The sequence below is a fragment of the Gopherus evgoodei genome, chromosome 8 (genome assembly GCF_007399415.2).
Source record: "Gopherus evgoodei ecotype Sinaloan lineage chromosome 8, rGopEvg1_v1.p, whole genome shotgun sequence".
NCBI classification, from domain to species: domain Eukaryota; kingdom Metazoa; phylum Chordata; order Testudines; family Testudinidae; genus Gopherus; species Gopherus evgoodei.
In genome coordinates, this window is record NC_044329.1 from 107102685 (window position 1) to 107163632 (window position 60948).

Here is a 60948-nt window from a genome sequence, read left to right on the forward strand (position 1 = left end):
ACTTTGCCATTACTGTATGTAATTGATTCCATTTAACCAATTCTAGCTCTCATCTCTATCTTTTTCTTTTTATGAATAAACCTTTAGATTTAGATTCTAAAGGATTGGCAACAGCGTGATTTGTGGGTAAGATCTGATGTGTATATTGACCTGGGTCTGGGGCTTGGTCCTTTGGGATCGAGAGAACCTTTTTCTTTTACTGGGGTGTTGGTTTTCATAACCATTCATCTCAGGATGGGTTGCACTGGTGGTGATACTGGGAGACTGGGGTGTCTAAGGAAATTGCTTGTGTGACTTGTGGTTAGCCAGTGGGGTAAAACCGAAGTCCTTTTTGTCTGGCTGGTTTGGTTTGCCTTAGAGGTGGAAAAACCCCAGCCTTGGGCTGTGACTGCCCTGTTTGAGCAATTTGTTCTGAATTGGCACTCTCAGTTGGGTCCTGCCAGAACCGCAACGTCACAACCATCAGTCAAGTTTTTTGTAGACATCACAGCAAAGGAGAGTTTGGAGCAGGATAATGGGTTGGTGTTAATGGGGAACTTCTCCCAAGCATGAGGGCCAGCATGGGAGACAAGCATGAAAGTGCTTTTTCAGAAGTGCAACAAGTAGGAAATGGAGGTCAGCGTAACAGGCATAAACTCACTTTTAGACATTCATATTCAGCTTCTTCATACTCAAGCAGCAGCTCGTGCAGTGTTGAAAAGGATCCAAAATTGTCATATGCGGTCCATGGGACAAAAGACAAGAAAACAATTTACCAGGGGCATTAGTGAGAAGACAGAACCTGAGGGCTGGTAGATATCAAATAACGGGCTGTCTCTTTTGCTACATTTTTCAAAAATTAATTTAAGATCCTGAAGTGGTGGCTGCCTTTAGAAAAGTCTCAGCTATCCTAGCTAAGAGGTACTAATTTCAGCCTAACATTCCTGAGGCAACTATATGGAGAAACCCAGACTTACAAATTGAGGGGAAGGGGAGTCTATAATTTGGAATAATTGACTGAGTGGGGCCATCATACGGATTTCCTAATAAGTGAATGATAAGGGATTTGCTGAAGCAACTCTATGACCTGCTACCCTCAGCAGAGTAGCAGTACTTACAGCTAAAAAAAAAGCTGAGAGATCAATTTGATCCAGACACTGCCCAAGGCCCCAGAACTACCAAGAACCTTAGAAATGCTTCATAATCTCCCGAGGCTCATGCTCACTCTATGCTTTAGTAATTAAGAGGAACTCCATTCATCTTCAGTTGTATATGAAAGAATCCCAATGGCAGAATCATAGACGGGACCAGAAGGGTCATCTAGTCTAACCCCCTGCACAGGTGCATGTCACATAATGTTAAAAATGCCTCTGTGGATCTCAGGCTATACTTGATACTACAACTGGATGCCATTGAGGTCACACAACGTAAAGCCCATATCTTCTGATGTCTGTTGGTGCTTAATAAGGAAAACGGGACCCTGGTGCATATGCTATGGGACTGTCCAACTGCCAGGGACCTACAGAAGGTGGTGCATATGGGAGTTCAAATGGTACTTAACTTCAGCAGCCAAACCTCGGCTGGAAATTATATCCTCTGACATGTACTGGCTCACCTGGGTTTCACTCTACCTCAAAGACTTGTTTCTTGAGGGCTGCAATGATCTCCAAGCCCATGAGGTTGGAAACACGGAAGAGTATACTTATGCCCGGAATCATAGGCAGCTGGTGACCCTGTCATTGGGGGAGGCTAGGCCCCACGCTTCCCCCTTCATCTCCCCACCCCCTGCAGGAGCCCAGAGCATGTCCACCGCAGCCCCCAGCACCAGGCAGTCCACCCCAAGCCCCAACCAGCCAGGGCCAGGGCAGAATGCCGGGAACTGTAGGAAGTGGCTTGAGGGCGGGGTGGGGCGGAGCCATGTCAGGCTGTTTGTGGAGGCACAGCCTCCCCCAGCTTATGATACCCTCCACCCATGTCCAGAATACAGCTGTGGTATTCAGACATGTTCTAGTTAGCAGCCAATGAAAAAATCGCTTATCACCACAGAGTTCAGTGATATGAATTTAAAGACATTCACAACTTGTTTCTAGATATATTTGAATAAAGACCATTAAGATAGCTCAAAAAGTCCCAGACTTCCATTCCACCTACACCTCGCACCCACAATCTTGCATGCTTTTCCCGCCTCCCAGTCCCCTCCTTTCCCTTTCATGTACATCTTCTCTTTTCTTTTTTTTTTCAGGAATCTCCACCCAAATGCTTTGTGTCTATGGAGCATTCTTTGATTGTGTCATTTTGATGAGCTGTAGAATTGCATAATAGTCCCATTCCATTGGTGATCCTGTGAAGTGCTATGTTTGTGATCATATACGAGCTGTAAAACCTTTACCTTTTTGTACTTTTAATTGTTTGTCTATAAACATTAATAGCAATGAATCACAAAAATTGCTAGAAGAAAACATGAGAAAGAGGTGATACAGACACTGCTGCATGTAGCTTTTATTAGCCATGTAAGATACACACCCTTTACATGCTCTGGGCATATTTTCATAATTATAAACATCTTGAAACATAATTAAAAACAGCCTATTGGATAAGAATCAGCTTAGTTAGGGATCAAAGCCCCAGCCTTCTTAGTCAATTTGCTGTACTCAGGGAAAGTCTGGGTAAGTAGTAAGTGTCCCATGGAAGGAGACCAAAGCCCTGAGGTAAGTGGAGAAATGGGGTACTGGGAGGAAGCAGGAGCAGGAGAGTGCAAGAGGGGAGGACTCCTGTCTCAGACTGAGAAAGCGGGACAATCAGCTAGTTATCCTAAGTGCCTATACACAAATGCAAGAAGCCTGGGAAACAAGCAGGAAGAATTGGAAGTCCTGGCACGATCAAGGAATTATGATGTGATTGGAACAACAGAGACTTGGTGGGATAACTCACATGACTGGAGTACTGTCATGGATGGATATAAACTGTTCAGGAAGGACAGGCAGGGCAGAAAAGGTGGGAGAGTTGCACTGTATGTAAGGGTACGTCTACACTACAGGATCAATTCGAATTAGCTTAAACCGATTTTATAAAACAGATATTATAAAGTCGATTGTGCGCGTCCACACTAGGCACATTAATTCGGTGGTGTGCGTCTGTGGTCCGAGGCTAGCGTCGATTTCTGGAGCGGTGCACTGTGGGTAGCTACTGTAAAATAATGAGGCCAATAATGTCGATTTGCGTCCACACTAACCCTAAATCGATATAGTAATATCGATTTTAGCATTACTCCTCTCATTTTGTAGGAGTACAGAAATCGATTTAAAGAGCTCTTTAAATCGATATAAAGAGCAGTGTAGTGTGGACGGGTGCAGCGTTAAATCGATTTAACACTGTTAAAATCAGTTTAACAGCGTAGTGTGGACCAGGCCTAAGAGAGTCATTGGCAGCACTTCGGTGGCGGGTCCTTCAGTGCTGCTGAAGAGTGAAGGCCCTGCGCCGCTGCAGACTCGGCGCGAGTGAACGACCAGCTGCCACCGGAGACTCGGCGCACCGCCTGGTGAGTACACGCGCCGCAGCGGGTCGCAGCTTTTTTATGTCCGCTCCCCCGCTTTGCCCCACGCTCCCGGAATCCTCTGGGAGGCCCTGCTTCACAAACATTAACATTTGAATTCATTAACTAGTTTATACAGGGGTGAGCTGGAGCCGGTTCGCACTAACCAGTTGTTAAAATTAGAAGCAGTTTCAGAACCGCTTGTTAACTGGCTTCCCTGCCAGGGAAGCTTTGACGGGCTCCGGCTGGGAGGCCTGTAATTCCTGCTCCCGGCCGCCGGGGGGCGCTGCGCTGCGCTGCGGGAGCCATGTGGGCTGCTTCCTGGCCCTGCAGCTGCTGCTGCTGCTGCACCTCGGACCTCTGGCGCTCGGGCTCCTGCTGCTGCCTGGGGGGTTCCCGGCTGCGTCCTGCTGCTCGCGCTGCTCCCAGCCACTCTCCCCGTGTGACTGCCAGCCCCCCCCGCCCACAGACCCTGCACCCCCGCCCACAGACCCCTTTGCCCCCTGCCCACAGCCGCCTCCGTCTGCACCCCCCGCCCACAGCTCCCCTGCCCCCAGACTCTGCCTCCCCGCCCACAGCCCCTGCCCCCCCCGCCCGCAGCCCCCCCCGTCTGCACCCCCCGCCCGCAGCCCCCCTGCCCACAGACCCTGCCCCCCCGCCCACAGCCACCTCCGTCTGCACCCCCCGCCCATAGCCCCCCCTGCCTAAAGACCCTGCCCCCCCGCCTACAGCCACCTCCATCTGCACCCCCTGCTCACAGGCCCCCCTGCCCCAGCCAGCCCCCGTCTGCACCCCCCGCCCACAGCCAGCCCCCGTCTGCACCCCCTTGCCAGCCCCTGCCCCCTGCCACAGCTCCCCCCGTCTGCTCCCACAGTCCCCCCATCCACAGCCAGCCTCTGCCTTCACCCCTGGCCCACAGCCCCCCCTGCCCACAGCCAGCCCCCATCTGCACCCCCCACCCACAGCCCCCCTGCGCACAGCACGTGCCCCTCCTGCCCACCGCCACCTCCGTCTGCACCCTCTGCCCACAGACCCCCCCCGCCCACAGCCCCCCTGCCCACAGTCACCTCCGTCTGCACCCCCCGCCCACAGCCGCCCTGCCAAAAGACCTTGCCCCCCCGCTCACAGCCAGCCCCCGTCTGCACCCCCCGCCCACAGCCCCCCCTGCCATTGCCACCTCCGTCTGCACCCCCCACCCACAGACCCTGCCCCCCTGCCCACAGCCAACCCCTGTCTGCACCCCCTGCCCACAGCCCCAGCCCTCCCTGCCCACCGCCACCTCCGTCTGCACCCCTGCCCCCAGCCCCTGCCCCCCCTGCCCACAGCCAGCCCCCGTCTGCACCCCCCGCCCACAGACCCTATCCCCCCACCCGCAGCCACCCCCCATCTGCACCCCCCACCCATAGCCAGTCCCCATCTGCACCCCCCGCCCACAGCCCCTGCCCCCCCGCCCACAGCCAGCCCCCATCTACACCCCCCGCCCACAGCCCGTGCCACAGCCATCCCCCATCTGCACCCACCGCTGACAGCCAGCCCCCGTCTGCTCCCCCTGCGCGCAGCCAGCCCCTGCCTCCTGCCCACAGCCAGCCCCCGTCTGCACCCCCTGCCCACAGCCCCCCCACCCACAGCCAGCCCCCGTCTGCACCCCCGCCCACAGTCCCTGCCCCAGCTACCCACAGCCAGCCCCTGTCTGCACCCCCCGCCCACAGCCCCTGCACCCGCCGCCCACAGCCAGCCCCCGTGTGCACCCGCTGCCCACAGCCCCTGACACAGCCACCCCCCATCTGCACCCCCTGCCCACAGCCAGCCCCCGTCTGCTCCCCCTGCCCACAGCCACCCCCTGCCCGCAGCCAGCCCCCGTCTGCACCCCCCGCCCACAGCCAGCCCCCATCTGCACCCCTGCCCACAGCCACCTCCTTCTGCACGCCCCCCCCACAGCCCCCTCTGCCCACAGCCAGCCCCCGTCTGCACCCCCTGCCAGCCCCTGCTCCCTGCCACAGCCCCCCCGTCTGCTCGCACAGCGCCCCCATCCACAGCCAGCCTCTGCCTTCACCCCTGCCCGCAGACCCCCCCGTCTGCACCCCCTGCCCACAGCCCCTCCTGCCCACAGCCAGCCCCCGTCTGCACCCCCTGCCCACAGCCAGCCCCCATCTGCTCCCCCCGCCCGCAGACAGCCCCTGCCCCCTTCCACAGCCAACCCTATCTGCACCCCCTGCCCACAGCCCCCCTGCCCACACCCCTTCCCCACAGCCTCCCCCTTCCCCGCAGCCTCCCCCTGTCCACAACCACCCCCTGCCTGTAGCCAACCTCTGCCACACCCCCTACCCGCAGCCACCGCATGCCCACACCCAGCCCCTGCCCGCAGCCAGCCACTGTCTGCACCACCTGCCCGCAGCCAGCCCCTGTTGCAGCCAGCCCATGTCACACTCCCTGCCTCCAGCTAGCCCTGCCCCATGCCCCTATCTGCAGCCAGCCCCATGTCCATTGGTGCCCTGCAGTACTCTGCTGACAAATTATAAGAACTTTTCCTGGGTTGAAAGAGTAGGAAAAGCCCTTCCTGGAAGGAACATCAATAAGGAGGGAAGGAGTCTGATGCTCCAAAACAATACACCACACATCAGTGAAAGTCTGCTATACTGTTCTTGAATTCTGGGAAACACATTTCTACCCACAAAAGCCCATGGCAACTACATAACTAGAAATGTATTCCCACCGCACAAGTTATTAGCAACTAGAGCTAGTCAACAATTTTTCCAGTGGAATAATTTTCCATCAAAATGCTGGTACAATTAAATGGAAGTGGTTCAGAGGAACATATCAATTCTGTCGGTGTGTATTGAAATGTTTTGTTGTGACTTTTGTTATATTATTATTTATAATACAAAAGTCTAAATGTTTTGACTTCTGTAATATATATGTCAAAAATTATAAGGTTAAAACAAAATGTTGCAGAATATTTCATTTTATGAAAAATTCTGAGATTTTTGACTTTTTGCCCAGGTTTGAGACATGTGACATTTCAAAATCTCAAATTCTGGTTTTGGTCAGCTATATAGTTGTGATATTGCTCCTGCAACCTGCAAAACAATCTATAGGTGCTGTTATATAAGTCCCTAGAGCTTTTAACTTCTCATCGAACTTAAGGACATGGGCCCTGATTCAGGGTCCATTGAATTTAATGAAATTATTTCAGTGGATTAAGTCCATTTTGAACAACAGTCTCCCATCTGGGGACCTGTTCTTCTCACATGCCCTTTAGCAAATCAAAAATACCCAGAGGTTGACTGCCATAAAGTAACTTCAGTTGGATAATCCTGTTGAGATATCCCACGTGCAGCAAAGAATAGGAACCAGGAATAGTTGATCCCAGTGGTGGGGCTCATGGGATAAACACTTCTTGGGCCTATTTTTAAGGATATGGTTAAATCTTTCTAAAATCCTAAACCATCAGTTTGGGGATGGTAGTTTTAGTTTTCAAGGAAGTGCACACTTCTTTTATGAGCCTAGATAAGAAATTGGTCTCCTGATCGGCCAGAAAGAATAGTTTCAGGGAACGTCTGCCTGGCTACTACATCTCCCTCACACCACCCCGACACATACTTGACTTCAGTGGGGTGGCAGTAGGTTTAAATAAAGTGGTGTATCTTCACCAGAGAAAAGTAGCTCCCACCTTGTTTATGTTAATTAGTTCTAATGCTGTGTTCCTTATTAGCAGATTAAACAGCTGTAGAGGGACTGTGATATGCAAACCAAGGACCCAGTCTGGAGAGCTAGTGTGAAGTCACTGGAGATGGCTTGCTTTCTTAGGGGATAATCACAGGATGTTGTACTACTGAGATTGGGGTCTTTGCGCCCAACTCCCATTGAAACGCAGTGACATTTGGGTGCCTAACTCACTTGGGTTCCTTTGAAAACTCCAGCCCAAGCCTCTATTTAGCAAATATGCTTCATTAACACAATGAAAGAGAAGAGTAATACTTTAATGAGTAGTCAGAAACAATGTCTTAACAAGCAGAGTTCTGTGGCACCTTATAGACTAACAGACGTATTGGAGCATGAGCATGCATGTACATGCATCCGACGAAGTGGCTATTCACCCACGAAAGCTCATGCTCCAATACGTCTGTTAGTTTATAAGGTACCACAGAACTCTTTGCTGCTTTTACAGATCCAGACTAACACGGCTACCCCTCTGATACTTGACAATGTCTTAACAAATACACAATGGACTGAATTCTTCAATATATAATATTTAGCTGCTATATCACACTTCTTATTCTTAAAACACTTCTGTACACAGCACCATTCAAGTGATACAGATGTCCCATTTGCTGACATCTTGCACTTTAAATTATATTTTGTGATAGGTACTGTTTAGCCTTTCTTTAAAATTGTTTTAAGGACATCTCTCCTTGCAAAATAAGCTTCCAAGTAGTTCTCTTGCAGGTACAGATGGGGAGAGGGTTTAATCTCACATTGCAATGGGAAACCTGGATGCTTTTACTAGGAGTGTGCCTGACCTGAGTAAAATATATTTGATGAGGGAGTTCCTTACTGGGTCTCTTAAAGAAAGTGGGAGGAGTAACAGAATTAAAGAGATGCAAAGTGCTGTGGGTCCATAGTCTTGAAGCTGGTCATCTTTTAAAAGAGTAAGTCTGTGCCACTTTAATTCACTTGTGTAATTTACAAGGTTGTGTAATTTACAAGGGAGGAATGCTCCACCATTGTTGTTGCTCTTGTTATTTATTTCCCATGCCAGGCCATGGCGCCATTGTGCAAGGCACTGCACAAACACATTGTTAGAGATAGTCCTTCCTCTGAAGAGCGAAAAAGATCATCCGTACTTGTCATTCAGATCAGACAGGCACTTGGCATAATCTTCATTTTCCTTCTGTCCTGACTAAAGGCATGACCTTCACCTGAAGGAAGATTACTTCCCAGGAAATTAACATTCAAATAGTCCATAGGGAAGACAACAGACATTTATTTGGTACTTGATTTCCTCACAAGGGCTAAAGGATTTGGTACATTCAAAATACAATAGTGAGAAGAGCCTGTGACTGGTTGTTTAGTCCACGGAGGTCTATGTAGATAGGAACTGATCCAAAGGCCATTAAAGTCATTAGCAGAACTTCCCATTGATGTCAATACGCTGTGGATCAGACCCATCTTTGACATATCTTCATTATGTTATGGGCTTGCTAGATTGTAACCTTGTTATTGAGGTTGTAGCTAGGCTTCTTTACCTAGGTTAAAATTGTGATCTATCACTTTAAGTTCTGTGGGATCTTCCTGGTCTTATTTGCAGGCTAGGGGCTCTATGGGAAGCATATGATGTGGGTCTTTTAGTAAGCAACTTGCAGAGAGCCATCTAGAGTGAGGTGAGTTGCGTTGTGCCTGCTTTGTCTCTCTCTCTTTTGGGGTATCATTCTGAATCCTAAGAAACAAAGTGTTACATTGCAACCTTCCAGCAAGAGTATTTTATGTCATCTGACTCCAGCTGGAATAATTGCAAAAGCAGGAAATAATTTCACCTGTGGAGTTCAGCAAATAGGATGCACCACTTTGCATGTAGCCCAAAGGGTAATGGCAGCATAAGAGTTTGTGGGAACTATAAATGCGCCATATCCCCCTGGCTGGAATTGGACCAATATCCAGTTCCTAAACCACAAGATTTATTTGCAGAGCTGACAGGGGCAGTGACGTTTACCAAACTAGACTTGTCTCAAGCTGACCTGCAGATGGCATTGGAGCTAGATTAAAAAAAATGTGGGCAATGAACACACATAAGGTGCTATTTAGATATGAAATATTATCCTAGGGGATAGCTGGTACCCGTGTTATGTTTCAAAGAATAATGGATTAGTTAGTGCCGGTGGTAAATGGTGTTGCCTGTTATTTGGATGACGCATCATTCATAGATTCCAAGCCAGAAGGGACCATTCCGATCATCTAGTCTGACCTTTTGGATAACACAGGTTGGAGAATTTCACATAAATGATTCCTACAGCAGATCTTGTTTTAAAAAAATCCAATCTTGATTTGAAAATTGGCTGCTGGAGAACACACCACAAGTCTGGGTAAATTGTTCTGATGATTAATTACCCTCACTGTTAAAAAGATACACCTGATTTCCAGTCTAGCTTCCACTGCCAACTTTTGGATTGTGTTATCTTTGTCTGCTATGTCAGAGGAACATTTAAAAATCCTAGAGGGGGTTCTAAAAAGCTTGTAAAATCATGGCTTTAAAGAGAAGTGTGCTTTTTTTCAAAAAAGCCGGGTTACTTCATCCAGCCATTTTCTAGATGCAGGAGTACACCTATTAAAAGAGATGACAAAAGCCATTCAGAATGCCCCTGAGCTTTGTAATGTCTCAGAGCTTAGATTGTTTCAGGCTATGTTAAAACTATTATGGAAGATTAATTCCAAACTTATCAACAGTAACCAGTCTGATGTCTGCCCGGTTATGGAGAAATATGAAGTGGGTTTGGACAGAAAAAAGAAAATAAGGCTTTGGAGAAAGCAAAAAAGAAACTAAGTCGTGCCAGCCTATTGGTACATTTTAATCTGGAGCTTCTCACAATGCTAGCCTGTGATGTGTCTCCTGTAGGAATTGAGGTTTTCGTTTCACATCTTTGTAAAGATGGGAGTGAAAAACCCATAACATCTGCTCCCAGGACATTGTCAAAGGTCAAGAAAAAATACTCACAGATAGAAAAAGAGACTTGGGTTATTAATTTCCATGAGTACCTCTTTGGAAAAAAATTTACCCTCGTTACAAACTGGTAAAAATAATGGGCCCAGATGTAGGCATTCCACCACTAACAGCAACTAGACTTCAAAGAGGGGGCTTTGATCTTTGCTGCCTACTAAGATGGGATATATTATAGACCATCCGAAAAACATGCTAATGCAGATGCATTGTCCTGTTTGTCCTTGCACACAGGGAAACATATAGAGGAAAATTCCGTGGACAGAATCTCTTTCCTAGATGACCTCCCTATTACAGCTAAGGAAGTTGCTCTGTAAACAAGACAAAAAGATGATTTTGGTTAAGATGATGCACCACACTTGAGACTGGCCAAATCACATAACCAAAGAGCAACGTAGCCATTACTATTTCAGCAAACTGTTAGCCACGCAGAAGGGTTGTTTGCTATGGGGAATACAAGTGATACTGCCAATATGTGTGCAGAAAGGGATGCTGGTGGAATTACATGAGCGGCACCAAGGGTTAATAGATATGGAAGGGATGGCCAGAAATTGTTTCTGGTGGCTGGCTTTAGATTAAGATTTAGAAATGGAAAGTAGCCAGTGCGACTCCCATTATAGCCATAGGAACATGCCAGAAGAGACACTGTCATCCTGGCAGCAACTGGGCATCGGCTTTGCAGAAAAAGATAAGCAAATACATGTAATAGTGGTTAATGATTATTCTTGGTGGCCAGAGGCGAGGCACATGATTTAAAACCTCTTCTGTAATAAACAACTGATGTGCTTTGCAATATTTGCCATTTGTGGGTTACCTGATGAACTCTCTTCACATAACAGTCCACAGTTTATATCTGGGATCTTCAGACATTCCCACAGCAAAATTCAGTCAAACGTCTTGGGTCAGCTACCCACCACCCAGCATCACATGGATTGGCACAGAGTGTTGTGCAGACATTAAAACAAGCACTAGACAAAACTGAATGGAGTCCCCTGATGCGTTGCATTGCAAATTCCCTACTCTCATATAGGTCTACCCCACAGCCTGCCACTCAGAAGACTCCAGCTGCTTTGTTTTTAAAATGCTAGTTATGTACTAAATTTGATTTACCTAGACCCGACCTATGGAGAGCACTCAACAAAAGATGGCAAAGAGTGAAAAAACCTACCCCATAAACCTGCCAGGTTTTTCTGCTGAAGGCAGACAGTGTTGGTGCAAAATCACATGGGAGGGATGAAGTAGGGGGAAAGCTGTAAAGCAGATATGGGACTAGAGACATCTGTGGTAGAGGTAAAATGGGAGATAATGAAGAGGCCCAGTGATCACTGTTACCAGAAAGAACCTCAGTATTGTTACAGGATGCAGCCTATGACATTAGTAAGGATGGGTGTAGCTTTTGTTGGCCAGAGGAGGAAGAGAAGGCATGGGAGACGGTGGCCAAGAGAGAGAGAGGGATAGTGCTTCTTTTGGGGTTGACACAAATAGGACAAAGTTCAGTTGTTACTTTCTCTCCCTGGCAGGCACCACTGGCCTCAGCAAAATCACCAACTTCCTCTAAAGTTAAATTTGTGATTTTTTAAAATTGTGTTTGAGGAATTTACAGGGGAGGAGTGTGGTGGATTGAAAAGTGTGTTAAAATTGGGATCTATCACTTTAAATTCTCAAAGGGGGTCCCTGGTTCTTCTTGCAGGCTATGGGGCCTGGTGGGAAGTGTGCAGTCTGTGCCTGAAGCAGTCTGCCTGCAGACAGAGCTAGAGTAGGGTGGAGTGAGTTGCATTTCTCTGTTTTAGGGAGCAGCCTGCTTTGTCTCTCTGTTTATTGGTTGTTTTGCATTATGGTTCTGAATTCTACGAAAATAAAGTTATATTGCAACCTTCCAACATGAGTATTTAAGTTCTCATCTAACTTCTCTGTGTGCATGCTGTGAACACAACTAGAGAAAACTCCGGGAGTCATTCCACACAAGAGCAGGAGCACAAGCCTGCAGAGCCCAAGAAGGGCGAAGAGTCTGTGGAGGAGTGAGTCTGGTTAGGAGCAAAGAGTTATGTTTCTCTAAGTTCATTTTATTGGACTCTTTGTTTACCCCCGAATGAGTGAGACTGAACTGGAGAAGGAGTGCCTGCAACACTACCTCCAGCCATGAGGGGGTATGCCAGCAGTGAGTCCACTCTTCTACCCTATTAAAGAGTAATCATTTGCCAAGAGTTGCCACGTAGAGGAGTCTGAGATACCAGAGGTTCCCTCTGTACCTAGCAAAGGAAATAAAAGCTTTAAGGTCACAATGAAGTTCCTTTTTGTAGAAGTTGGCTTTAAATGGTGACCACTGGATCAAATTTTCAAATCTCATCTGATAACATAGGCCTAAATCTCCCGCTGGTATCAATGAACTAAACTCCGATGAAATCAGTGGAACAAGGTTGATTTACACGGCCTGAAGATCTGATTCATATTTTTCTCCCTTGCTGATCAAGCTAATTTTTCTGTCCCTCTGTCACTAAAGTAACCAGAAAATGTTTGGGAATACAGTTTTAATGGAGGACATCATATGGCTCAGAATAAATATATATATATGTCTTTGACTGGACCAACAAGCAACCTTTCAGGCTCAAAGGGACGGGGGATCTTTTTTTCCCCAAAGTTGGGATTTTTAATGCATTTGATAATCAAATAACTTACAAATCTCTTATGTATTTTGCCCATATTTCGCAATGTTAATGCCAGTGGATTTTCTTCAAGTGCACATGTATCCCATTCTTGGACTGTAAGACCATCTGGGGTATTTTCCTGGGAATCTTCGCTGGATTGAGTGAAAACTCAAAGCGTAGCAGGGACAAAGCAATGGCCACTTTCATCTCGATCATGGCAAACTGCTGCCCAATACAGTTCCTGAGAAGAGAGAGATGGAACCAGTGAGAATATTGAACCTGAGTGTCCTGATGCTTGCTCCAAAGTCACTTGAAGTCAATGGGAAACTTTCCATTGACTTCAAATGCTCTTGAATCAGGCGTATTAAGATTCTTTCATATCCCATTAATCCAACAAAAAGAAAGTGCTTTAAAAGATTTAGTTTATTTTTCACTCTTTGCCAATACGTTGATAGGCTAATTGCTGCTCAACAATTCCTTATCCTCCATGTGTTTCATGCCGAAAGGAAACAAACTGGTTTAAACTATCCAACTCATTAATTGATATTTTAGGATCAGTCCAAAACTTCCATAGACTCCAGCATGGTTGTTCATTGAATATATAGAATTCTAAAGCTACAAGGAAGAAACAGCATAGAACTGTTAGCATGAACAGAAGATTAGATCAGGTTTTACTACCTCCTTTGTGGAGCCCTAAGACCAGAAGATGGTACTGCCATTTATATGTAGGTGATGTCAATATATATGGCTTGACTATAAAGTAACCTAGAGAATTGTTACCATCGCATATTAGTTGAGCAATATATTGTCAATGCTGGTGTAAATTGACATCACTCTATTGACTAAAAAGGAGAAATGCTGACTTACACCAATGGAGGATGTAGCTTCTGGAGTGCATTGTTTGGCCACTAATGCAGCCCTTCAAGCACTGTAATTCTGAAAAGAGGGACTGAAGAACAGGAAAATGCCCTTCGTCACTCAAGAAATGCACCAATATCTAGGCACTGCTGGCATGGCTGATTGGTAATGTAACGGGGATGGGCAAACTCAGGTGCAGCACCTTGTTGGTTAGGGTGGTCATTTTGCAAAACCAAGGATGGTTCAGCTACAGCACCCTGCAGAGCAGGACCATTGTTTTTCATAAGAACATAAGAACGAACATACTAGGTCAGACCAGTGGTCCATCTAGCCCAATATCCTGTCTTCTAGCAATGGCCAATGCCAGGTGCTTCAGAGGGAATGAACAGAACAGATAATGATCAAGTGATCCATCCCCTGTTGCCCATTCCTAGCTTCTGGCAAACAGAAATTAAGGACATGATCCCTGCCCATCCTGTCTAGTAGCCATTGATGGACCTATCCTTCATGAACTTATCTAGTTCTTTTTTTAACCTTTTTGTAGTCTTGGCCTTCAAAACATCCTCTGGCAAAGAGTTCCACAGGTTGACTGCATTGTGTGAAGAAATACTTCTTTTTTGTTTGTTTTAAATCTGCTGCCTATTAATTTCATGTGGTGACCCCTAGTTCTTGTGTCGTGAGAAGGAGTAAATACCATTTTCTTATTTACTTTCTCCACACCAGTCATGATTTTATAGACTTCTATCATATCCCCCTTTAGTCATCTCTTTTCAAAGCTGAAAAGTCCCAGTCTTATTAATCTCTCCTCACATGGAAGATGTTCCATACCCCTAATCATTTTTGTTGCCCTTTTCTGTACCTTTTCCAATTCCAATATATCTTTTTTTTTGCAATGGGGCAACCAGATCTGCATGCAGTATTAAAGATGTGGACGTATCATGGATTTATAGAGACGCAATGTGATATTTTCTATCTTATCATCTATCCCTTTCCTAATGATTCACAATATTCTGTTCGGTTTTTTGACTGCCGCTGCACATTGAGCAGATGTTTTCAGAGAACTATCCATAGTGACTCCAAGATCTCTTTCTTGAGTAGTAACAGCTGATTTAGATCCAATCATTTTACATGTATATGAAGAAGCTGAGGGCATTAAGATAAATGTTTCTGACCTTTCTCCAATTTTATTATTCTATGACTCTTTGATATTTGCATATATTCACTTTTTAAATTTTGTAAAAAAACAAGCTGTGTTCAATTATTATTACAGTGATACAAAAAATAAAAATGGACAACTACCCAAGATTCTAGGCATCTCTGCTATAGGACCAATGAGATTGCCCCCAGAACATTTGACTTCCCTCTCCCCCACATAAGTGATTTCTCTCAAAGAGAAAGATATACATACACACCTCACAGGAGCCCACATAAATACATATGTCTTGCGGTATGCTCTGAAGATTAGTAGACTTGAGCTTTCTTGGACCAGGGTTTCAAGTCTGTCCCAGAGCTCAGGAATCCTCATAAAGAAGGGGTTCCCACCAGCCCACCCTCGTTTAAATCGAGGGGAGCCCATTTGAGCACCTCTGCCAATCTCAACTGAGGCTGTATGGCATGGGGAGAGATCACAGGGATCTTGAGCAAAAACTCTTCCACCGTGGAATGCAGTGCATTGAGAAAAACACAAGAAAATACAGAGAAAGAAATAGAAAACTCCTCCCTTCCTTAATAAATGGGTCCAATACTGAGCTCTTTGCCTTTCTTATTTACCACTCCCATTGATTTCTATCACAGTTTATCTGTGCAAGAACTGAATAAAGGACTCAGAATGGATCAGCAAGGAGAGCTGCCTCATGGAGCTCAGAAAGAGAAGGATAAGGTGAGACCTGTCAAAAGCCAAGCTGAGCTCGACCTCGCAAAGGAAATGAAAACCAATGGTAAAAGGTACTTTAGCCAGGTAAATAGAAAAGAAAACAAGGAAAGATGAACTGGGGACCACTACGCACTGAGGATGGGGTGGAGATTAAAGAGATAATCTAAGTATGGTCAAACACAGAAATGAACATATACTCTCAGTTTTTAGTCAGGGTAATGAGGCACTTGGGTCCAGTGGCGGGGTGGCTAATGGGAACAAGGATATGAAGTAGAAATTACCACATTCAATATGGAAGCCAAACTCAAACAGTTTAATGGGATCAAACGGGGGGCCTGGATAATCTCCACCCAAGAATATTAAAAAAAAATTGCACACACAATTGCAAGCCCAATAGCAAGGATTTTTAGTGAATCCATAAATTGGGGAGTGATACCCCGTGACTGGAGAATTGCATATATAGTATCTATACTCAAGAGGGGCTAGTGGGGGAGTGATTCAGGAAACTACAGGCCCATTAGTTTGACCTCAATTGTATGCAAGATCTTAGAACAAATTCTGAAAAGAAAGTAATTAAAGACATCAAGATAAATGGTAATTGGGATAAAATACAACATGGTTTTAAAAAAGATAGATTGTGTCAGACTAACCTGATCTCTTTCTTTGGGAAGATAACTGATTTTGTAGACAAAGGAAATGCAGTAGATCTAATCTGCTTGCCTTATAGTAAAGCATATGATACAGTTCCACATGGGAAATTATTAGTAAAATTGGAGAAGATGGGGATTAATACGAGAACTGAAAGGTGGATAGGGACTGATTAAGGAAGAGACTGAAATGGATCATACTGAAAGGTGAACTGTGAGACTGGAGCGAGGTTATTAGTGGAGTTCCTCAAGGATAAATCTTGGGACCAATCTTCATTAACATTTTCATTAATGACCTTTGCACAAAAAGTGAGAGTGTGCTAATAAAATTTGCCAATGACACAAAGGTGGGAGGTATTGCCAATATGGAGGAAGACCAAAATATCATACAAGAAGATTTGGATGACCTTGAATATTGAATTAATAGAAATGGGATGAAATAAAATAGGGCAAAGTGCATGGTCAAGCATTTAGGGACTACCAACAAGATTTTTTGCTATAAGCTGCACATTTACCAGTTGAAAGCAGCAGAGGAAAAAAAGATCTGAGCATATTGGTTGATCATGGGATGATTATAAGCCACCAATATGATGTGGCTGTGAAAAAAGCTAATGCAATCCTAGGGTGCGTTTAGCAAGATATTTTCAGTAGAGATAGGGAAGTGTTAATACCATTATCCAAGGCATTGGTGAGACCTCATCTGGAATACTGTGTGCAATTCTTATCTCCCGTGTTTAAGAAAGATTAAGTCAAACTGGAACAGATACAGAGCGGAGCTACTAAATTGATGAGAGGAATGGAGAACTTATAAGAGGAGACTTAAGGAGCTTGGCTTATTTAGCCTAACGAAAGGAGGGCTGAGGGGAGATATTGCTCTGTATAAATACATCAGAGGGACAAACATCATTGAGGGAGGGGAGTTAAGGTAAGGGCCAATACTTGCACAACAATGGATATAAACTGGCCATTATATATATATATATATATATATATATATATATATATATATATATATATATATATATATATATATATATATATATATATATATATATATATATATATATATATATATATATATATTATTAACAAGTTTAGGCTTGAAATTAGATGGAAGGTGTCTAACCATCAGAGAAATGAAGTTCTGGAACAGCCTTCCATGGGAAGTTGTGGGGGCAAGAAACCTAATTTGTTTAAAGACTGAGCTTGATAAGTTTGTGGAGGGAATGATATGATGAGATTGCTTACAATGCATATGGCCCAACCACAACTGCTATTAGCAAATATCTCCAATGGCTGGAGATGGGACACAAAATGAGGAGGGCTCTGAGTTACTGCAGATAATTCTTTCCCAGGTGTCTGGCTGGTTGCTCTCACCCACGTGCCCAGGGTCTAACTGATCTCCATATCTGGGGTCGGGGAAGGTATTTTCTCCCAGGTCAGATCGATGAAGACCCTCAGAGGGTTTCACATTCCCCTGCATCATGGGGAATGGGCCACTTGCTGGCTTGAACTAGAGTAAAGGGTGGAGTCTCTGTAATTTAAGACTTTAAATCAAGATTTAAGGACTTCAGTAACTCAGCTAGAGGTTTGGGGTTTACTGCAGGAGTGAGTGGGTGAGGTTCTGTGCCTGCAATGTGCAGGAGGCCAGACTAGATGATCATGAAGGTCTCTTCTGGCCTTGAAGTCTATGAGTCGATGAGGACTGGGTACAATTAATGCACTTCTAAATGATTATTTTAACGTTTCTTGCATGCTGCCGGAAGGAACAGCTGGCCTCATGTTTGGCATTTTCTATACTCTTGTTTTCCCCCTCTCTCTCTACCCCATATCCCGGTTATTTGCTTTAAAACATAAACATGTACTTAACAGCTCTCAATTCACCTTCTCACTTGAAGGAAAACTCTGATGTAATCTTGCTGCCTTTCAAATACTGCTAAGCGCCATAGACTGGAGAAGAAAAGGTGGCATGTCTCTTTAAATTGAAACCAATGGAGAAATTATAGTGGTCAACCCCACCCATGTCCCATCCCACCCACCCACCGCCTTTCTCCCTCTCACAGCCAGCAAATCTCTACAGGCAGCTGGGCTGATTTGAAAAGAAGCTGCCCCACTGGACAGCACTGCTCATCCCCTTCTCTTTATTACCCCACCCTCTGTATGTCACAGGTATGTGGGCTTTCCTTTCTGTGTGGGTGATGAGCTCACAGCCAGACATCCTTGGGAGTTGGTGATTATGACCGTGTGCACACGGCTGAATCTGATCCTTGGCAAATAAGGGGTTAACCTCAGCTCAGCAGCCCCCTGTCTCTCCACAGGTGCTTAGGGACAGGGTTATAAATTGTTGCCTGGGAGACAGAGAGGAGAGCGAATGTTTTTGGCAGGAACAGGTTCCATACGCAGGGTCACAGGACTGGATTGATTCCCGAGCTGGGGAGCTCGCTATTTCCTTTTTTCACTTAAATTACCTTAATTTGCCTTTTTGCTATAAATATTATGCCTTGAGGAAGACCTTGCCGACTGCAACTGTATCTCCCCCGCTCCCCCCAGCCATTCTTCCGGCTTATCTTAACCTCATGATAAAGGCCGATATGACCAATCAGAATGTGATCTTGAATAATTAGAGCCTGATTCACTGCTCCATGACTCCTACTTAGTGCTGGTGAAATGCCCTTGATTTCAACAGACTGATGTTGGAATAAAACAGCAGTAGCACAGTGGCAAATGATGCCTCTGGTATCCTAAATCAGATTGTAATGAATAGGTAAGATCATGTTCCATGTCTGGCTGTATAATCCCTGATATTCTCAGCAGAGCCAGGAAGGGCAGCATAACCGTGTAATAATGTGTACATGATATGGAAAAGCACAGTAGGTTTTCCCTAGTTGGATTTCTCCTTATTGTGTTGGGAAGGTGGAGTCACTTATCACCTGCTGGAGGCGTCTTTCAGAAGCTGAATTAGGAAAGAATCAAATAGCTTTACTCAGGGTATGTCTACATCTACAATTTTGCAGCGCTGGTTGTTACAGCTGTATTAGTAGAGCTGTATAGGGCCAGCGCTGCAGAGTGGCCACACTTACAGCAACTAGCGCTGCAAGTGGTGTTAGATGTGGACACACTGCAGCGCTGTTGGGCGGCTTCAAGGGGGGTTCGGGGAACGCGAGAGCAATCCGCGGAGAAGCAGGTCTCCTTCCCCGGGTTGCTCCAGTGTTCCCCGAACCCCCGTGCAAGCAGGTCTCCTTCCCCGCAGTTTGCTCTCGCATTCCCCGAACCCCCCTGCAAACCGTGGGGAAGGAGACCTGCTTGCACGGGGGTTCGGGGAACGCGAGAGCAAACCGCGGGGAAGGAGACCTGCTTGCAGGGGGGTTCGGGAAACGCGAGAGCAAACCGCAGGGAAGGAGACCTGCTTGCACGGGGGTTCGGGGAACGCGAGAGCACACCGCAGGGAAGGAGACCTGCTTGCACGGGGGTTCGGGGAACGCGAGAGCAAACCGCGGGGAAGGAGACCTGCTTGCAGGGGGGTTCGGGGAACGCGAGAGCAAACCGCAGGGAAGGAGATCTGCTTGCACGGGGGTTCGGGGAACGCGAGAGCAAACCACGGGGAAGGAGACCTGCTTCCCCGCGGTTTGATCTCGCGTTCCCCGAACCCCCCTGCAAACCGTGGGGAAGGAGACCCGCTTGGGGGGGGATTCGGAGAACACCGGAGCAAACCGCGGGGAAGGAGACCTGCTTGATTACCAGGGAGGTATCCTCAGGTATGCTGGTATACCTGCTTATTCCACGGAGGTCAAGAAAAGTGCTGGTAAGTGTCTACACTTGATTACCAGCACTGGATCACCAGCGCTGGATCCTCTACACCCAAGACAAAACGGGAGTACGGCCAGCGCTGCAAACAGGGAGTTGCAGAGCTGGTGATGCCCTGCAGATGTGTACACCTCCTAAGTTGCAGTGCTGTAACCCCCTCACCAGCGCTGCAACTTTGTGATGTAGACAAGCCCTTAGAGTTTGTTTACTGAGCTTCAAATGACAAAACCCCTTTGCCTCCAGCTATGTCTGTAATTTTAAAGTGTACGGTTTAATATTATGTCAAGTGTGAGAAGAAAACACTCTAACTTGTGTTAGTCAGTGTCTGGGTGAGGCAGATTTTGTGCCTTTTTTGTAACTAAGATTATTTACAGAATGATTAAGTCAAGGGAACTCAATGGCTCTCACTGATTGATTTACGCCAGCTCGGGGATCTAGCCCATGAACTTCTAGGGAGCCCACCATGGGAGAAATTTCTGTGCAGCCATAAAACTGTCCTAGTGTCCCCTATGCCATGCTGCCAGCAATCCCCAGGTGTAGCAGGTGGCTCTTCAGAAAGGAGGTATGATATTTGGGTCTGTGGATATACCCTAATTGTAAGCCCAGCTGTGACAAGTGAGTGAAAGTCCATAAAGTGTCATAATAATCTATAACAACCAGTGTCGATGGGGAAAGGTGCAAAGGGGAAACAAACTAAATTAGTCCAAACAAAAGACCTCCTGATCTAATTCAGGGAATGTGTTTAGACCATGTCTGGAAAACAAGAGAAGTGCGGGACTGGAAATCAAAGGACCAAAACTGTTGTTTTGGAAATTAGGCCTAACTGGTGAATGCAGGAATGAGGACAAAATATTCTGCTCAAAACTCCCTTTTCTTTTAAAGAAAAAAAATCTGTCTGAGAGCCGCTGCTTGGGGACAGGTAAACCAAAAGGGGCGAGCTTTGCCATCAGGGCAGCCACCACCACCACCTCCTGGGACCCTGGGAACTACTTGTTGGCCTTTGTCATCCTCATCCTGAGCAGACTGAGACTCAGATGACATCGCCAGCTCCATTGGCTCAGGCTAGATCCCAACCACCACCAGGGATGTGAGATTTTGTCCTTCCCTGCCTTGTTTCTTCTCTTTCCTATTCCTTTCCTTTTTCCTCCTGTCTAATAAGAGTGGCTTAGCTGGCCGAGACTGTCTATTTTGCTGTGCTGCTGTAAGCCTGTGATCACAGAGACAGTTGAAAAGCAAAGCTCTAAACAGTCCACAGCTGGTACGGGTTTGCCCGTTGACTCCGCTTCTGCCTCTCGCAGTGGTGGAGTTCCGGAGTCGACAGGCAGTGCGTTCGGGGATCAATTTATCGCCTCTAGATGAGACATGATAAATCGATCCCCGATGGATCGACCACTACCTGCCGATCCGATGGGTAGTGTAGACGTACCCTCTTTTGTCTCCCATTCTTGGATTCACTTTACATTGTTCTCTGTACATGGAACAATCTCCTATTTCCTGTCTACCTAGTGCACTCTCCCCTTTCAAATGCCTCCTTAAAACTCACTTCCCCAGGAATCCACTCTGCCTTGTCTTCCTGGCCGATGATCTCTCTATGCCATGTTCCCTTCTGTTGCCTTTAAGTATCTTCTCTCCCTTTTCCCTGTCTGCCGTAGGGCCTCATCCTGCTCCTGTTGGAGTCGGTGGCAAAACTCCCATCTGGATCCAGGCCTGAGCTCTTGGCAGCACTGACTCCAGGTTTATAAAGCGCTGCGTAGGTTTCTGGCACTAACTAGACACAAATACTAATACTATGCCCCACCTTGCTCCAGCTGAAAAAGGCATGAAAGCATGGGAGTGTCTCTTGGAGGAGTTCTCCGGCGAAAACCTCATAGGATCAAATACCTGTAATGAAAGTGTTTGATAACTCAGAAGAGATAACATCACTGTAGCACTCCTGTTTAGATGAGTGGCTGATTTCTCATATTCCTGGTGCTTGCTGAATGTTAGCCTCACTGTGTTGCATCAGTGAGATTATAGAATTGTAAATTAGATGTGTCTCCAACCAGAGGGCCACAACAGAGCCAAGTGTGGCAGGGAGCTATATTACATCCTTTGAATAGGTGGTACCATGATACATTGGATAAGGATGTGGCCCTGGCAGTCAGGCGACCTGGATTCAATGTCCTGAAATGCTGTGTGACTGTTGGCTAGTCATTTCCCCTTTCTTTTTTGCCCCCTTTCATCTTTTCTCTGTCTTAGCTATTTAGGCTGTAATCTCTATGGGGCAAGGGCCAAGATCTTGCTCTGTGTTTATACATCACGTAACACAATGGGGACCTGATCCAGGACTGGGGTCCCCCGGTCATTACCCCAAGACAGTAGCTGCAGGAAACAGGTTATTATTATAAAGACAGAAAAGTACCATACCTCAGGATCTTTCCATAAGCTGGGGTCCCTGTGTATAAGATAGATGTTTATTCCAACCAAAGTGCCTGCAAAGCAACAGAAGAGATAAAAAGCTCAAGAAAAAGACAGGTCATTGACATAGCTTCTCTGCTTAAGCTATGTTCTGTGAGAGGCTAAGCATTCTTACAACCACAGTAGCTAGCATTTTTATCACCCCCATTTTCAGGCCACCTATCCCAGTGCAGTTGCTCAGTGGGAAAGTATTACAGCTCTCCCCCTGAACTTTGGTGAGAAGAGCAATAATAATATCTGATTCTTCCCTAGTTGGGTTCTGTGACATGAAACCAGCTGGACCTCCACAGCTCAGCCTCACTCTATGGCTGTGGATCTCAACTGGAATCACGTGGGCAACGTATCACCCATGCTCCATCCAGTGTCCAGACTGCAGAGTCTACACATCCCTTGGGACTCCTGGGGACAACACCAGGGAGGCCCTGCACCCCTGTTACGTCTCCCCATCTCCACAGAAGGGGAAGTGAGAAGGTGGGTGGGACTCCATAGCTGAGAATCAACTGCAGAAGCTTCATTTTGCATCAGTCATTGGGGGTGGACAGATCTGCTGGCACAGAGATTTCCCCCTGGGGCAGTTGGGAACTAGGAAGACTGTACTACACCATCACCATGATCATCTCCAACCCTGCTTAGCACCAGAGGAACATTTTTGTCCCCCTCATTCCCTGTACAGCTCTAGAAGGACGATTTCAGCCCCACCACTGCAGTACTCTATGCCTGGAGGAAAGAAAGGGGAAGAATCTGTGGAAGTCGGCAGCATGAGAAGTTCATGGACATATTCTCTTTTCACCTTCCCAACAGGTCCCAACCACAGTGTTACAGGGAAGGAGAGGAGAGGGGAAGCCTAGAAAGTCTTGCAATGAACGTGGTGAGATCACCATGACTGGAGAAGGCATTCAAGGCTAAGGCTAGTCCTTAGATTCATCTACTAGGGATAATAGGCTCAGATGCAGCAATAATGAAGGCAGATGGGCTATGTGACCCAACAGAGGCCACTTTGAGACCAAATAACTTCAGGATTCTACATGGCCCATTTAGTAAGCCCGGACTTGGTGAGGCTTAATGGAGGGCTGTGGAAGCAATTTCTAGCTCCCAACAACCAGCAAGACAGGGTGCAACTCCAGAAAGGGGAAAGGGAGTATACCGACCTTCTGGTAAATAACGCCCATCATGGAACGTGATGGGTTTGCTAAGCTGGCGGCCCACAAAGGGCACTGGAGGGAAAATGCGCATACTCTCCTTGATGCACATTGTGGTGTTAGGCATCTTACCCAGGTCATCCCTGCAAGCAAGAGAAATTGAGTGACACCCTCCTTCTCGATGCAATAATACAGGCAGGCAATATCCATGCTGAGAATCCATGCTGCAGGTTGCATAAAAAACCTGCGCCTAGTGTCCAGGGTGAACTGCTGACCGTATTGTTCTGCCTAAAACGATCATTTTCATTAGACCCGCTTAGCTGGCTTTTACACTGACAACTTCTCTCCTTTTATTCTATTTTATAAGCCTGTAAAATACAGTTTAATTTCCCCTCCCCATCCCCCGTGATGAAAGCAGCAGAAAGTGAGTCTGGTGATTCGGGGGGGATAGGATTAGAGGATTTATGGCACCTATGCTTGACTACTCTGTGTTCTCACTGAACAGTAGGTGGGTGATCAAGCCAACCTGCAGCAAAATGATGTTTATACCCTCAGCTGTGCCTGCTAGCTCAGGCTCAGAGTATCCTCAAGCCTAGGTTAGAGGTTCTGCAGTGTGAACCAGAGAGAGGGTAGAATAACACCCAGGCTGTAGCCCGGGATAACTCTGTAATGAAGACTTACCCTAGTCGTAATGATGTATATAACCGGCATGGCCAAACCATGGTTCACGAGCCACATACAGCTCATGGAGCCCCACCCCCCATTCTCCATCTACCAGGCTATGGATGTATTGCAGCTCTTGAACGGCTGAAGATTATGGTGTGTGTCTCGGAAGGTCGGTCAGTTTGGCCACCTCAGTTTATAAGAATGGCAGTTGCTTGGCTAATGGCACTATGGGGACCTCAGTGGCTTTGCTTAATGAAGTCTTTCTGAACTATTCCTTCTCTTTCAATTTGTGGCCATGGAGTCATACCCCTGAGCTTGTTTTGTTTGTTAGTTTTGCCTAGTTCTGTAACTCTTCTGCTTTTCCAATGAGTTCAGTGTGTCCAATCCGTGGAAGGGCAGGGGGCGGGGCTGGGGGTTCTGCTCCTTTCCCTTCTGGAAAGGGCAGTGGGGAAAGGAGCAAAACCCCCAGCCCTGTCCCCCAGCCCTCTCCTCCTCCTCCTGCTGCTGCTGTGTCTTTCCAGTACTCCGTACTGGCTATAAATAGCAGGGGCGGCTCTAGGTATTTTGCTGCCACAAGCACGGCAGGCAGGCTGCCTTCAGCGGCTTGCCTGCAGGAGGTCTCCGGTCCCACGGATTCAGCAGCACACCTGCAGGAGATCTGCCGAAACCGCGGGACCAGAAGACCCTCCGCAGGCATGCCACTGAAGGCAACCTGCCTGCTGCCCTCCTGGCGACTGACAGAATGCTCCCCCATGGCTTGCCGCCCCAGGCACACACTTGGTGTGCTGGTGCCTGGAGCCGCCCCTGTAAATAGCTTGCTGGTACGGCGTACCGGAGGGTACCAGCCTGCATCCACTGCTGGCTTACTCACAAGTGTTTGCAGGATTGGGCAAACAGTTTCCTTCTGAAACATAAAGCAATTGACCTACATTTATAATCCAGGCCTGTCTGCACGCTCTCTACCTGCATTCCTTTGCACACCTCCCCAGTTTCTGAAAGGACAGGTTTTGGGGGGGAAAGGCTGCGTGGCTACACAGCCAACAAAAGCTGTCATTCATTTTTATGATTATTTATGCAAATCCCAACTCCCAGCCCTGAACCTCCTCCCGGAGCCAGCATCCCATACCCTCTCCTGCACCCCTTACCTCCTCCTGCACCCCAACCCCCTGCCCCAGCCGTGATCTCCTCCCAGAGCCAGCACTCCATACCCCCTCCTGCACCCCGAACCCCCTCCTGCACCCCATGCTCCCTCCTATACTCCAAACCCTGACCCAGCTCTGACCCAGCTCTGACCCAGCACCCTGTACCCCCTCTCCCATGCCAAACCCCTCAGCCCCAGCTCCACGGCTGCCCAGAGAATTCAGGGGGCCTGGGGCAAAGCAATTTCAGGGGCCCCTTCCATAAAATAAGTTGCAATACTATAGGATACTATATTTTCATGGGGGGCCCTGCAGGGCCGGGGGCAAATTGCCCCACTTTCCCCCACCTCTGGGCGGCCCTGCCCAGCCCAGAACCTGCACGCCCTCCTGAACTCCAATGCCCTGCCACAGTCTGGTGAAAGTGAGTGAGGGTGGGAAGAGCAACGGAGAGTGGGAGAATGGCTGGAGTGAGCGAGGCGGGGCTTCGGGGAAGGGGCGGGGTAGATCCTGGGTTGCACTTAAATTCAGAAAGTGATCTTGTGTGTAAAAAGATTGGAGAACATTGCCCTGAAGAGTGTACAAAGCTGTATAGATAAGCATTTGAGGTGAGTAAAGAAACCAAAGTGAAAAATGACCCAACGTATTCAGCCTCCTTTTTTTCTGCTCATGGCAGGGCCGGCTTTACGCCAATTCCACCAATTCCCGGAATCAGGCCCCACGCTGAAGAGGGCCCCACGCTGAAGGGGGTCTTTGGCAGCATTTTGGCGGCAGGGGGTTCTTCAGTGCTGCAGAAGACCTGGAGTGGACCCTCCACCGCCGAAGTGCCACCGAAGACCCCTGGACCACTGCCAAGTATTCAAATCGGGCCCCATGGGTCATAAAGCCAGCCCTGGCTCATGGAATATTATATTTTTACTCTGTGGGTTGTGACTGATTGCAAACAGTTTGCTGAAAGGTTCTAGCACTTTCTATTAGAAATGTAAGTCATGTGGCTTAGTTGTGATTAGTCAGATAGGTTATATAGTACAAAGTTGCCTGGTTGAACGAGGGCACAAGAATTACCAACAGGAACCTTTGTCTAGGCGCATTTAAATTTGGTTCCTACAAATATTCATCCACATGGATTTGAAATTTGTTTCCCACAAAAATCCATGCCAATAATACCTAATCGCTTGAACATTTTCAGAAAGCCAAAGGGACAGAATGCAAGGAGTCCCATGGGAACTCATTAAACCATTTGAATATTCACAGAACATGATTGAAATCTACTCCCAGCTCAGTCCAAGTGGTTTAATCTGAGAGTGACCCTAATTAAAACAGCATTGCAAAGTCCAGCTTGCCTTTGACCGCTACAGTTTTTGATGGACACGTAAAATATTGTTTAATTTTCTCATTATCATCCAAGGTTCTCATACATGTTACAGTGACAAGGGCTACTTAATTATCTAGATTAGGGGGCTGGATGGCAGGAGATATAATTTTGCACTCACGCTGGTAGATTTTTATGACAACTTTTCAGCACAGATTTCCAGGGGTAGCATCCGCTTATTTTTAATGGATCTGAAAGTCACATATGTCGCCATTAACTCGCTTGTTTATGTCAGTCTCATCAGTGATGTCAGGCACAGCTGTGGGATTAGCGTTTGTTAACTGAATGCCCCTTAAAAGTAAGACAATGGAGAATAAGAGAGTGAAACTTTTTTAAAACTGTGGGGCCCACAAAGTTAGTATCTATGTTTAATATGGGGAGTTGGATTTCTAAATATGTAAGTAAGACAGACCTAGCTGAACCTTCAGCTATTTGACAGTCTCCATTTACACACAAAACATGAAATGTTCTTGCAGGCATCCATGTTAAAGACAATGAAAATCCTGTTCAAAACTCTGATTCAAAGACCACTTGAGTCATTGTCAAGACTCCCTCTGACTACCACTGGGCTTTGGATCAACTAAATATCAGGGCAATATACCACACTGCCTGATGCCCTGAGTTTCAGGGACTTCTTAGTTTCCAATGCTCAAGAATATCTTAATTCACCAGACATAATCTTGAGAGGAAATAACATGAAATAAGATATGAGCGCTCACCACTGAATGGTCTCCCGGTCGCCCAGAAGCTCCCGTATCTCTTCTCTGCATTTCTGCTGGTGCTCTGGGTACATGGCTAGGCAGTATAAGGTCCAACAGATCCCGCTGGCTGTGGTATCATGACCCCCAAACATGAAAGTGTCCACCTCAGCACGTATGTCTTCATCAGATAATCCATCTCCCTTTTCATCCTAATTAGACAGGGATATTGGTCAAGGGAATGTATTAGCCCAGAGATATATTGCTGCTGCTGCACCACACTGCACCTAATGCTGTCCTTGACAAACATTAAGCAGACATACCATTACCACTACCAATGGTGATGGCAAATGCAGAGTAACAGTAGGGAAGGAGGGTTAAAAATGGTCTCTTCTCTCTTTCTTTCTACCCTTGAGCTCCAGAAATCTCTCTGTTTTCTGAGGTCTCTCCCCCATTGGGCATGCAATGTGTTTCACTCCGAGGCTAGTACACAGATTGGAGTGGCCAGTAGAGCTGGTCTGATTTTTTGTCCCCATGGAAATTGTCCATTTGTTTTCATCAAAAAAAATTATGGGAAATTAGGAGTTTTCATCAAACTCTAAACTGAAAGATTTTGGCTGAGAATAGTCATTGTAGTGTCTCATGGCAGTTGTAATTGGCTCCCCTTGTCCCCATTCTCCGCTGTGGGACAGGCAGGGCCAGCTCCAGGCACCAGCTCAGCAAGCAGGAGCTTGGGGTGGCCAAGAGGAAGGGGTGGCATGTTGGACTCTTTGGTGGCAATTCGGTGGTGGGTCCCTCGGTCCCTTTCGGAGGGAAGGACCTGCTGCCAAATTGCCACCAAAGAAGAAAGTAGGGCAGTGAAGCTGCCACTGATCGTGGCTTTTTTTTTTCTTTCTGACACTTGGGGTGGCAGAAACCCTGGAGCCGGCCCTGGGGACAGGATCCTGTGATGGGGTGTATCAACCCTGCACTGGTGATGCAAGGGTTAACAAACTGGTTTGGGCTGAACAGGCCACACTCCCTCACCCTTTCTGGGCATGCTTTCATGGAGGGAGCATATAAAAGGGAACAGCTCAGCTCAGTTTCGTTCAAGAATAGGGAATTCCTGGACTATGCTAAAATATGTGAATTTGAAGCCATAGATACCTATAAACAAAGGAAGTTGACGGATGTGGAGTCCTTAAAGAACTTGCTCCAGAAATTAACTGATGTCAGAAAAAATTAGCTTTTAGCCCAACCCAGCTAGGGAACTACACTGCTACAAAGTGGAAAAATCAATTTGAGAATTTTTTTTGTCTAACAGACATACACACACTCATTTACTAGATATGAGAAACAACCAAGGTTCTTCTGTACCTACCTTGGCGCACAAAAGAATATCGAGGAAGTCCAAGTGTCTCTTCTTCTGGATCTTTTCAAGTTCTCGCTCGTCTTTGAGGGATTTCTTCCTCTCCTTTATCACTTTATCTGTTTCAGAAAAACAATAATAAAAATATATATTTCAAGACTCTAGATTTCTCTGTTAGCTCTACCAGCAGAGTGAAGGGCCATCATTCAACATGTGAGGTCTTTCTGGCCCCATCATCCTCCTTGTTTATGATGATAGGATTCACTCTGTGTATCATAGGATGCAGGGCAGAAGGGCAGAAGCAGAGGCCTGTTAGAAGGACTCTACTCGGTGCTTTCTTGTATCTGTATGTGAGGGGGAATGGGATTTCTCTCATTCCATTACCCAATTGGCCTCACAGTTATTTCTCACTAAATTTGAGTTTGCATAATTCAAATTTAGAGAAAGATCAGTCCTCAAATCCAGCCCAGATAGGTAATGACTGGAAGGTGCAATCAGGTGTCCATCTCACATAACACCTTTGATGGCAGCCTTATCAAAGAAGCCAAGGGTCCATGAAGAGTGCATCTCCCTCTCACCTCTAAAGGTGGTCTCCCCAGGAGAAGAGTGAGGCACATTGGCAGAACAATATGTGGGAAGCTTGCACAGCTATATAATGTCTATAGATCAATAGAATACTTTGTTGCTATACTGAGAGTCATAGAGACCAAGGCAACAATCTGGCTTCTATTGAAGTCAACTGATCGCTTCTCATTGGCTTCAGCGGGAGTTATATTTTCTCTAAAGAATTTTTAGCCCTTCCCCCTAAGTTTCAGAGAAAGATAGCGATAAGAACATTGGGAAATACCTGTTTGGAGATGCACCATTTCACAAGCCTTCTGGAAGCGACGTCCATCACGACTGAGCCAATAGATGAAATCAATTTGATATGGGAGGTACCAGATCCTGTAATTTATCTGATAGGTGATTTCATAGACAGATTTGATGTAGGAATTCTCCCTGAAAGAAAAGTTTATTGAAGGATTTAAATGACATTTAGCAAAGTATACAACTTTTCTGCCTGTAGTAGAGATGTAACATAGTCACCATTAATCCCAAAGTTGCAATATCCTATACCTAAACAATGAGTTAGTGGCAGCAGTATATCCAGATAACATTGCATAAAGCTGGGAGAATAACTGATGTTTTGGTTTGCAGGCAGTTCTAAAAAATAAAATAAAAAATTCAGTTTGGGTTGAACTGAAGCCAAAACTTCTCAGTGAATCAAAAAACTCCATTATCTAGAGGCAGTTTCAAACCAGAGTCTCAGATATCTTAACCACTGGGCTAAAGGTTATAAAGGGTGTGGGAGGAGGGGTATTGCAACAGCACCATACTGCCCCTTCTCCTCTGTTTTGTGACTATTTGCGTCAAATTCGAAAATAGTTTTGAGTCAACCAAAACTGCATTTTTTGGCAAATAAATTATTTGTCTAAAAAATTTTGCCCAGGTCTATCCCTTGTACTGACCTGTCCATCTGGCAGTTGCTCTCATGACTAAAGGCACATTTCAAGATGCTGTCAAGAGTCATCAAGCTGACATGTCCAAAGAGCTCCACCGACTTCTCCTGAGTGATCAGATGTTCCCATTTATCCTAATGCAGGAAGGAGACAGAAATGAGATGGAACAAAAGTGCTTTGCTAGATGCTAGAGCAACAAGGTGGATGAGGTAATAGCTTCCATTGGACCAACTTCCTTGGTGAGAGAGACAAGTTTTGGAGCTTACACAAAGCTGTCGATATACCTAACACCACAGGAGAGCGAGTTGTTGACCCCCTCAGGTAGCTGATTGGTATGACTGGAGAAAGTAAATAAGGAAGTGGTATTTACTCCTTCTCATGAAACAAGAAGTAGGGGGGTCACCAAATGAAATTAATAGGGAGCAGTTTAAAATGAGCAAAAGGAAGTATTTTTTCACACAACGCAGTCAACCTGTAGAACTCATTTCCAGGAGATGGTGTGAAGGCCAAGATTATAACAGAATTCAAAAAAGAACTAGATAAGTTCATGGAGGATAGGTCCATCAATGGCTGTTGGCCAGGATGGGCAGGGACGGTGTCCTAGCCTATGTTTGCCAGAAGCTGGGAATGGGTGACGTGGGATGAATCACTTGACGTTCTTCTTATGCTCTTAACCTTACCACCTACCAGCTCGAAGAGGAAGACAGAAGAGAGCTCCTGGACCACCACCACCTTCCCCTCCACCTCCCCGTTAAAGGATCAAGAGAACTAGTATTGACAGCACTCATGATTTGATTAGGAGTATCATATTTGGTGTTTCTCTTAAAGCCCCAGCTCCTGGAGTCAAGCAAATACATGAAAATCTCAGCTTTCTTTTTAAAAAAAGAAAGCTTCTAGCCCTCATGATTGCAGAGAAAGGTTTGAAAATGTGACCCAAGTGCACTCGAAAGAGTTTAGAGACCAGAGGGCAAATAAAAAGAACCAAGTTTACCAATGGCTGGAAGCTAAAGCCAAACAAATGGAGATTAGAACTAAGACACACATTTTTAACAGTGATAGTGATTAACCCTAGGAACAAACTACCAAGGGAACTGATGCCTTCTCCATCTCTCGATGTCTTCAGATCCAGACTGAGCACCTTTCCGGAACAGATGCTTTAGCCAAACACAAATTATAGGCTTTAGAAATGGGGTGAAATTTTATGGCCTGTTTTCTACAGGTCAGATTAAGTGATCTAATGGTGCCTTCTGGCCTTGGATTCATTCAAAGATTCACAGCATTTATTATTATTATTTATTATTGTTTTAATCTCATGATTTTTAATCCAATCTCATGATTTTGACGGGCCTGAATCCTGGGGGTTAATAGTACCAGGGTACAAAATGGCCCTGTGAACTCCTTTTCCCCTTCCTGATTACTCCTGAGGGTGAGGCGGAGGGGGTGGAATTTAGCAGGGGAGCTGTGACTGGGTGTACCAACCCCGCATTGGTGACACGGGGATTAACAAACTGCTTTGTGTCCAAGAGGCCACGCCCCCTCGCCCTTGCTGGGCACACTCCCAGTAGAGGGAGCACATAAAAGGAAGCAGCTCAGCCTAGTCTGGGCTGGCTGAGGAGGAAAGTGGACATGCACTGCAGGCTTCTGCTGAGAAGCCAACGGGACTACAAACCACCAAGACTGAGAATCCTGACTACACCACATGAGCCCAGTTCACCTTAGGGACTGAAGGGGATGATGAACTGCAACCAGCGGAAGAGATACCAGAGTAAGGACTAAGGGTAGGAAGTGACCTGCTTGGGGATATGGATACCTGAACCCTTCAACGGAGTAATGGGTTTTGAAGGGCCTGGTTCAGATCATGGTGGGGCAGAATGGGCCCAGGTTCCCCTCCTCTCCCTGCGCTTGCTGCTGGGCCATACCACTTCCAGAGAGGGCAGCTCCTTGGTCTATTGCCACTAGGCGCTACCACTGCCAGAGAAGGCAGCCCTCTGGACTCCTGTCACTAGGCACGGCTACCTCCAGAAAGAGGGTGACTCCTGAGACTCTCACTACGTACTCCTGCTAGAAAAGACACCCTCTTAGATTCCCACTGCCAGGGCACTGCTGCCCCGAAGCCAAGCAGCACCTTAGACCCCCGCTGGCCCTCTGACAAGAGGAGAATGTAGGACCCAATGGAAGTGAATTGGAGGAGAATGGAAGGGGGAAGAGGAAAATATGGAGGAGGGCAGAGGACAAATTTATGTGGAAGAAGGCAGGAAAAAGTTATTCATAAAGGGAAACAGGAAAACTAAGACAAAGGCGAGCAGACAGAAAGGGAAGAGTGAGAACAAAAAACTCAGGTATTAATCAAACAGTTCAAAGTAACAGTCACAAAAATGACCTGGAAGCTGGAAAACAAGCTTGCCAATCGAAGAGAAGGCTGAGAGGCGACTTAATGCTGTGAATTGGTACTTATGCATGGGAAAGATATCTGATGCTGTGGGGCTCTTCAGCTTTGCTGATGAAGGCATAACAAGACCCAGTTACTGAAAATTGAAGTTAGGTGATTTCCTAAACACTGGAACAGCTTATCCGTGTTGAGGCTGGACTTGCCATCACTTGGAGTCTCTGTGTGCAATGGGGTAAAATGGATGTTCGTTGCAGTCCCTGCTGACTTTAGGATCTATGAATCTCTGGGCCCCCCTGTTCATCACGTTTTTTCACTGGCCATGGGGATTGCCGGCATTGCCCTCAACATTCTCCTAAAACTTGCATCTCTGTATTAAGAGAATGACTATAATCAAATCGGATGCTTCAGGGCTTCAGTCATTTGCCTGCTGGGGTCAGGAAGGAATATTTTTCCTGGTGCACAATTGGCCAGGTGAATACTGAGGGGTTTTCTCACATTTCTCTGAAACATCAGAGATTGGCCACCGTTTGGGACAGGACATTGGACAGGGTGGACTAGTGCTCTTAGGTAATATAGAGAATCCTCTTTCTGGATGCCTGGCTGATTTGACTCTCTCATACTGACTGACAGGTTTGGGGTTGGGAGGGAATTTTCCCCCAGTGTAGATTGGAAGGGGCATGCTCTAACTTGCTTTCAACTGAAACATATCCCAAGGAACTATTCTAGCAGCAGGGGACTGTTGGAGCCCAGATGCTTTTTGGAAAATCCCCTATGATCACCCCCACCTCCATGCTGGGGTTTAAAGTGTTGGGAGGATGATGGAGGTCTTGCTATATTAGATCTCTAGTGATTTATACTTGTTCAAAGTGAGTGCAAAGAGGATGTAAAATGTTACCACCTGTCAAGGCTGAATCCCCACTCTGGCACTTCGAGTGCAGAAAGTGGAGGCCTGCAAGAATTCTAAAAATTAATACTGGCCACTCCAGGCTTGTATTAAACTCCCAAGGTTACAGCTTTTCTCTGACCTTGGCTTGGTAAATGCTGCCACTACCCACATGCAAAACCCACCTTGGACCCAGGAAGGAACACTTGAGAATTCCTCCTGTGAAATACCCTCAAGCCCTTTCACCTCCACTCTGGGAAAGAGCTGAGAAAGAAAACAAAGGAAATTAGCTGTTGCCTCCAGCTAATCAAACAACAGGCACAAACCTCTTAAGACACCAAAAATCCAATCCTGTTCTTAAAGAAGGTAAATTTTATTAAAAACAAGAAAGAAAGAAAGAAAGAAAGAAAGAAAGAAAGAAAGAAAGAAAGAAAGAAAGAAAGAAAGAAAGAAAGAAAATACATCTGGAATTTAGGCTACTGATAGATTTTAACAGAGCAATTCCAAAAACTAAGCACCCAAAATAGCTTTCTTGGGGGTTCAGCTTAAAGGTTACAAGCAAACAAAAGCATCTGGGATTAGCACAGAGGAGTCCACAAGCCGTTGAGAAATAAAAGAAAATAACCTAATCACGTCTTTCTAAACATTTCTGATCTACTTACACATCTGGGGTTTCAGATAAATAGGTTTGAGATATGAATTGATGTGTTTTCATACCTGGTTTTAAAGCTGCTTACAGCATAACTTCAGCCCTGTCCTGCTCTGTCCCCTCTCTCAGAGAACAAACAAACAACAAAGGGAAGTTTTTTTCCCAATTTTAAAAAGTTCTAGCTGTCCCATTGGCTCTTTTGGTCAGATGCCCACTCCTTTTTATTTTTTTATTTATTTTAACCTGGGGGTCTTTTTAACCCTTTACAGCTAAAGCAAGCAGAGAATAGCTACCAAGAGGGATTTTACAGCTTACTGGCTAGCTGTGTGTTCAAAGGAAGTCCCCTACACCCACCTTCATTTATCACACCACCATTGTGAGTGGAGAATTCTGATCTAGTAACATGTTACACAAGTGTAAATTATGTCATAGCATGGGAATCACCCCATATGTCTTTCAAATACTACAAAATGCAGGCAGAGAATCCAAGAGAACAGTGAAGAAATGGCAAGAGAAGCTTTGCTTTCAGCATAGAAGTCGGAAAAGAACCAAGTACAGGTGATGACAATTGCAACAGCAGTTCCTACCAGCATCACTTGTGTAGACTTGGTGATCAATGACACATAAGGTTTCAAAACCCCATAGTGAAATCCTGGAGTCAGCAGTTTACGATGCTGGAACCACTTTGGCCCTTGTAAGGTCAGTAATCCTTTCCCTGGAGAAACACAGGCAACACAGATCAGATTATTTCAGTCACTAGAGAAGGGAGCTGCTCAGAAAAGTGGTACATATGTTTTATGCGTGAGGAGGGGGGGAATAATTTATTTTTTTTCTACATTCCTTGCAAAAAATATTCATAATCTTTTAATTTATTTTGAAGAAAAACTGGAAACTGATAACAGGGAAATATTTGGTTTTCCAAAACCATGTTTTGGTTTTTGGAGATTTAGTGTTTTTCCCCTCTTTTTTTGCAGTGAAAAGGGGTGGGGGGATGCAGAGAAAAACTGAAAGAAAAGGGGGGACAACCAAAACTCCTACAATTAAAAAAGAAGTAGGTTTCCGGGTTTGAAAAATGAAATGTTTTTGGTTTGGGGGCATTGTCAAAAATTCAGAAAATTTTATGTATATATCCACAAAATTTTTCATTTATGAAAGGCCTTTTCCTCATTGAAAAAAATTCCAGATTGAAAAATTCAGCCTATTCGTCAATGCAATCTAATCATTTCTGTACCAATGCCTAAACCTCAAGTAATTTGGGTCCACGATCAACAGTATTAGTAGTACACCATTCAAGTTTGGGGAATGCTGCGCACCTGGTATTTCTGGCTCAACTGGAAGAAAGTACCAGAATCTAATGAGGTAGTTTCTTCTTGCAAAATCTCTTGCCTGACTTTTTTCTAAGTGCAAGAGGTTCAGATGAGCAGCTTCTGAATGTGTCTCCAAACCAAACCTCCATGTCCCGTCCCTCCCCCGCCGCATCCCCAATCACGACATTTTATCCTGTTTGCTAGTTTCAAGGTAAATATCTTACAAAATCTCATTTCAGGTGAATGTTTATCTCCAGGGTGGAAAGGTAACTGGGTTTACCCATCACTACCCTATTACAGGCTTTCCCCTGGTACCATTAGCCTATTGTCAGACTGCAGTCACCTTCTTCGTAATAGAGAGTGGAGAAACCTGAGGGGAGCAAGAAGATTCCTTCAGGGTGAGGACAAAGCCTGTGGGTGGAGGGAGGGAGTAAGACACACGATTGGAGCCAGCTTCTATGGCAGACCCTGGTACAAGGGCAGGAACTCGGCCTCTTGGGGAGAAACCTGGGAGGAGCTGATTGTTGCAAAGAACTGAAGAAAGGACTGAGAAAAAGGCAAGAAGGAGTCCAGGGAGGCAGCAGCAAGGTGTCTGAGGGAGCAGATCTTGGCTGCTTATCCCAGAGTTCCTGGCCTGGAGCCCAGTGTAGCCGGTGGATCTGGGTTCCCCTACTAGCCACTGGGAAGGTGACTTGAAGCCCCTGACATAAGGGGATCAGGATGATCTAAAGCCCTGGAAAAGGATTCTAAGGAGTGGACATTGAGGCTGAGATTTGGGACCGAGGACCAGACGTAAGGACTTCAATTCATTGGACTTTCTGTCACCCCAGAAGGGGTGTGACCACACCATGACCTGGCCAGCAGGCTGAGTGGCAAGAAGAGGCAGATCGCCTCTGGGTCAGAGTGACTGTCACTAGAGAGGAAATTGCTGCAGTGAATCAGCTGCTCTGCAAGCTCCGTCGAAATGTTTTTAACGTTTAATACACTGTATAGCTTTTCAAATGGAAATGAATTAAAGAATGAAAGTCTTTAAAATCACAGACACCATAAACACTTCAGGCAGCTGCTGAACAAACCATTGAGGCAGCAGAGCAAAAGCAGGTAGAGCCAAATTTGGACATGTTGTAATTCCACTCATCTGAACAGCTTCATCCCTTCTCACACCCTGTTTGTACAGTGCCGACGCAATGGGGCCCCACGTTTGGTTGGCCCTGCCTTAGGCACTACTGTAATAAACATGAATGGTAATAATAAGGGATGAAATTGCCCCGGGAGTTTTTGTGTATTGAAACAATCTGAAACAGCCTTGCTTTGCAGTCATGGAAACACAAGGGCTGATCCTCAGCTGGCGGAGTAGCTTCTCCATATCATTATTGATGGCTAAAAGCAAGAATATACTTACCAATCCATGGGAGTACGTAGCGATAGAAAATATTATCCTTGGGATCTGCAAAATTGTGATTGAGAGAGAGAAAAACAGCTTTGTGTTAGTGGTCTGGTCCAGACTGATTGGACTTTGGAGAGGGTGCTTCTGAAATGCTACACTGAGCATCTAGTGGACTTGCCCCTGAATCACAGCAGCAATTAGTGGCAGAGGAGAGAGACTGGCTAGCAACACTACCAGAACCAAGCGTAATAAGGCAGAACTCCGACACAATGTGTTTGGTTTTACTTTCAGTTTTTTGGCTGTGTTCGGAGTGTAGCAGAGAGAGAAGCGTCACAGTCCAGGGAGGACCTTTCAGCCCTCCACATTCCTATCCAAGGAAGGATTTTACGGGATTTTTGGGACACTCAGTAATGTGGAGAATCATGATCAGGCTACCAAGAGCTAACTACCTGCACACTGGAATCCAGACCAGAGAGCAACACGGATGATTTGGCCATCCTTGGGGTGGATACTTCATAAGAACATCCTTATTTATTTATTTTGCTGTTTTGTTTTAAGCCAGCCACCAACTTCAGTGTTGCAACACCAATCAAAGGATGAGCCTTAACTCACTATTTACCTAGGCAGGTGCTGGGCTCAAAGGGTGGCTTTTAGTGTCTATATATGTTGGAAGGGGTGGAGTTTCTGTATTGCTGTTTTTATCTTTTATTATCCTGATCCCTTTTTCCTTTGTCCCTTAGCCTCAGTTCCCCATGCCTAATCAAGAGTCACTGGGAATTGTGATAGCTATTTTATTTTTGTGTGTGTTCTAACTGACACTCCTCTTTATGATATTGTGTGTGAAATATTTTCTAAACGGACAAGCCTTCTGTGTTCTCTGCACTAGGAGTTTCCTTGGGTGGATGTACCAGGCACCTTTATAGGTGAACTCAAGACCCATAACAAATGTTCCCTCTAATTTTTCCAGTGCATGTGCAGAATGAATTTTCTTATGTGCCCCAATATGGAGGTGGTGTGTGGTGGGGGTGGAGCCAAGGGGTTCAGAGTGTGGGAGGGGACTCAGGGCTGGGGCAGAGGATTGGGGTGCAGTCGGGGGGGTGAGGGCTCTGGCTCAGGGTGTGGGGTCAGGAATGAGGGGTTCAGGGTATCAGAGGAGGATCAGGGCTGGGGCTGGGAATGAGGGGTTCAGGGTGTGGGTGGGAGCTCAGGGCTGGGGCAGAGGGTTGGAGTGTGGGAGGTCAGGGCTACAGCTGGAGGTGTGGGCTCTGGGGTGGGGCCAAGGATGAGGAATTCACGGTGAAGGAGGGGGCTCAGGGCTGGGGCCAGGAATGAGGGGTTCAGGGTATCGGAGGAGGATCAGGGCTGGGGCTGGGAATGAGGGGTTCAGGGTGCAGGAGGGGGCTCAAGGCTGGGACGGAGGGTTGGCGTGGGGGGGTGAGGGCTCCAGCTGGAGCTGTGCGCTCTGGGATGATGCCGGGGATGAGGGGCTTGGGGTGCAGGCTGCCCTGGGGCTGCAGTGGGGAGAGAGGACTCCCCCAGCCCTCTCTCTCCCCACAGCAGCACCTGGGCTGGGGGGAAAATGTGTCTCTCCTTGTTGCAGCAGGTCCAGGGCTGGGGGAGGGGCATCTCTCTCTGTCACAGCCCTGAGTGCCTGATAGGCTGCTCCGCGGCTGCACAGCTTAGAGGGAACTTAGCCCATAACCCCAAGAAAAAAAGGCAGAAGACTGCAGCCATACATCAGGGCTGAGGTTATACTTGCTTACTCAATTCCTGGCAGGCCTCAGAGCAGAATCACACCTTGGAGGACTTCGATAACAAGTGTGTTGTTCTCATTCAGAGGCAAAATGCACCACCTCTTACCTCCCCTGGCACATACAGCCTTAGCGTAATCAGCATCGTTGAGGCTCACAAACACTACAAATTTCCCAAACCACACGGGGAAGGCACGTGCGTACTTTTTACTCCATTCCAAAAGCTTGTCCAGATCCTTCCCTCTTCTGGAGAACTGCAACAATGATGGAGGGGAAAAAGGACAGGAGCAATAAGTCAGGTGTTTGCCAAAATCTCTCTCCTGTAGAGTTCAAGACAACCTTTCTAGTGTCAGAGGAAAGGATAACTGTCACAGTGTAAACTCTAAAGTCTGTGATCCATCTAACCATGTTTGTTATATCAGAACTATTATTTAATAATCCATTGCCATGAAAGTGAGATGAACAAACATTTAAGCAAGCAAAGTACACAAACCTTCCTTCCCTAGTACACTCCAGTATTAAGATGCTCCATCTTCCACCCACAAAGTCTCACTTCAAAAATTAGCTCCTTTTATATAACCTGTGGGAGTAGAACCAGGCTTGAAGACCTTTGTTTTCATCAGATTTACAATGTCATTTGATAGCAGTGGTTAGTTGCTTAATAAAAGAATTGTGCCTTACCGTAAGGGTTTAGCAAAAGCAACCAACCTCAGGCGTGGGCTGGATAATGCAGCACTTGAAACTATGGTGCCTACAGAATAAGCACATTAAAAATCTACAGCACTAAATAAAATGATAAGATGAGCCAATCTGATCCAGTTTGTCAACTTCTATGATGCATCCTCAGATTTTTTTCTTAACACATTTCAGATGCTTTAGGTTGTTCAATGATATCTTAGTAATTTGAAAGGTGACCAGATGCCTTCCAAAGAGAAAGAAAACAAGTTCTAGCAGGCATACACAAGCGATACCATGGGTAGAACATGGCTGGAAATTTTGTCACAGGATATTTTCAAAGTACACTGACTTTTCAACCACATTGACTTTGGTTTGGGGTGGGATTTTCCTTAGTTTCTCTCCTTTTTTAAAAGTCTCCCCTTCTCCATTGTCCAGAGCGTGGGGGGCAGGGAGGAGATAAGGTAACCAGATGAGATGGAGACAATTTTGGGACACATGGGAAGGGAGGAGGGTCCACCAGCGAAGCAAAAAAAAATAAAAAAACCACGTGAGAGGTAAAGAAAGGATGAGGAGAGAAATCAAAATCCAAAATCCAAACATCAGAAATGGATTTGTGGGGGAGGGGACGGTTGAAAAAAAACAAAACAAAATTAAAAACTTCCATGTGAAGTGAAATGGAAACTTTCATTCAATTTTGATTCCCCTCCCCCCAAAAAGTGAAAATTTCCACACACACAAATTTGAACAAAACAGAAAATTTTCATTTCTTTCTAAAATTTCCACAGAAATTAATGTGGATTTTTTTGGCCAGCCCTAATCATGTGCCTTCTTTTGTCTCTTCTCACAATGAAGACTCTTAGGGTACATCTATACTTTAAAAAAACCCACAACATCAAGTCTCAGTTCCCAGGTCTACTGACTTGAGCTTGTGGGGTTCATGCTACAGGGCTTAAAATAGAAGTGTAGACTTTCCAGCATGGACTCTTAAACCTGGCCAGGGGTGGGGTCTCACAGCCCAAGCTCCAGCCTGAGCAGAAATGTCTACAGTGCTATATTTTGCCCAGTTGCATGAGCCCCAGCCTATAGACTCGGTTTCTGCAATGCAATGCCGTGGTTTGTTTCCTGTTTTTGTTTTTGTTTTTGTAGTGTAGACTCGCCTACAGAGATGGATTCTCAGTAGGTGCAAATCAGTGTGGCTCCATTAATGATGTATGGTCTAGACCGGAGGTACCTAACAGAAGTCTATGTATATTACATCAACTCTGTTACCTTTATCAATCCAACTTTAAAATTCATCAGAAAAAGAAAGGCTTAAAACAGCCCTGGGAGAGGCAGGGGCGGCTCCAGGCTCCAGCACGCCAAGCACATGCTTGGGGTGGCATGCTGCGGGGTGTGCTCTGCCGGTCGCCAGGAGGGTGGCAGGTGGCTCTGGTGGACCTCCCGCAGGCATCCCTGCGGAGGCTCCGCTGGGAGAATCCCGCGGGAGCGTGCCGCCGTGCTTGGGGCGGCGAAATGGCTAGAGCCGCCCCTGTGGAGAGGGCTAAGGAAAAAGCTGGGCTGTTTGGGAAAACAGCCACAACTGTAGTCGGTGTAATTAGGGCCCAGCTGACCCTTATAAGAGGGCAGTGGGTCAGAAGGACAGACTCTCTCTAGCGTTGAGAGGGAGGGACCTGGGTGTAGGGAGCTGAGAGAAGGTATCTGGAGTGGAGCAGGGCTGAGGGAAGGCCAAGGGAGCTGGGGAGCTCCGGCCTGGAAACTCCCCAGGCTGTGGCCTAGTGGAAGGCCAATTAGGTACTGGGGTTGCCGGGGGCAGCCCACAGGTAGGCAGAGGCAGCAGGTCCAACCCCCCCCTTGCCTATGATGAGTGGCTTTTACACTGCAGTCTGCCCCAGTGAGCGGGGGCTAGGTGGTGACTAGCAGTAGCCCACGACTGAAGCAAGATTGGGATAGAGGGTTGGGGGTTTCTCTGGGTGGGGAGACCCTGAGACTGTGAGGGTATTGCCAGGGGACAGCACCCCAAAGACAAGGGGCACCGGGTCCTGGGAGGGACATGGGGGCCAAGCAGCAGCAGGACACTGGCCTGCAGAGGCACTCCAGAGGTTGGAAACGCTAATTCCCTGAGATGACCAGCAGGAGGCACCGCAGTGGTGAGTCCTGCACTGAGAAACCATGTTGACTGCTATTAATTATATTACCCTGCTTTAATTCTTTATTAATCTAGTCCCGTATCAGTCACTCCATTATCTTGGTTGGCATCGATGTCAGACTGACTGGCCTATAATTACCGGAGTCATCCCTGTGACAGGTATAGCAATTTTCTGCAATATCCTGGACAAACCTTATTGAATTAAGTATCCTAGGAGTTCATTGTATTAAAATACAAATGTATATGTATTATTATGGGATGGTATCTAATTTTTAGGGGGAGACAGGACTAATGTAAACTTTAGAAAGGGTTCTGTGCTTCAAGGAACTCTTAAAACAATTGGTCAAGAAAAGAATGAACTTTTAAAGAAAGGGAAATCCCAGGAAATCTCTAGGATGGGTGTACAATGCATCTATTCTGGTTATGCAAGCTTCTCTCTGAGTGGGAAATCCCCTGTATGACTGATTACCCATTCATGGTCTCTTCAAAGATCCAAACTCAACAAAGGAGGGTCTCATAGATTCATGAGTGTGCTCGTTCTGAAATAACAGCCATTATGAACTTGTGACTCTTGGTGAGGTTTGAAGTACTGTTCACCAGCCAGAGATCTTGTTGGAGCTGGAGGTGATCTCTGGTAAAGCACACGTGTAAGTTCTTTTATTGTTTGTTTTAATATGTTTGCTCTGTAATGCTTACACCTTAAGAAAAAAATGTGCTTGCTTAGAAAGAGCTGAACATTAACTTTTTATAATTGTGGCAATTACACTGTTTACTAGCTCTGAGGAGAAAAGTAAAGCAGACCTCCACAGGCAGTCTGACTTTGCTGGGAATTCATAGTGCAGGTAGTGAGCTGTGAAGCCTGAAAATACTCTTCTCAGAAGGGAGAGATGTGTGTGTCTTTGCGGAGGAGCTGGGACGCTAGAGTTGGTGCCCTAGAGGGACCATAGAGGGGGAATACAAGTGCAGTTTCCTTGAACTGTGACAATCCCATTTACTCTTTTTAAAAATGTCTATCCATTGTCCCCTAATTTATTATACAGCTGAATATTAACAACAGTTTCAAATTTGATCTGTTTCCTTCAAGGCAATATCAAAATCAAAATCTATGCCAAGAGTTTTGACTGTTGTTCTCTCCCATTGATCTAAAAACATCATATAAGATGTACAAATTGTCCTCCTGGTGCAGTGTTGATTTACACCAGCAATGGAATCTTGCCCTGCCTGTGCACATAGTTAGGATCATCAATTTAAAATTCCATCTCCTCCCACACCTTCTTGTGCTTCTTACACTTCACCCACAGCTCTGCCCTGATAGTGCTGTCAGGCTCCACCGCTCAATCCCGATTCTGTGCCTTCTCTTCTGCCAGGCCTGCATTCTTGGCACGAGCACCCAGCTAATGTTCCTTATGTACCATCCTTCTCTTTCTTAAAACTTCTGAAGTGTCACCTACTTCAGGAGGTGTTATTGCTACAAGAGTCAAACTCAGCTCTGCTTGGTCTCTGTTGTATCAGCTTGTGCCATAGGATTTGATCCTGCTTCCTTAAACGTCAGTGAGGAAAATCATTAGTTTTCATGGTGCAGATAAGGACAGCGATTATTATTCTACAGCACCGTGTGTTTTTATGGTGCTATAAGAATCGGTGAATATCTAGATTACTAAATACTAGTAATGAATGACCTGTGCTGGTTGGGAACCTGCAGTTCTGTTTTATGGGAAAATCTGAATTTTGTTCAGAATCAGAATGAAACACTGAATTTCAGTCTCCTGTAAAATGAAGTGTTGGGGGAGAGGGATCATTTGGGGGTCCATTGAAATTTTCCATTTCAATACAATCAAAATGGTATGTTTTGATTGGAGTATTGTGTCCAGTTCTGGGCACCGCATTTCAAGAAAGATGTGGAGAAATTGGAGAGGGTCCAGAGAAGAGCAACAAGAATGATTAAAGGTCTTGAGAACATGACCTATGAAGGAAGGCTGAAGGAATTGGGTTTGTTTAGTTTGGAAAAGAGAAGACTGAGAGGCATGTTAGCAGTTTTCAGGTATCTAAAAGGGTGTCATCAGGAGGAGGGAGAAAACTTGTTCACCTTAGCCTCCAATGATAGAACAAGAAACAATGGGCTTAAACTGCAGCAAGGGAGATTTAGGTTGGACATTAGGAAAAAGTTCCTAACTGTCAGGGTAGTTAAACACTGGAATAGATTGCCTAGGGAAGTTGTGGAATCTCCATCGCTGGAGATATTTAAGAGTAAGTTAGATAAATGTCTATCAGGGATGGTCTAGACAGTAGTTGGTCCTGCCATGAGGGCAGGGGACTGGACTCGATGACCTCTCGAGGTCCCTTCCAGTCCTAGAGTCTATGAGTCTATGAGTCTATGAGTTTCAGTATTAATTTATTATTTTATATTTTTACATTTTAGTTGATGCTTATGTTTTATATTCCATTTTGCATGTTTTTACATGTTTCCATTATTTTATAAAATATAAAAATGTAAATATTGTGACAAAGTTCCTTCTCTACCTTGGTGGGTCCTGCGCTTATTGGCAGATTTGCTCACCTCAGTGATCTCCCCCACAGTCTGGATCAACTCCTCCTGTGTCTGATCAGGAGTTGGGAGGTTTGGGGGGAACCTGGGCCCGCTCTCTACTCCGGGTTCCAGCCCAGCGCCCTATGGATTTGCAGCTGTCTATAGTGCCTCTTGTAACAGCTGTGTGACAGCTACATCTCCCTGGGCTACTTCCCCATGGCCTCCTCCAAACACCTTCTTTATCCTCACCACAGGACCTTCATCCTGGTGTCTGATAATGCTTGTACTCCTTAGTCCTCCAGCAGCACAGCCTCTCACTCTCAGCTCCTTGCACCCCTTGCTCACAGCTCCTCGCACGCACTTCATCTCCTCTGGCTCCCCCTCACCTGACTGGAGTGAGCTCCTTTTTAAACCCAAGGGCCCTGATTAGCCTGCCTTGATTGGCTGCAGGTGATCTAATCAGCCTGTCTGCCTTAATTGGTTCTAGCAAGTTCCTGACTACTCTAGTGCAGACCCTGCTCTGGTCACTCAGGGAACAGAAAACTACTTACCCAGTGACCAGTATATTTGCCCTCTACCAGACTCCTGCACCCCACTGGCCTGGGTCTGTCACAATATATATAAATATTTTTAAAAATTCAAAACAAAAAAGCTGTTTTGAAACAAATCCTTCATTTTGATTTTTTTCCTAGACAAAATGGAGTCAAAAATCAATGTCTATGGAATCTTTAGATTGCGATGAATCAAATTTTGTGATAGACCCATCTGAAAATTTTCAACCAGCTCTATTAATGACAAAGAGAAGACAAAAGCTAGGTGTCTGATATGTGCCTATGCCAAGTCCCCCTTTTTTACCACCCATTTGTACTCAGTTGTACTTTTCAGCTGACTTTTAACTTGGGTGGCTACTGTGATTTCTGAGGCCCCTACACTGTTGATCATAGGTGTCATAATAGTGAAATGAATTATTATTATTATTGCTCCCCCGTCTGTTTATTTCCACCTGTTGCAAGCTCTTTGGGGTGGGAACTGTCTTTTTGTCATATGTTTGAACAATACCTAGGACAATGGGATTCTGGTCCATGACTGGGACTCCTAGGTGCTACCCCAATATAGATTTATGATTAGTTGTTGTAACAGCAGGTCACCATAGTCCAGCACTCCAAATGTCCGAGGGTTCACTTTGTGCGAGCAGGGACCCCATCCTGCCATCTGTGGGATTCCTATGGCCATAGGCCATAGGCTGCAGCCCCTCCCAAGCTTCTGTTTTGTTTTGCAATGGGTACTTCTGGACCAGTTAACCCTGTTTTCCCCATCCTCCCACCAGGGTAGGGATGGAAACTAGGTCAGATCACAAAGGACGAATATAGGCAAATAACACAGGAATGCAGAGGCAAGATTAGAAAGGCAAAGGCACAAAATGAGCTCAAACTAGCTATGGGAATAAAGGGAAACAAGAAGACTTTTTATCAATACATTAGAAGCAAGAGGAAGACCAAGGACAGGGTAGGCCCACTGCTCAATGAGGAGGGGGTAACAGTAACGGGAGATTTGGAAATGGCAGAGATGCTTAATGACTTCTTTGTTTCGGTCTTCACTGAGAAGTCTGAAGGAATGTCTAGTATAGTGAATGCTTACGGGAAGAGGGTAGGTTTAGAAGATAAAATAAAAAAAGAGCAAGTAAAAAATCACTTAGAAAAGTTAGATGCCTGCAAGTCACCAGGGCCTGATGAAATGCATCCTAGAATACTCAAGGAGTTAATAGAGGAGGTATCTGAGCCTCTAGCTATTATCTTTGGGAAATCATGGGAGACGAGGGAGATTCCAGAAGACTGGAAGGGAGCAAATATAGTGCCCATCTATAAAAAGGGAAATAAAAACAACCCAGGAAACTACAGACCAGTTAGTTTAACTTATGTGCCAAGGAAGATAATGGAGCAGGTAATTAAAGAAATCATCTGCAAACACTTGGAAGGTGGTAAGGTGATAAGGAATAGCCAGCATGGATTTGTAAAGAACAAATCGTGTCAAACTAATCTGATAACATTCTTTGATAGGATAACGAGCCTTGTGGATAAGGGAGAAGCGGTGGATGTGATATACCTAGACTTTAGTAAGGCATTTGATACGGTCTCGCATGATATTCTTATCGATAAGCTAGGCAAATACAATTTAGATGGGGCTACTATAAGGTGGGTGCATAACTGGCTGGATAACCGTACTCAGAGAGTAGTTATTAATGGCTCCCAATCCTGCTGGAAAGGTATAACAAGTGGGGTTCCACAGGGGTCTGTTTTGGGACCGGCTCTGTTCAATATCTTCATCAACGATTTAGATGTTGGCATAGAAAGTACGCTTATTAAGTTTGCGGACGATACCGAACTGGGAGGGATTGCAACTGCTTTGGAGGACAGGGTCAAAATTCAAAATGATCTGGACAAATTGGAGAAATGGTCTGAGGTAAACAGGATGAAGTTCAATAAAGATAAATGCAAAGTGCTCCACTTAGGAAGGAACAATCAGTTTCACACATACAGAATGGGAAGAGACTGTCTAGGAAGGAGTATGGCAGAAAGAGATCTAGGGGTCATAGTAGACCACAAGCTTAATATGAGTCAACAGTGTGATACTGTTGCAAAAAAAGCAAACGTGATTCTGGGATGCATTAACAGGTGTGTTGTAAACAAGACACTAGAAGTCATTCTTCCGCTTTACTCTGCACTGGTTAGGCCTCAACTGGAGTATTGTGTCCAGTTCTGGGCACCGCATTTCAAGAAAGATGTGGAGAAATTGGAGAGGGTCCAGAGAAGAGCAATAAGAATGATTAAAGGTCTTGAGAACATGACCTATGAAGGAAGGCTGAAGGAATTGGGTTTGTTTAGTTTGGAAAAGAGAAGACTGAGAGGGGACATGACAGCAGTTTTCAGGTATCTAAAAGGGTGTCATCAGGAGGAGGGAGAAAACTTGTTCACCTTAGCCTCCAATGATAGAACAAGAAGCAATGGGCTTAAACTGCAGCAAGGGAGATTTAGGTTGGACATTAGGAAAAAGTTCCTAACTGTCAGGGTATTTAAACACTGGAATAGATTGCCTAGGGAAGTTGTGGAATCTCCATCTCTGGAGATATTTAAGAGTAGATTAGATAAATGTCTATTAGGGATGGTCTAGACAGTATTTGGTCCTGCCATGAGGGCAGGGAACTGGACTCGATGACCTCTCGAGGTCCCTTCCAGTCCTAGAGTCTATGAGTCTATGATTCACTCATCTCCTGGGATATTCATTCAGCACCAGACCCCCACCAGTGATGGTTCCATCCCAATTTTAATTATTTATACATGATACTGCTGAATTAATTAGAGGATGACACAAAGTACCCTGGATGGAACAAAGTGCATTGGCCCTTAAGACGTGGCACTACCCTGATCCAGGTTTTACCTCTTAAAACATACCGGTGAACCTGAGGCTGGAGTTCCCCAAGCTGGGTGGGTTGGAACTCCTCTCAGTGATGAGGGACAAGGCTGACTTGGGATAGTCCTCTAGGATTCAGGGGAGCAAGGTTGCTAGGAGACAGAGTTCCCTAGCAGCCCATGGCATTCTGGGAGATAAAGGAATTTGTAAACTTTGCCTTTTCTTCAGATAAGATGAGACCTGGAAGGAGTCAGCTTGTCCTGCTGGATCTCTACTGGAGCCTTGGGGCAAGCAAACTGCTTTTTGTTTTGCTTTGTGATAGTTCTGAGGCAGACCTCGGAGAGCACAGAGTGAACCGATCTCTAAACAAATCACAGGAGATACTCCATACCGCCCTGCTTGATAAATGGAAACAAATCTCCCAAAAGGGAAAGGTTTCTTGTCCATAGGCATGTATTTTGGTTTTGTCAGAGGCACAGAAAAATAAGGAAAATAATTTAAACTTCATCAAATCTAGGCCCTGAATTCAGAAAACTTCCAAGTTACTGAAACTTAAGTATGTGCTAAAATGCCTTCCCAATTCCAGACTACAAAAACCCTGACACTGTAGTTAATCCACTTCCCTAAGAGGTGGTAGCTCAGTTGATAGAAGAATTCTCCTGTTGGCTTAGCACTGTCTACACTAAGGATTAGGTTGTATTAACTATGTTGCTCAGGGGTGTGAATTTCACAACCCTAAATGATGCAACTCGGTCGACCTAATGTTTTAGTGTGGACCTGCCCTTAGATTTAGAGATGGCAGGAAAGCAAGGTTGAGAAGGGACAGGTAAAAAGCTTTGACGTTATTCCCCCTGTTTTTTCATTGACTTTTTCAAAATTTCCCAAGCAGCTATAGCAATGATTGGAAGATGGACACGAATGTTTTTTTTTAATTTAAAATGTTACTGTGGTTATCTCATGTGTTTGTGTCAACATTTCAAAATGCTGACTAGCTCTAGCCAGAGAGACACTAAGGTCCATAGCCACAAAGAAAACGTAGGCATTGCAAGGCTGAGACTCTTAAACCCCTAGCCACCCAGTGAAATCCACAAAAGCTGAGTTAGGTGACCAGGCTCCCTATGATGTGTAGGAAGAAACAGCCCCTAAGAATGGGATCCACAAAAGCCAACATACTAGGTGGGGAACCACCGTAGTCAGCCAATAGCAGATGCGAAGGAGAGAAGTGTATCCTAAACTCCAATATCAGATGGCAAGGAGATGGGTGCATCCTAAACCCCACATCTTTCAGGGAGTTAGGCCCCTCAGTCTGGGCTGGAGGGAGGCATATATTCCTGTGAACCTTTCCTAGAGTGACAGGCCTAAGCTGCTACTTCCAAGAATAGTGGTGTTCCATACCTAATTCTAAAATCTCCAGTGGCAGGGGGAGAGAGGAGGAGGCTTCCCTTGTAACCTGTAACCCACTGGTTAGGAAACTCCCTCAGGATGTGGGGGAATGTGATTCAATTCCCCTCTCTACCAGATGAGGAGAAGGCATTTCAACAAGGGTTTGCCTCCTTCCCAGGTGAGGGCCCTGAGCACAGGACTCCAGGATGTTCTCATGTGGCATCTCTCCATCTCTCCCATTGAAGCTGTTCCTCTGTGTGGATATAGAATTAAATATGCATTGGACCAGAGATAGTGAGACTGAATGTATAACCTAGACATTAGGAGCACTCGCCTGAGAAATGGGATTTGAGCATGGATTGTCCTTCTCCTCGTGAGGCAGAAGGGCATGGGCAGCTGGCGGAACCCCCTCACACTTCAGGGAGGCTAGCCCGCAGCAGGCCCTGACCTGCCCCTTCCTCCTGAGGCCCCACAGCCAGAGGTGTCCCAGCCCACCTGCTCCAGCCACAATGCCCACCCACCCCGGTGTCAGGCCAAGCTACCAGCTCCCCCGGCTTCAGGCCAGCCCCAGTTCTGCACCAGGCTGCTGGCCCAATCCTACCCAGGCTGTTCCCAAGTGTCTGACACCCCCAACACCACCACCACCAGGCTGGCGTGAGTTAGGGTTGCCAACTTTCTACTGGCACAAAACCAAACATACTTGCCCCTGCCATTCTCCTCCAAGGCCCCACCTATGCCCCTCCCCTTCTCATAGGCCCTACCCCCTACTCACTCCATCCCCCCTCCCTCTGTCACTTGCTCTCCACCCTCACTCACTCGCACATTTACACTGGGCTGGGCCAGAGGGATAGGGTGCAGGAAGGGGTGAGAGCTCTGGCTGGGGGTGCAGGCTCTAGGGTGGGGCCAGAATGAGGAGTTCAGAGTGTGGGAGGGGGCGCCAGCCTGAGGCAGTGGGTTGGGATGTGGGAGGGGTGAGGGCTCCAGCTAGGGGTGCGGGCTCTGCGGTGCAGCTGGGGATTTGGGTGCAGGAGGGTGCTCTGGGCTAGACTGAGGGGTTTGAAGGGCAGGAGGGGGATCAGGGCTGGGGCAGGGTGTTGGGGTATGGGAGCGGTACAGGGTCCGAATGGTGCTTACTTCAAGCAGCTCCCAGAAGTAGTGACATGTCCCCCTTCCGGCTCCTATGCGGAAGCCGCGGCCAGTGGCTCTGCGCACCTCCTGGTCTGCAGACGCCGCCCCACAGCTCCCATTGGCCATGGTTCCTAGCCAGTGGGGGCAGTGCTTGGGTTGAGGACAATGTGCAGAGCCCCCTGGCTGCCCCTATGCATAGGAGCTGGAATGGGGACATGCTGGCTGCTTCCCAGGCACTATGCAGTGGGGAGGCTAGAAGGGAGCCTGCCAGCTGGAGCTGAACCACTGCTGGCTTCTGGGGGCCGGAGGAGGGGGAAGAAGAGGGGAGCAGAACATGGGTGAGGATTGAATCAGGGTCTCTCATATCCTGGGTGAATTCCCCAAACTCTGGACTAATGGTTATAAAAGAGGCTGCCTTTTCCTCCCCACTTCCAGCTTCATTGTGTGGAGTTCGTCATTCTGAGAGCACACCTACCCACTCAGGCCTTGCAGGTGAGACTGGCAGGGCAACACCTCCCTGCACTGGCTTTGAGTTTGACTGGGGCTTAGGCATGAGAGAGGCATCATAACACCTCATGTGAGGTGTTGTGCAAATGCCAAGAGGCAGAAGCTTAAACGCTGAGGGGTTTGAGTCCATCCTTGGACACATGGAAACTGCAAAAGACTTATACTGAGATGCATGAGACAGTGGGGGTCTATTGGACATGGATAGGCCTTTGTATTAATACGTTTTATATGTCTTTGTGTTCCTGGCTTGCTGAGATTCTTGTGGAATCCAAACACACTAAGGGGTTATTAATGCCAAATCCTAATGCTGGTTATGCAGCTACCTGGCCTTTGAAGCTTTACCCACCCTGGGCAAAGGTGAAGTAACTGTTTTTACCTGTTTCAGGACAGCTGGGAAACAAAGGCCCCACAAACTGTATAGAAGTGTCAGCTTAAACTGACTGAGAGGGCCCGCATTTGGATCCAGCCAACTGCCAGGAACCTTTAACCAAGATCAGGGGCGGCTCTAGGTATTTTGCCGCCCCAAGCATGGCAGGCAGGCTGCCTTTGGCGGCATGCCTACGGGAGGTCCCCGGTTCTGTGAATTCGGCAGCATGCCTGCGGGAGGTCTGTTGAAGCCGCGGGACCAGCAGACCCTCCTCAGGCATGCCGCCGAAGGCAACCTGCCTACTGCCCTCACGGCAACTGGCAGAGCGCCGCCCCGTGGCTTGCTGCCCCAGGCACACGCTTGGTGTGCTGGTGCCTGGAGCCGCCCCTGACCAAGATGGAAACACCTGCTCCAGGATATGAAGGACTGGATCCTGCTAGGCACACTTGGTAAGCTGAAGCCAGCGTATAGACTGTCAATTGTTCTGGATGTTTTCTCTGGAAGGCTTTTGTCCTTAAACATGTGTGATGGCTTCCTGGTCTCTGGTAAACCACTCTCATAGCCCTTGAAAAAGAGAGATCCCGAGTGCAGGTGCTACAGGATAATGGCAGTGAACTGCTGGGGGACTGCATGCCTGAAACCATGGTCTGGAGGGACAGAGTCTGCCTATAGAGAGGTGTCAGCAGGAGCCCTGAGACCTAAACAAGGCCTGTCCTTAGGCATATGCAGCATACAGGGCTGCATAGGGCACCTGGAAATTTGGGGCACTATTGGGTCTTAGTTTCCACCCTTCTAGCTCTTCCTAATTCTGTTCTGACCCCTCCTCCAAGCTCCACAGGTGGCTGCTTCTAGGGTGACCAGATGTTCCAATTTTATAGGGACAATCCCAATTTTTGGGTCTTTTTCTTATATAGGCACCTATTACTCCCTACCCCTTGCCCGATTTTTCACATTTGCTGTCTGGTCACCCTACCTGCTGCAACCTGGTGACTCTTACTCTGGAGGGGATCTAGTAATGTAAAGGTGAAAACACCTCCAGCCTGCCAGACCTATTAGCACAACAATGAAACTGTTGAAGAGCCATTCAAGTGGTAATGAGCCTATTTCACAGGTATTTGCCAGTCTCCAGGTATATACAGTTGTGCGTGACTGTCATATTTACTCAGAACATCTTAGTCTACAGGACCTTAGTTTAAAATTTGCTTTAAAATATTTCATTAGTGAGTTGGTGAATTTTATAAAATCACATTTTCTAAAAAATCCTTGCATAGATTTTTAGATGCACAGTCATCTTTAGCCGTAAATGCTTGGATCTTCAGACATGTTTTTAAAATAAATCTTTCAAAAGACCACCCTTATCTAAAATACACATTTTAATTACTAAGAGGGGGAGGGAACTTGTTTCCAAAGTCTTCCTGTCCTTTCTGTCCATCCCTTTCTCCCTTCACACCCCACTCCCCCATTGAAGAGAGCCCTTAAAGGGACAACACCCCTTTCCTTTCAGATAACTGGACAAAGAGTTCCCTTTCTTTACTTCTGACTATCCAATGAACTAGTTTTAAGAGAACCGTCCAGCCAAATCAGTATCTAGTAAGATATAAAATCCTTTGTTATGCCTAAAATCTTTGGAAACATTTTTTAAAGTTGGTGACATTTCATAAACATGTCTGTTATGGAGATCACCAAGTAAATTAGTGTTCCCTTTTTCTAAAAGCAATCCATATTGTTATGAACACACTAAACCTCTGTGACTGATTATTTTAAAATAATGTCTTTGTTTCAGTGAGTTAAATGTGTAGTAATCTGGAATGATTACTTTATGAAGGTTTAAGAGTACGTTTAAAATATAAAATCAGCTTAGAAATACTGATTAAGAAAAGGGAAAACAGCACCAGGCATTCCTCCATAATTAATGTTGTATTCAGTAAGACAAGTTTTTGCAAATAAATCTCTGACAAACTTCAGGGGATATCCAAAAAACCTGTGACATTTTTTATTCCCAAATGTGCTTTTAATGTCAGTTGCTTCATTTGGGTTCAGGGATTTGGCTGGAACGGGGTGAGCAGGGTGGGGGACGAAAGAGGAAGGAGACGGTGAGAAGAGGGCGGGGCCTGGGGTGGAGCAAGATTGGAGTATGGGCAGGGCCACAGGCCGAAGAGGTGGGCTGGGGAGCTAGCATCCCCAAGCAGCAGCTTCACCCACCAGCCATGACAGCAGGTAAGAGTGGGTTGGCTCCGGCACACCAACCATGCACTGCAGTCTCCGTAGGCAGGGGCCATATTCACAGAGCCGAATGCACCAGCGCTGCACAGTCTGCGTGAGGGAGAGGGTACGAGGGTCTCTGTGGGGAACTGTAACTCTCTGACACCATGAGGCAGGCCGGGCATCTTGGTATTCTTTGCTGCCTCGTCCTTCTGCCCTCCCTCCCTCCCCCGGGCTGCAATCAGGCATAGAGGCACCAGTTTAATAATAGTGCGCAGGGCCCCATAAATCTTCAGACCGGCCCTGGACCTAAAGGGGCATCCCTTGAGCAGACAAGGTCAGAGGTGGAGAGACCTGAAACTGTGCCAGCTGCTAGTGAAGATAAACTATCAGAGTGTGAAATAAAGAGAAGAAACAAAATGTAGAGCAATGACAGAAACCACAGGGTGGTGTCAATCTATTTGAGCTAAGCAGGATCTCTTCCTGAGGGACAGATGCTCAGTTTTTGTTATCTGAGCTGTTGCACAACACACTGGCAAGGAAACTGGCTACTCGGTTGCCATTCAATGTAACTAACTCACTTGCGTAACATAATATTCCAGTTGAAGTAATAGCCCAACATTCAGGAGTGACAGGTTTCAGAGTAGCAGCCATGTTAGTCTGTATCTGCAAAAAGAACAGGAGTACCTGTGGCACCTTAGAGACTAACCAATTTATTTCAGCATGAGCTTTCGTGAGCTACAGCTCACTTCTTTGGATGCACAGAATGGAACACACAGACAGAAGATATTTATACATAGAGAGAGCATGAAAAGGTGGAAGTACCCATACCAACAGGAAGAGTCTAATCAATTGAGACCAGCTATCATCAGCAGGAGAAAAAAAACTTTTGAAAGTGATAATTAAGATGACCCATAGAAGATGTGAGGAGAACTTAACATAGGGAAATAGATTCAATTAGTGTAATGAACCAGCCATTCCCAGTCTCTGTTTAGGCCTGAGTTAATTGTATCTAATTTGCATATTAATTCGAGTTCAGCAGTCTCTCTGTGGAGTCTGTTTTTGAAGTTTTTTTGTTGCAAAATTGCCACCTTCAAGTCTGTCACCGAGTGGTTAGAGAGGTTGAAGTGTTCTCTCACTGGTTTTTGAATGTTATGATTCCTGATGTCAGATTTGTGTCCATTTATTCTTTTGCGCAGAGACTGTCCGGTTTGGCCAATGTATATGGCAGCGGGGCATTGCTGGCACATGATGGCATATATCACGTTGGTAGATGTGCAGGTGAACGAGCCCCAGATGGCATGGTGATGTGATTAGGTCCTATGATGGTGTCACTTGAATAGATATGTGGACAGAGCTGGCATCGGGCTTTGTTGCAAGGATAGGTTCCTGGGTTAGTGTTTATGTTGTATGGTGTGCGGTTGCTGGTGAGTATTTGCTTCAGGTTGGGGGGCTGTCTATAAGCAAGGACTGGCCTGTCTCCCAAGATCTGTGAGAGTGAGGGATCATCTTTAAGGATAGGTTGTAGATCTTTGATGATGTGCTGGAGAGGTTTCAGTTGGGGACTGTAGGTGATGGCTAGTGGCATTCTGTTATTTTCTTTGTTGGGCCTGTCCTGTAGTAGGTGGCTTCTGGGTACTCTTCTGGCTCTGTCAATCTGTTTTTTCACTTCAGCAGGTGGGTATTGTAGTTTTAAGAATGCTTGATAGAGATCTTGTAGGTGTTTGTCTGAGGGATTGGAGCAAATGCAGTTGTATCTTAGAGCTTGGCTGTAGACAATGGATCATGTGGTGTGTCCTGGGTGGAAGCTGGAGGCATATAGGTAAGTATAGCGGTCAGTGGGTTTCCGGTATAGGGTGGTGTTTATGAGACTGTAGCAAGTTGGTGTGGCTCCCCTCCTGCCCAGGAGAGGGAGCGCCCAGCCAGTAGCCTGAGTGGGCGGGGCTAAGGAGCAGTGAGCCCGCCTTTCAGAGGGTCAGGTGACGACCCAGAAGTACAAAAGCCGGCCGTCAGGGCTCAGTTGGAGCCCAGCCGCTGCCAGGAGCAGACCTGCCGCAGGGAGCTTGAGACTGGGAACCCTCTAGGGCCCAGGGCAGTCGCCCTGACTGGCCGGAGCTTCTGCGCGCCTGCTACCGGAGGGGCTGCCAGAGCTTCCCCGCGCCCACTATCAGGAGGGGCTGCCGGAGCTTCCCCGCGCCCACTACCTGGAGGAGCTGCCAGAGCTTCCCCGTGCCTACTAGCCGGAGGAGCCGCTGGAGCCTCCCCAGCCCTGCTGTTACCCAAAGGAACCTCCGGAGCAAGCCAGCCCAGACTTCCCTGAGGAACTACCAGACCTGCCACCCAGCCCTGGCTGCGAGGAGCCCATGCTGCTGGACTTCCCGGGGGCGACCCCACGGACCAGGTAGGCCCTGAGGGGGAGGTCAGAAGTAGCCCGCGGCAGCTGACTCCGGTCAGGCTGCAACCATATCCGAGCCTATGTCAGTGTGTTGCAGGCAGGATCCCCACTGACGCAGCAGTGGACCTTCTGCCACTGTTAGGGCCCCGGGCTGGGACGCAGTGGAGTGGGTGGGCCTGCGTCCCCCCTGCCACCCCACTTACGGGTGGCAGACTCCCCCTCTCTGCGGTGCCCAGGCCTACAGTCCTGGGCTTATAGACTGAGTGCTTTGCTCAGCCCTGAGCCAAAAGGGCCTGAGCTTTGTGGCCTGGTCTACACTACGCGTTTAAACCGATTTTAGCAGTGTTAAACTGACTTAACACTGTACCCGTCCACACAATGAGGCCCTTTATATCGATTTAAAGGGCTCTTTAAATTGGTTTCTGTACTCCTCCCCAACAAGAGGAGTAGTGCTAAAATCAGTATTACCATATCAGATTAGGGTTAGTGTGGCCGCAAATCAACGGTATTGGCCTCCAGGCAATATCCCACAGTGCACCACTGTGACCACTCTGGAAAGCAATCTGAACTCAGAAGCACTGGCCAGGTAGACAGGAAAAGCCCCGCAAACTTTTGAATTTCATTTCCTGTTTGCCCAGCGTGGAGCTCTGATCAGCACGGGTGGCGATGCAGTCCCAAATCCAAAAAGAGCTCCAGCATGGACCATAGGGCAGATACTGGATCTGATTGGTGTATGGGGAGACAAATCTGTTCTATCAGAGCTTCGTTACAGAAGACGAAATGCCAAAGCATTTCAAAAAAATCTCCAGGCTACACAGTGCTGCGTGACAAGCGTAACGGAAAGCCAAAGAATCAAATGGACGCTTATGGAGGGAAAGAGGGGGTACTGAGGACTCCAGCTATCCCACAGTCCACAGCAGTCTCCGAAAAGCATTTGCATTCTTGGCTGAGCTCCCAGTGCCTGTAGGGTCAAACACATTGTCCGGGGTGGTTCAGGGTAAAGCTCGTCAATTTATCCCTCCCCTGCCCCCATGAAAGAAAACAGAAAAAAATCGTTTCATGACTCTTTTCAGTGTCACCCTATGTCTGCTGAATGCTGCTGGTAGACACGATGCTGGGGCAGTAAAGAGCAGTATCTGCTCCTCTTCCCTCCCTGGTGGCAGACAGTACAATATGCTTGCTATCTGCTGAGTGCTCCTGGCTGGCCTCAGGTGAGGCCGGCTGGGGGCGCCTGGGTAAAAATAGGAATGATTCCTGGTCATTCCCAGTAGATGGTACAGAACAGCTGGTAACTGTCTTCATCATAGCAACTGGGGGCTGAGCTCCATCAGCCCCCTCCCTTTCATGTGTAAAGAAAAGATTCTGTACTGCCTAGACCATCATAGCAGCGGGATGCTGGGCTCCTCTCCCCCATACCGCTTAATGTCCTGCCTGGACTAATAGCAGTTGGAGGCTGCCTCCCCCTCATTTTATCTCACTAACAAGTCACTGTTTCTTATTCCTGCATTCTTTATTATTTCATGACACAAATGGGGAGACACTGCCATGGTAGCCCAGGAAGGTTGTGGGAGGAGGGAAGCAACGGGTGGGGTTGTTGCAGGGGCATCCCCTGTGAATGGCATGCAGCTCATCATTTCTGCGGGGTCTGACATGGAGCAGCTGTGCTCTCTGATACACTGGTTCTCTAGTACACTTGCCCCATATTCTAGGCAGGACTTACTCTATTTTTAGATACCATAAAGGAGGGATTGGCTCGGGAGTCATTCCCATTTTTGTCTTTGCACCCCCGGCCGACCTCACCTGATAGCAGCAGACGGAACAGAATGACAGATAACCGTCATCTCAAAGGGTGCAGCAGACGGTACAGAATGACTGATAACCATCTCTGCCGTCATGCAAAGGCAAATGAATGCTGCTGTGTAGCGCTGCAGTATCGCCTCTGTCAGCGGCATCCAGTACACATACGGTGACGGTAAAAAAAAGCTGAACGGGCTCCATGGTTGCCCTGCTATGGTGTCTGCCAGGGCAATCCAGGGAAAAAGGGCGCGAAATGATTGTCTGCCGTTGCTTTCCCGGAGGAAGGAATGACTGATGACATTTACCCAGAACCACCCGCGAGAATGATTTTTCCCCATCAGGCACTGGGATCTCAACCCAGAATTCCAATGGGCGAGGGAGACTGCGGGAACTATGGGATAGCTATGGAATAGCTACCCACAGTGCAACGCTCCAGAAATCGACGCTTGCCTCGGTAAATGGACGCACACCGCCGAATTAATGTGCTTAGTGTGGCCGCGTGCACTCGACTTTATACAATCTGTTTTACAAAGCCGGTTTATGTAAAATCGGAATAATCCCGTAGTGTAGACATACCCTGTGACTCTGTGTTTGGTGCCCCGCCCGAATTTAGGGCTGGGCCCCTGTAGACTGTATTGCTGCTCAGCCCTGAACCAGAGGGCTTGAGCTTCCTAAACCCTGTGCTTTGCTCAGCCCTGAGCCAAAAGGGCCTGAGCTCTCTGACTGTGCTTTTGGTGCCCCGCCCGAACTTAGGGCTGGGCCCCTTTAGACTGTATTGCTGCTCAGCCCTGAACCAGAGGGCTTGAGCTTCCTAAACCCTGTGCTTTGCTCAGCCCTGAGCCAAAAGGGCCTGAGCTCTCTGACTGTTCTTTTGGTGCCCCGCCCGAACTTAGGGCTGGGCCCCTTTAGACTGTATTGTTGCTCAGCCCTGAACCAGAGGGCTTGCGCTTCCTGAACCCTGTGCTTTGATCAGCCCTGAAGCAGGGGGCCTGAGCCCCCTTTGACTCTGTATTGTTGCTCAGCCCTGAAGCAGAGGGCCTGAGCCTCCCCCCCTCTTGACTCTGTAGTGTTGCTCTGCCCTGAACCCGGGGACCCGAGCCTTGTGACTTTGTGTTTGTCGCCCAGGACCGGAGCCAGGGGGCCTGCCCAGCCAGAGAACGTGTAGCGAGCCGGTGTGGCTCCCCTCCGCCTCTTGGAGAGGGTCGAGCCCCAGTCCCACACCTTCACAGTGACCATCGCTTATTAGCACAGTAGTGTCTAGGAAATGGACTGCTTGTGTGGATTGGTCTAGGCTGAGGTTGATGGTGGGATGGAAATTGTTAAAATCAGGGTGGAATTCCTCGAGGGCTTCTTTTCCATGAGTCCAGATGATGAAGATGTCATCAATGTAGCACAAGTAGAGTAAGGGCGTTAGGGAACGAATGCTAAGGAAGCATTGTTCTAAGTCAGCTGTAAAGATGTTGGCATACTTGGCAGTTCTCTTTGTATCAGTTCAAGCCCCCCACGTCAAGTCCTTCCTACGCACGGTCAAGTGAGTTGGTAGAAGCGGCAGTGCAAAATGGCAAAGAACTTGCTGGGTTTTCTTTTTTATAAGCCCTGGCAGATTCAAGGAATCTAGCCTTGGCATTTTCAGACTGTTGCAACACACCCCACAGCTGCTTGATTAGGATTGCCAGGCCAGAGGTTTGTGGGAAGGTCAAAATACTTTGTTTACCATTTTATTTTTGTAGGAGGCTTCACACAAGGCAAGTCTCCTATCCTTTACCGTATCCCCGTGCTCTGCTCTTGTGGTAAGAGGGGGTAGAAAGCTGACATAAGGCAGCTGGGGATCCCCAAGTCTCAGAGGCTGGCATAGACACCGTTATGCCACATGCTTTTGACCCCCTGAGATGGAGGGTGTGCTGGAGTCAGTAAGGGAGTGACTGGAGTACACTGTGCTCCAGGAATCCTTGGTCAATGGATGGCTCTTAGATGGCCCCAGACAGCCAGGCATATTACAGAGCAGCCCCAAGACTACTCTAAATGACACCAGAGTCTGAAACAGTCCCCTACTGTCCCCAGGATTAGGGAAGGAGAGATGCAGAAAGCTGATGTGATGCCACCTTTCCGTCAGCTCAGTGCCACTGATAATCCAACCCCAAAGTGGCCAATCTTTTGGGGACTAAATTATGCATTCCTTACTGACATTAGTAGTCTCACACTTAATCATATGAATAACCCTATTGAGTTCAGTAAATCTCTGACCTTCAGTGTAAGAACACAAGCATAGATTTGGACCTTGCGTCTGCAAAGAAATTACTGAATGGGAAGCATGCAAAATAAGTTAAATAAATAACCTTGCTCATTGATTATTTTCTACTGAAAGTTTAACCAGAGTTTTCCTGTCTCAAATCTCTCTTGCCCCCATCTGATTGTTTCTTCTGTGGCTACTTAAATGGAAAGCACACACTATATAATGTGTGCTACACAATGTTATGCATGAAACATAGCTCTAATGATATTAGCCTAGAGGCCAGGAAGGTGGAGTTGTTTCTCTATTTCTCTTTTACTTCATAGGAGCACTGTCATTGCCATAATAGATCAGATCAATGGTCCATCTAGTCCAGTATCTTGTCTCCAACAGTGGCCAGTACTATCAGATGTAGAAGATGGTACAAGATACCCTGCTAAAAGCAGTTATGGAATAACTTGCCCACAAAAATGGGTGGGGGGGGGGGTTTAAGCCCTCCTTAGCTACTGGTTGTCATATGTCTCGAAACACAAGAATTTATAACTCTTCCAAACTCCTGGAGTAACTTTTTTTAAAAAATCCATAACCACATAACCCTAATACTTCAGCATTTATAGAGTATACATGTCTTTAGAGCATTGTACCATTATCAATTTATCCTCTCAACATCCAGTGATCAATGTAAACATTATTATTCCTCCTTCACCATGAGTAGGCAAGAGGTTAAGTGATTTCCCCACCCCTGCATTCTAGATAGCAACTTTATATCAGAGCTTGGATTATACCTCAGGAGGTCCTGACTCCCAGACCTTTGTTCTAACCACAAAGCAGGCGGTCTCTCTATACAAGAAAGCTGCTTTTGGTTTTTCAGTCTGACCTTTTAAGTCTTCACAACCACCTCTTTCCTTACCTCATGGACGTTGCCAAAAAGCCAGTGGACTGGAGGGCCTGGAAAACTCTGCAGTGCTTTGTTCAGCTTCCTTCTCCACTGATACAGCTTGATTGCTTTCAGCACCATGTAGGTCAGACAAAGCACAGTGAGCAGGTACACGATTCGAAAGACATCCTTTTTCAGCCAGCACCAAATAGCGGTTATCAGTCTCACCACCACAGAAGTCATCTTCCTGCTGTATACGTCCTCTCCCCACCAGCAAATGCACCATCCAGTTTCTCTTTATAGGTGTTCCAGTTGGCAGACTGATCCAATGATATCCTAAGAGGTTATCACACAAGCAGCTGATCTGCAGCCAGCTTTACCTAGGGGAAGGACCAGAAGAATGGGTTTAGGTGTTGCCCCACTTAGAATTGCAACACCTTAAGTATTGCTCTGTTCAAAACTGCAGTGCTTCACTGATTGAGGTTCTTTCATTTATGACTCCACAATAAGAAGCCTGGGTTGGGACACTTGGGGCTGATGTTGTTTTGCTGCCTCCCAGATGCCAAAGTAAA

The 60948-nt window shown here is 46.7% G+C and overlaps 1 protein-coding gene across 1 annotated transcript; it reads right to left on the reverse strand.

The window, feature by feature from the left end:
• Positions 1-12934: 12934 nt before the first annotated feature.
• Positions 12935-60619, reverse strand: LOC115655992 (cytochrome P450 4B1-like). The gene is made up of 12 exons (XM_030572138.1): positions 60410-60619; positions 38841-38985; positions 36996-37040; positions 34874-35001; positions 30375-30499; positions 29714-29865; positions 28879-28985; positions 27540-27730; positions 23656-23789; positions 22457-22521; positions 21849-21931; positions 12935-13109 (listed from the first exon to the last, which is right to left on the reverse strand). Exons 1-12 carry the CDS (start codon positions 60617-60619, stop codon positions 12935-12937), a joined length of 1560 nt encoding a protein of 519 aa, XP_030427998.1.
• Between the last annotated feature and the right edge of the window lie 329 nt (positions 60620-60948).

What these genes read in the sequence shown, in the direction of transcription:
- LOC115655992 (XM_030572138.1), bottom strand. Translation starts at nt 60,619, where the DNA reads ATGACTTCTGTGGTGGTGAGACTGATAACCGCTATTTGGTGCTGGCTG. An exon ending in GGCTGTATGTGCCAGGGGAG is followed by an intron (nt 37,041 to 38,840) that starts GTAAGAGGTGGT and finishes ACAATTTTGCAG; the next exon opens with ATCCCAAGGATAATATTTTC. An exon ending in CCTTTTTCAGCTGGAGCAAG is followed by an intron (nt 13,110 to 21,848) that starts GTGGGGCATAGT and finishes CTCTCTTCTCAG; the next exon opens with GAACTGTATTGGGCAGCAGT.